Source organism: Pelmatolapia mariae, linkage group LG10_11 (genome assembly GCF_036321145.2).
Source record: "Pelmatolapia mariae isolate MD_Pm_ZW linkage group LG10_11, Pm_UMD_F_2, whole genome shotgun sequence".
In the NCBI taxonomy this organism is placed as follows: domain Eukaryota; kingdom Metazoa; phylum Chordata; class Actinopteri; order Cichliformes; family Cichlidae; genus Pelmatolapia; species Pelmatolapia mariae.
The window spans coordinates 63110417-63181021 of NC_086236.1; the positions used below are offsets into that span (position 1 = coordinate 63110417).

The following is a 70605-nucleotide window of genomic DNA, read 5'->3' on the forward strand; positions in this document are numbered from 1 at the left end:
TGCTTCCACCGCTCTCAGCTGCTTCATTGCCACCTCAGACACATCAAGCAGCGAATCCACCCTCTGCTCTTTCTTCTCTAAAATAAAACTGTTAATTGTGCTTATTTTAAAGCACCATTAATAGATTAAGAACTGTTACTGTTGTATGTAAACGTCTTTGTGCCGTAGATGTTTTCTGAACCTTTTAATGAACGAGGTCAAGTTTAATGAGATCATTCTTAATCAGTGGTGGTACAGTGATCTTGCAGACATTGTATATAATTATCATTCTTTTAGGTCCAGTGAATTAGAAGTTTTAATTAGCTACTGTTCAGATAATATTAAGTTCCGAGGTTATGCTATAATTAGCATACTGGGCTTGCAAAAACAGTCAAACTTACACAACAACAAATTTTATTCCAATCCAAACGTCTTCTGCTGTGTGTGTGAATAGAATTGTACCAAATTTTTAAAAGCTGTGGTGTCAGTTTGACCCACACTCCCTTTTTTAAATATGTGTTTCTCTTTCCTTAAATGTAAAAAAAATCCAAATGTCTTGTTTTGTAGAGTTCTGCTGCAAGCAAGCATTTTAACTAATTTTCTATAATGAAGCAATTTGCCAGTGGCTGACTAGATTCAGTGGCTGAGTTTTGGTCTCTATGACAACCAGCTGTCTGTAATTAGCAAATCAAGCCAGGGTGAGGCTTTAGGCAGTCCGAGTGGCTACAAAAGAAGTCAAGTGGTTGGAGTAATTGTGCTGTCATGAAGTTTATGCTGAAATAACTGCAGGAATGAGTGTTCTTCTCGTGGGTTTTCTCAGGTATTTAAAGCTTAAGGTTTTCTGTGGTTAAAAAACAATTATAGCTGCTCAGTGCTGTGCTATTTGGCTTACTGATTTTTTTTTTTGTGTGTGCGTGCGTGGTTTTTTTTTTTTTTTTTTTTTTCCTAGCACTGTTGTGCTCCACTCTGTGTCAGCTGGTGGTGCATATTGTGCTAAAACAGCAAGAGGTATGTAGTGCACTTCAATGGATGCTGCTACTTTAAAAAAATATATAATTACCAATTAGTGGGTATATTTGACATTTCACAACAATGAGCCGGCAAACAGGTTTGTTTTGTCTTTGTCTGTGCTGTAGCCCGTGCAGCTGCCTTGGGTTTGGATTATCCTGGAGTACATGGAGCCCCTGACCTTTCTGGACCAGCTCACCATGGAATCCCCCCTCACCCTTACGATCATGAATGGTTTGAGACTGTACCAAACATGGCCACCCCTCAACAAAATCGGCCAACTTTTCATAATGTAAGGCATAGACAAGCTAACCTAGGAACATCTGACGGATTTCTAATGACCCACGGCACTTACAGACCAGTTCAAAGTGAATACACAACCAAGCCAGTGCATGGCTTTCCCAGAAGACAATCGGTCAGTAACCGCGGTTCCAGTTTTAAAGGGGTCAAGCGTGTTGCCCTACCAACACGAGCTGATGCCCCTAGCCAGTTTGACCTTGTGAATAGGGATCCTCAAGGTCACTTGGTTGTCTATAGTGAACATGACCTTGTTGTTGATGAGTCCGTCCCAAATAGACGTGGCATTTTTCACCATGCACTCTCCCTGCCCCAAAGCTGGGGTCATGGTGCTTACCAGAGAGCTCTAACTGTACATGGCCTCGGAAGAAAAGGGCCTGTCCTTGGTTCAAATCACTTTCTTAACAACGTCCATGGAGCAGCAATGACTAGTTGGGGTCCTCCTATGTTTGGTAGTTGGAGATACAGATTTCCTGGCCTCAATGTCAAACAGTTTGTTCAAGGTACCCCAACCCCTTGGTGGTCTGAGAGACATGAAATCAGATCCCGTTAGACTTATTCAAACGAAAGGGTCTGACATTAAAGGCCCTGGCATATAGCTTTGCTGTCTTGTCAGATGGTGTTCCTGTGACAATTTTTTAAAGTTAACAGGCAGGCTTTTTGTGCAGGGTGGGGGTGAGAAGTGAGTCTACAATCTTAGTTTCACTGGAGACCAAGGGGAGGGATGTCCCTCCTACACTTATCTGTGTACAAGTGCCTATATTGTTTTTGTTTGTTTTTTCACGTGTAACTCCAAAATGAGTGATATTACACTCTCTCTACTGAATATAAAATTTGGAAATGGTTATGATTCTGCTTTTTTTTTTTTTTTTTTTTTTTTTTTTTTTTTATATATATCATTTTAAACACACTCCCAGCTCCTTATTATAAATGACTCACTGGGGCCTGGATGCTACCACAGTGCCATCTGTTGGTTCCAATGGGTAGAGAGCCTTTGGCTCACATTGTTATACACAGGTGCTGCCTAATAGAGGGTCAGCCTTTGACAAATCCCATAATCTGTTTACAATCTGTTGTTTGCAAGTACTAGTAGAGGCTATGCTAATTTTTTTCAAATAGCCTTGGCATTTCAGTGATGGCATGCCGCACTACTGGTCTGGAGTTTCCAATTAGATAATTTAGACCTTGCAAATTGGTATCACTCATTTAAAAAAAATAATAATAAATAAATCAAAAAAAAATCTTTAAAATTATTTTTTTTTCCCCCAATGCAGAGCATTATCAGGAATTGCAACTAAAGTGTCTACAGTTGTGTAATTGAGTAAAAGTGGCACATTACGGACTTTTGTCTTTCTTCGCTGAAAATTTGTGTGAAATGGTACACTGATCCATAAATCACTCAAAAGCCTAAGAGTGGCTTATGCGCACTAATCTTGAATGTGACGAGGGAAACTGATGACAGAACAAAAATAAACCAATCAGCTGTTTGTGATAAGCAGGAAGGAAATCAATCACGGGAGGGTGGAAAAAAGAGAATTCAGTAGCTGCAGTGAGTTTGAACCCCACCTGGCAACCTCACATGTGTTTATGTTGGGCTAAATTCAGCGAACAAGTGAAGACCCTTTCAAAATATACTTCGCAAGACAGGGAAAGGAAGGACAAACTTGTCTTTAGTCACTGATAGCTACATTAAAAGTGCCACAATATCCTGTGATCATTTGCCTTCTTAACCTTGATCAATGGCTTAATGACCCTTTTTACAGCTTTGAGGAGGGAAAGGAGGAGGCAGGGGGATTTACTGTGTTTAAGCATGTGGAGAGCAGTAAGGACCCATCACCAGCAGCTCACTGATGCGAACAAAGAAATCTACCTTTCCAAATCTTATGACATCAGAGCTTCTTTCATGCAACACAGTTTCACTTGACTTTTGTAACGATTAACACAAGCTCTTGTTTTAATTAAACATGCCAAATTAAGGCGCTTTTAGTTGTTTTAGTTGGTGACATTCTATTACTTTTCATTCTTAAATATTCCAGTAAATCACTGTCACAAATGTCAGTTGGTTTTGTTTTTGTTTTAAACTTAATTTTGCTGCTGTGTTGTGAAGAGTTGAGGCTTCAGGCAGACTTAAGTCAGCACCTCATTGATAGTCTCAAACGCAGCTAAATAGGCTCTTACTGCAGGGCCATTAAATCAAAATATATTTCACGCATTTTGTTTTGTATACACGGTGTAATTATTCGCACTATTAATTTCACACACTCGTACATTCCACTCCTTACTGACTTGACCACTATTGTGTACCAAGATTTGTCTGCGACCTAGGCTAGACCAGGCTTGCTGGGCTCCTTATCATGTCTGTTAGAGAAAGCATTTCTGCTTGCCTGAAAAATGTGTAAACACTGAGGCACTGCATTTTCCCTTAGCATCCTAAACAGTGCCTACAAAATGGAAATAAATAACTCAAGAACTTTTCAACAGGATACAGTGTATGAAATCACCTGTCTGTAATTCATAGCTCGTGCATAAATTGAGGATAATACTGCAACTTTGCAACACACCTTCACTATATAAACCAGGGGTGGGCAACTCTAAACCCCGAGTGCCGGTGTCCTGCAGGTTTTAGATGTGTCCTTGATCCAACACAGCTGATTCAAATGGCTAAATGACCTTCTCAACATGTCTTGAAGTTCTCCAGAGGCTTGGTAATGAACTAATCATTTGATTCAGGTGTGTTCACCCAGGCTGATATCTAAAATCTGCAGGACAGCAGCACTCGAGGCCTGGAGTTGCCCACCCCTGATATAAACCATCCCACAGCCACCAATCCACCAAATGCATTTTTTATTTTTTTAATAAACTAAATTATATCACTTTGTGGTATATTGTTTTAGAGTTAAATGTGCAGCACTTTATTGACACCTGGTCTTTATACTGTTTTATACTTCTATCAAGCAGTAAGATAAATATATATTTGATTTTTTTTTTATATACATTATTACTCAACATTTATTTAACCGATATTGTAACTGGTAGGTTTTAACAGTCCTTTTTTTTTTTTTTTTTTTTTTCATAATCACCTATTGAAGCCTCCAATTTATGCTCAGCCTGCAGTGAAAACTATGAGCTAAATGAACAATCTTTAAAGAAAGTAGTAAAAGCCAGCTGAGCCTAGGAAATTAATCTGAGGAATCACCAGACAACTAAAATAAATCTTTCTGTTACATTCAGTGTAGGTCAGTCCTTTTGAATTGGCTGTCTTTCAATTAAAAGAAAGAAAATTTCTTTTCTTTAGCCACTGAAAACTGTTCCACTGAAAAAGTCTATTTTATTTCAATTAATTTTTATTTATGCAGCACCATTTCACAACAGTCACCTCAAGGCGCTTTATAATGCATATAGAAAATCCCAACAATCCCCTAGGAGCAAGGACTTGTGACAGTGGAAATGGGAAAACTCCCCTTTAACAGCAAGAAACCTTAGGTAGAGCCAGGCTCAGGGAGGGAGGGCCATATGCTGTGACCAGTTGGGGGTGAGGGAAGGAGAAGAAAGCAAAGAAAGATGGGACAAGAGGCAGAGTTTAAAAATTACTAATGATATCATGCCATAGTGTATACTGGCCAGGGGGTTATACAAGAGAGCCTGATAGCTGAAGAGTCTGTCTCGCATTCTACTTTTAAAAACTCAAGGAACAAAAAGCAAGCCTGCAGTCTGAGAGCAAAGTCCTTTGTTGGGACAATATGGTGCTGTTTATGTTTTAAAAGATATGATGAGGCCTGACTATTCAAGACTTGTCATTGCAATTCTAGATTTAAAAGAGAGCCAATGAAGAAAAGTTAATATGGGTGTAATATGGTCTTTCTTTCTGGTCTGTGTCAGTAGAGTCAGTATTTGCTACAGTGTTTTGGATTAACAGAAGGCTTTTTAAAGAAATTTTTAGAGCAGCCTGATAATAACAAATCGCAGTAGAAAATGCATGAGCTAACTTTTCAGCATTACTCACTGACAGGATCTTTCTAATTTTAGTAATATAGCTCTGATGAACAAAATAGAAGTAGTCCTACATATTTGTTTAATGTGTGGGTTGGAAAAATGACTTCAAGATTCCTCACAGTGTTGCTTGAGGCTGAGATAATGCCATCCAGATTATCTAGTATCTGGTCAGACACCATTTACTAATAATTTTAGATTAGAGGAAAATAACTTTAGTTTTTGTCTACATTTAGAAATCGGAAGGGCATCCAGAACTTTATGTTTAAGCCCTGCTTGTCATTTCTTTGATTTGTGTCAAACGGCTTCATAGATAAATAAAGCTGGGTATCTTATTATAAAAATGAAAATGTATATAGTGTAGGAAAAAAATAATGGCGGAGAAAGGTGTTGGTCCCAGCACAGAAGCCTGTGGAACTCCTTAAATAACTTTTGAGTGGAAAAACCCTTGGCAGCTAATATTCTCCCACACATTCTTATTTCAAAGAACCAAAAAAGGGTGGCGGTCCAAAATGTGAGGAACCATATAATCTTAAAATATTTCAAATGTATTTTTTTACTACTTTATTCTGCCTTTTAAGTTCCATCGCAGGCTTATCGCAGTTTTCCAGGTTACCCAGTCCAGAGTGTGTTCCACTGCATGTTGTGACACACACCTCTTTTAAAGCAATGCTGACTGTCTTCCGTTATAAAGGCTCAGTTAATAAGAGCGTGTATGTGCTGTGTGTTTTGAAATGTGTGTATTTCCTTCTCGTGTTTCTTCCCCTCCTCTTGTTGTCCCACGCAAGGCTCTCACTGAGCTCACTATAGCCTGCCAGCACAACTGACCTGTGGTAAGGGGGAAATCAATAGTCAATTCCATTTTGCAGCCAGCGTGTGACAGGTACTAGATAGGAGTGGATTGGGTGCATGTAAGGAGCAGGAGCGAGAGTTGGAGCTTGTCTGACCCTCTCCTTTCTCTGTCTTTCTCTCCCTTTCCCTCTCTCACACACAGTGGCTCACAGGCTCACTCAACCAACCCGCAAGGTCGACACAGCAGTGTAGTGCCAGAGGCCACGCTCAATAGTGTAACACAACTCGGGGGTGTATACACACATTAAACAGTGTCAATGCTGAATGTGGTTGTGCTCATAAGTGAACTTGTATGACAAGCACCATGAATGTGCAGAGAACATAACTATGAATATGTGGAGACATATTATGAAAATTTAGTTACTGACAGTTTTTGTTTTTAATTGTTGTCACACATTTTGTGCAAGTAAAGCCGTTTACACAAATTGCATTAAACTAAGACAGTGATCACACTATTTGATCCCAAGCATGTTTAATCTCCAAAGTTCATTAGGTTCATTTGACTGGTGTGGTTGCTGTGTACTATTTCTGGTCAAGGTTTAGTGTTCTGCACCCTGGTGCACTTCACACTCGCAAAGTGTGTAGGAAGAACTGTGCTTCCTCAATGATGGTGCCCTTTGTAAAAACTGCTTTATTAAGTAATTTACACATCTATAAGGCATGTGATAGAGCAGTGTGTCACCGTTTCCAAAACTGCTCCGATTATACCACAAAGTGCAAAATCAGGAACCTGATTGTCCTCCACAATATCACGTTTCCAAAGCAAGTTAGAGAGCGTGAGAAAGTTAGTCTCAGGATTTTTCTAACTACTCTCTTTTGGCTATCAATGCCATCATTGTGTTTGATCCCCAAAGACCAGGGACAATGAAAGGCAGCTATTCCTAGTGTGAGTATGCCTAAAGAATATCTGGGGCCAGATAGCACAATGGGAATGCGGGTTTGCTGGGAAATAGTCGGTGGCAGTCTTGTTCAGGCATAGACCAAGGTGACAGATATAATCAAACTAACAGATTTACAGAGATTTAAATTAGGTATAGAATACACATCCACATAAATCCTACCTACCAAATCTGCTTTTAATTGTGTAGCAAAGCAAGCTGAACTCAAGCCATACTAGCAAAAAATAATTGATAGAACTGTAAATTGGACAGGGATAATGAACAATTTAGGAAGCATGTAGGATAAGGTCTTGTCAGGTCTGTCTTTGGTTTATTTAGTTCAACTTAATCCATCTATTTTCTTCTCATTTGAAATATAATTGTATTTTTGTGCTTATTCTAAAATATTGCAAATATGGTAAACATGCCTGCGTAATATTAGGATAGCACTGAAATATCAGGAAGCATTATCACTGTGAACATGCAAGTATACTGTCATTAGCATTTCACTTAAGTTGAGTCTCAGAGCAACAACATGGCTGTTATATTTTTTTAACACAAAGATATATTTTTTTGAATGCCCATCCTTTTATTATTTGCATTAGTTCTTTCCAGTTCCATTAGTTCTTTCAGCCTCTTCTTCAAAGAATGAAGTGTGTTCTGTTTTTCTGGAGGTTTATATTTTAATGATTTGAAACTCTGGTAGAATTATACAAATGGACTGGAGGTAGATCACTTTGAAATATAATTTATAATAGGCTCTTTAAATAAATAATTAAAAAGAACACATATTATGGACTTTTTATTCCCAGTGTTGTGATTCAGTTCAAAAGCATACAAAAATGTGGGACACAAAACAGGCAGGTGCAGGAGCAACCAAAATGAGCTTTAATAACAGAATCAGGTACAAAGAACACACACACGCATCTGTCTCTTTCTAGCTATATCTCTATATATTGAGAGGAAGAGATGGAAATCACAACACAAACCAATAAGCTAGGAAATAAAAAGCTATGGGGAAAGAAACAACAGCAGGACAAGACACAGACCTAAAAGAAGTGGTAAGTAGAAGTTAAGGTTGACTAATTAAACACATGTGAAACAAAAAGGGTAGGCTGAAAATCAAAAAGAAAGAAAAATTAAAAGTAGGAAGTAAAACCGAAAGCTACCAGACAAATAAATAACATAATGAAACAATAAACAGCCCCCCCACAGACTTCAAACCATCATGCAGACTTTTATTTAAAATCTACAAATACTAGTGGTATCATTGAAAATGAAAAAAATTCAGTTAAATATCCATCAAAAATATAAATAGATTTTTTCCTGTAGTATAGATATAGATAGATATAGAGATGTAGATATAGAGATATAGATATTTTTTGCTAGTCTCTTAACCATTTTTGAGCAGTCCTATGCAGTCTATAAAAAAAAAAAAAAATCAGTATATTGACAAATGCAAAGGTAAATGTAAAGACTGTTACCCAAATATTTCCTATTTTTACTTTTAACACATGAGGATATGTGTCATAGTGGAGCAGCAAATGATAAAATTGAAGAGGAACAAATCCAGTGAGTGGATGATGGCCATTCATTCCTAACAACAAAAACTGGCACCCGATTCTCATCTGTGAAGGGAATCGGGTGCCAGTAGTGGACTTGCCAGTTTTGGTGTGGATCTGCATCGTACTGGGCCGTGAGTAAAAGCTTAACTAAAGGATGTTGGACCCTGTTGGTCAGACATGTAAACATAGGTGATCCAGTGGAGATAATTTTGCAATGCCACTGTATGTCCTGTGTCGCACAAAGGAGCAGATGTTGTTCCTGGAGCTGGATTGATGGCCTTTTAAAGCTCTTTTCCACTTTCCTTTTGTAACTCCATGTGTCCTAGTACCTCAAATACACACTTAAGACTGCTCTGAGCTGTGTCAGCTCAGAGACACAGCAAACTTTATTCTAATGGCTTGTATTGATGTGGAGGAACTACCTGTGAAACCTAAATGGGCTGCAGGTACCAGATCATGCTACCAGTAGTGACAAGACACAACTGGTAATTGGGTAACAGGGCTTTTTTGGGCAAGACAACAGTCCAGCCGCTGTGAGGTACAGGCATAGGCAAAGCTGTGAAAGGAAGCTACTGGATGCGGAAAAATGATATCGACTGAGGGACAGCACACCAGCGAAGGCAGCTGCAGGCGGTGGCTGCAAGATGTCCCCAGTCTGCTACCAGACCCCCACTGGAAGATAAACTGGTTTAGTGGGCAAACATCTATGAACGGTGATACCAGCGGTGAAACCCTGCAGTTGACCTGATCGCCGGTGGAGATGCAACAGGCTAAAAAGCCAAAGCAGGAAACACCACCTCACCTGGACAATGAACTTATTTACATAGAACATCTGCAAAACTACACAAGCACACTTGTATGTTGAAGCTACAGAAGATTTTTTAAAAATCTAATAATTTTATAGTATTTTTCTAGAGTTCCAGCACAAGAATGACTGTTTTTTTAAAGTTTGTTGTTTCAATGTACAGTAAAAAAAATTCAATATTTGATTTTACTTTTATTTTTGTTTTCTTGCATGTACTTCTCATTTGAAATCCCCTTGCAACATTTTCTGGGGTTCCAGACCTGTGCTTAGACCAAGCCTTTCCAAAACCCTCAGTTTCTTCTTTCAGAGGTTCACTTCCCATTCAACTTTAATTTTGACCATATTGCCTCACTTTATTGTAAGTCAGTTATTGATCAAATGCAGAATTCATTATTGAGTACGTGAGCGTGAGCTTCCTCGTCTTTAAGTCAGCAAAGCAGTCCACCATGATGTTGTCTGTTTGTTCACTGGCAAATGGTAGTTTTGGTGTGCCATCAGTAAATAGGTTGTTAAGTTTAATGAAACAAAACTGTAATAATTTTGGCAACGAAAATCTTAATCAGTGCAATCAGTATTTTACATAACTGGTGGTAAAGAATGCTGAATTCGACTTATCAGGCTGAGTGCAGTAGTGGAATGTCACTCTTGTAACAGAGGGCAATATTCAGTATTTCAGTATACACGATTAGCACGATTAGTTGTGACTGCAGTTCACTATAGTATTTCACTGTATAGAAACAGACAGATATGAGATGATGTTTACAGCAGTGTCTAATTTGGGTTGGTCGAATTTTTAATGTGAATGAGAATCTAAGAAGGAGACGGCATTCTGTTAAGCATAGGACAAAAACCCTAATCAAACCTAGCAAAGCTTCATCAGTTCAACTTGGCTTCGGGGCCCTCAGCTAATTTTACCGCTCACTGAAACATAGCATGTAATACCCAGTGGATGGCAAACGCTTCGTTCATTATTGCTGATTAGGGGAAAAAAAAGATCAAGCAAAATATGTCAACTCATGATAACCAGTTAATGTGTTTTTAATTAATGCCTGCTTTTCTTTTCTCCAGGTTGATTCCTACCCTAAAACCTACCAGTGCGTGGATTTAATTCCTCCTCCAGCAGCTTCTTGATTAACAGTTAGCTTCCATTATGCTTTTGAGGGCACGAGAGTGACCGTGCAGGGATGCAGCTGTTAGATTAAAAGTGGAGTGGCTGAGCTTGCTGGGTCTCCTTGCATGCAGTGAAATGAGACCTAAGCCACAGATTCATTTTAGAATTTAATAAGCTAATAATCGTGATATGGCAACTAGTTTCAAGTGCCCTTGGGGGGGGTCAAGGCACAGTTTACAATCCCATTTAAGAGCTTGTTCTATTACCATGCTGACAAAGTCTTATACAGGCTCAGAGAGGGAGATGAGTGCATTTTGAAGCTACTTCAAAGGTCACACAAAACACAGAGGGGTCAGCCTGAACCAGAATGATCACATTCTTCTTGCGAGAAGACTCCCTGGAGTCCGACTGAAGGACATTTGACAGCTGCTGTATTAGCATCTTCTGGGAAAGTACTGAAATTCAATTCAGCTGACATTTAACAGCTATAAGTTGAGCTATAATGATTTTTCTACTTACTCCGTTAAGAAAAACAATGCATATTATTGTGACAAATTAAACAGTCAAAACCACCTGTAAAAAATTTTGCTGAGCTTTTAAAAACTTAAATTTGAGCAATGTGAACTCCCCATTCTTCCTTCCCATAACTGGGCCCCATCAGTCACATGTTTCTTCTTGGAAAATAGCAGTTTCACAAATGCAAAACAAGGATGTTGCTGCCTGTGCTGCTTCTTGGCACACACACACACACGTCCTCAAATCCGAGCTACTTTGAGCCACGCTGTTTCATCTGGTGCTATCAGGGCTGATAAGAGCCTCTTGTCTTTCTGGGTCTGCTGCAGCTGCTGTGTGGTGAGTGGCAAGCCTCTCTGATGGCTCTCCTTTATCTTCACATCAAGCAATTTGCTGCTTCTTTCATTTTGATACTTGTGCCAGATTGAAAAGGAAAACTTTGCTAAACTTGTTTCTGAATTAGGTTAAAGCTAGGTAGTTGCATCCTCATCTACATGTAAGTTATGGACCACTCAACTTATTTAAAAAAAATCATCTTTAATCCATGTTTAATCTGATTTTCTGGTCCCTCTGTATTGTAGATGTGACATTTATCATCCTTTGTAGTTTAGTACCTAATACACACACACTACACACTCTTAATACATTTAGGATTAAATAAGCAATACTAAGATAAGATGGTGCTTTATAGTACTTGAAGCGTATCGTTTGAAACATTTAAAATAAGTTGTTAGATCGTCGCACAAAGGTCTTTTTACCTAAACCTTTGTTAAATTTAGTACAATACAGCAATGCCGCCCAAGTCATCATTGTCTTAAGAGCTTGAAAAAGAAGGCGACTGGACTTCTTTATGTTTTTTGAAGTTGTTTCACCTCTCACAACTGAAGAAATGTCTTCGATTAAAGGTAAAATGTCTTTAAAAACCTTAAAGAAATCCAGCCGCCTTCTTTTTCAAGCTCTAAAGACTGCAGTATGGCAATGTTTTTAACGTGTTTTATGACTGCAGTTTTCTTCTAATCACGGGGGCAACAGTATTTTAGTGTATGGAAAACATGTTCTGACAATTAAAAAATCGGAAGTTAAAAAGATTGATTCAGTCGGTCTGGGATTTTAGATACTGCCCACATAAAAGGTCAGAATGTCTTAACTGCCATGATAGGAAAAAACGAATCAATTCTTTAACTCTTTTTAAATCTCTTTTCAAAACACACTGTATAGTGTGAGAAATAAAACCAAAAAGGGGAAATAGCGGTGAGTCTGTCATTACGCTTTGCAATGTGTGAGGGATATTGCCAAATCCTTAAAGTGGGCGTTCTGTAACCCTCAACAGCAACAGGAAAGGAAATCTACTGAAGTTGTAGAAAAATATTTCTTTTAACATGGAGACATGACTCACCGAGACACGAAAATAAATTCTACATAATGTATTCTCATCTATATGTTCTGAACATAATTGGCCAAAACACAAAGAATAGCCAGACTTCATTTATTCTGCCTTTATTTTAAGTATGTCATATTATGTTGTTGGCCAAATACACTCCAAGTCTAATACGCTTTTCTGCTCTCCACCTCGTCTCTCTCACTCACTCTCTCTGTCTTTCCTTCAATTGCCTTTTGTCAGAGCCACAGGCAATTACCTATTAGTAGTAAGCAGAAATTCTAAAAAGGAAAGCGGGGGGAAATGGGGGCCTTTTTGCACAGTGCTGATAAGAAAATTCCATTTCTCTCTCATTGCAAAACGCAGTCTTCACCAAATAGTTATTTTGGACTGAGGGCAGCGATCTAACAGTTTGAGTGATAGTTACAAATTATACAAATTTTTGGTTATATTTCCTCATCTTATGGAGGTGTTACAATGACATAACATTTCTGCTCAACGGTTGAATGTTATTCTACACCAGAAATGCTTTGGATAGTCAAAATCTAATACGTCATTTGTGTCTTTAGCCTACAGAACAAATTGAACAGGACTCTGAGCAGTCGCCTGATGTTGTGCGCATGCTACATGTTAACCTGAGGAACAGTGAGTTTCTCAGCTTATTCTCAGAAACAGGCAGGTTGAGTGTTACACGACCACAGGAAGTTTCTCAATGCTGCACCACTTACTGGTTCTGGGTAGATGTCTGTATGTTGGTGAGTCATGCACGCACACATATTCAGTACTGTGCAAATGTCTTATTTCTTTCCCCATCACATATTTCTTTTATATTTTTCTTGGAAAATGGCTGCAGTGATTTATCGAAACATGCATGTATAAATTGAAAAACAGTATACAGGGTAAAACCAGATCTAACAAGTGCAGTCAAAGGGCGCAACTCCCATGAAGGGCAAAGGCTATATGAAAACTTTTTATTACAAGATGCTAACGGCACCCTGTTTTCATATCAACACTCTGATGTTTGACTTTTGACCTTTGACCTTTTAGCATTACATACTAAAATGGTGTATTTTATTATCTTTACCTGTATGATCGGAGTAGAACTGGCTGAAATCTTTGGCTACTATAAACTGTAAAAACTTTAGATTTTAAGAGATATTCATCCATGTGTGATTTTTGCGAAACTACATGGCATCATTGTGATGCCGTAGGGTGTTGGATTAAAAAAATAAATAAGTAAAAAGACTATTGTGCAGCTCTCTCCGTGCTATGATGTGTTATACTCAATATAGTGTCTTGACATTTGTTTTCAAGGTCAGCTTTGACCTCAGGGGCTAACAGTAGAGGTCAAGGTCAAATGCTTAGCTAGTTACTCATGTCCCCCAAGGCCTAGTTTATTGTTGAAGTTTAAAGACAATCTGTAAAATATTGTGGGTAATTTAAAGTTTTTTTCTCATTTTTCATATTTGCTGTGACCTTTACCTTAACCTAACCCTAACCCAATTTTCACCAAAATTAAAGCTGGAACAGCTCATGGTGTTATTGATATCTACCATCACACAAAAAATGTAATATGATATCTTTCTGTTGTTAATTCAGTTTAGTTTGACTTAGTTATTTATTAGTTTCATTGTTGGTTTCTTTTTAATTGTTATTGTATGGAGGGGTGTTACAATCAAAGCTGTGTACGCAGTCTCAGTAAACACACCAATGAAAGCCTCAACAGGCAAGTTGTAATAACATTTTTACCAAAATAATGAATATTGCACAAATTATTTCCTCTGTATTTTTTGTTTATTAGTTTTCAAATTCACAAAATCATTTGAGTTATTTTCCTTTTTTTAAAGTCTACTTTTCATTTTTATTTCAGTTAACAACAATAAGCTTGATGACCATTTTTCTTCTTAAAAACAGCCTGAACTCATGTAGGCATGCTTTCTTGTAATTTAAGTAGTCTTCAGGAATAGGTCTCCAGGCATCTTGAGGAAAATGAAAAACTCTTCTTCAAATCTTGTCTGCCTGTTGTTTCATCCTCTGCAAGGATGATCCAACACTGCTTCAGTAATATTGAGGTTCAGGTTCTGGGGAGGTCAGTCCATGACTGATAGTATTCCCCTGTGTGTTTTTTCTATACAGGCGTGCTTTTACTGCATTGGCAGTGTGTCTGTCATCACTGTCATGCTAAAAAACGAAAACACTGCCACTCAGATGTTTTCCAGATGGTATTACATGGTGGAACAAACTTTGACAGTACTATTCTGTGTTCATAGTTCCATCAGTTTTGACAAGATTCACAACCTCTCTGGTGGAAAACAGCCCCAAACCGTGACAGAACCTCCAGTTTGTTTTACAGATGACTGTAGATGACTGCTGTACCTCTCTCCTGACCACCTCTGTACATACTGACAACAATTTGAACCAAAAATTTCACGTTTGAATCCCACACTATTTTCAGTCATTTTCAGTTTGTGTGTTATTTGGCACACCTCAGCTTTTTCTACACATCCCTTTCTTAAGAGTGGCTGTCAAGAAGCCATTCTTTGCTTTGAGACCAATTCTGATGTGGCTTAAACAACAGTAGATGAATCCACAGAACTTAAAATTGGTTAAAAAGCAACCAATGTCTAGAGAATAAACCGCAAAACTGCTGTTCTAGACCACTTTAAAAATTATAAGAAAGTATGGCTCCAGTGAAGCAAAACTAAAAGAAATGAGAGGTGATTCAAGGTTTTTGCACAGTACTGCACGTCAGTGTGAAATGTAGTTCTGATGAAGACATTAATAAGGGAATCAACAATAAATAATCTGGCATAATTTTAGATAATTCCCAAGATGTTTCCTTACTACTGAGTTGCTTGCAGTGTTTAATGAATTTAAAACTCTTCTCTCACATTTTTATGATTCTGCTCCCTCGTAATGCTGTTTATCAGTTGCAAACTTTCATTGCCGTCTGGTATTTTATAATATAAAGTGACACCTGTCCAAAATTGAAATGTCCAGAAATAAATATTTAAATTTTACTAAACAATACCATCATGCACTGAACACAATATTTTTGATCTTCTAGTAACAAAATCACTATTCTCATGTGAAATATTGTTTTTAATTGTTTTTATTGTACATACACTGGTTTTAATGCATTAAAATATGCAAAACACGTGATTGTGTGAATAATTTGCACAAATTTTAAAACTACGTGTCTTTATGTCGGTGTTCATTATACAATTAAATGTTCTTTTAATACCACTAAAAAACTCGATTCCATTGTTTTCTGTTACTTTAGTAATCAGTTAGTATTTGCTTTAGTACTCTAAACTATTTGTCTTTTCTTCCACACAGTACCTTACAGTTGCAGAGATACTGATATAGGCTGTGATGGCATGTCTGGGCGGTGCTTTGTAAACCAGAACAAAGATTTCTGTGAATTCTAAACTTCTGTGTAATGGTGAGTTCCCTAACTGATTCTCGAACTAAAGTGCAAGGTTGACTTTATACAAAAAGTGCAGTATGTTTGAGAAATGCTGCCAGAACTTTACCAACCAGTTTTCATTTTGCTGTAGTCACACTACGGACCGTGACATAGGAAAATTATTTATCTCGACAACTGCTTGCCATCAATCTCAGACAGAAAAAAAAGAATCAGTGTAATGGCTGGATAACAACTGATTTTTTTGTTTTCTTGGTCATAGGAGTGTTGCTGTCATACTTTGACTCTAGCCATTTTGTTTACGTCAGACCAGTCAGTAACCATCTAGCAAACACAAGTCGTGTGAGAAAAATATGACTGGTTTTGACTGGTGGTTGGAAGATGCTGCCAGTTCTTGTGAAACTGATTGCTAAAGCCTTACGAACGCAGGTCTAGCGATTGGTCAATGACTCCTCGGTAACCACCGGCCACTAAAAAACAAAGTGTCTTCGAGCTGCTGGAGTTTGTTGGGGTTTGCACCTGGTGACAGCCAGCAACTATTCACCAACTTGCTGGGGAATGCGTGTTTTTCCCTGGTGACCAGAGGTTGCCAGCAGGTTATCAACAGTCTCTAGGCCTATGTGACTGAGGTATTATTGTTATTATTGCAATCTCAATAAAGTCCAGTTACACTGTAACAGGTGATACATTTTAATATATTTTATATTATTGTTAAATATTTCCCTCAATATTTAGAAAGAGTTTCATCCCTTTTATTTAACAGTGTAAGAATGGAAACATGATAGAGACAACCACAGGTGCTATCTGTTTTGTTTTTCAGCAAGCAGAGCTTTAAATGTCACTTCCCCAGTGTAATGTTGCAGAAATGTGAACCCAAGATGCCACGAGTGTTGGCTTTTATTTATGTGCTTAAATTTTTATTTTATTTTTATTTATTTATTTGAGTTTGTCAAGTGTCAGTGCTCAGTTTTTTTCTGTGTTCCACAAACGCAGACAGCACAGCAAATTTTTTGTGTTTGTGTTTTGTTTTTTATTGCTGCTAGAGATCAGGGAGGCAGCAGATGCACAGTGTGTATACTGAAATATTATGCGTTATGGAGATCACTTCCAGACCCTTGAAACACCATGCTGATGATGTCTTTTAAAGCGACAAGCGTTATGACTGTCAATTCCTCCCTCACACAATGCACCTTGTCACTCGGAAAGCAATAGCAATTCAAATATTGTTTTGACAGAGCATGAAAGTTGGTAATTTACCAATAATGCATTTCATTTTGGCTGCCTAACAGGTTTTATCATCATGATATCCAAATGGATGTCAGTGATTGTCATGCTGGTGACATTTGTGAACGGAGCAAGAAATGGTGAGTGTAGGTGTCGGAGGAAAATGGAAATACCTAACCACCAGTTACAATGACAATTCTTACTATCATTTTGTGCCCTTTGCCTTGGAGATTTTACCTAGTAAAAGGCTAAACATTTAGAAAAAAACATCTTAACAATCTTCACATTACGCTTTTGTTTTTTTTGTTGTTGTAATTTTTAGAGGATGGCATACAGCCCTGTGCAAAGGTCCACACATCCAGCTCAGTGGTACCTTTGGGATCCCCTGTGACAGCTACTTGTGTCATCAGAGAGGACTGCCCTCTGGTCACTGGACAAGCTGTTCACATAGAGTGGCGCCTTGATGATAGGCTTATTCCCAGCAGTCCAGAAGCCAGTGAGAGCAGCAGGGTTTCCAGAGCTGTTATATCAAGCTTCAATCACACCCGAGCAATCCTCACCTGCTGTATCCAAGCCTCTCCTCCTCAAGTAGTCGCAGGCGTGGAGATCCGAGCTGGATGTGAGAAGCATTTGCGATTCTTTGTACACGGCTCAAATTAAATTCCATTTAAAATGACTTTGTTTTTCTTTTTACCTTTAGATCCACCAGAAGCACCACAAAACCTCACCTGTCAGACAAACCTCACCAACCCCAACACAATCACCTGTAGCTGGGACCCTGGGCAGAGGGAAACCCACCTGCCCACACAGTATTCCCTCCATACTGAAATATGGTAACAATATGTAAAAAATGGAATACAAAAGCAAATATACAAAATATGGATTCCAGTGAAAGACTGGTCAAGCAGTAAATATCATACTGGTATCAGATGTGTTTTCTAGGCTTTGTCTTCAAGGTTGAACGACTATATTTCTTAAAATGTAATTTCATCATTTCAGGGCTGAAAATGAAAACTATTCTTATGAACTGCCACAAGGAGTCCATCACTATACGATCCCTCGTTTTGAATTTGTGTTGTTTTATGACATGAAGATATATGTGAAAGCTGTGAATGAACTTGGAGAGGCAACCTCAGCACCACTTGTTTTAGAACCTGTTAGTTCGGGTAAGGAAAATATTTGGGGTTTTTCTTTTTTTAGCATTCTTCAAGCTCTGTTTGTATTATAAGTACTATTTTTCATAGACAATACTAAATTGTACTTAAAATCGGTGGAAAAAAATTATGCATGCTTTTATTTTTGTCACTATTTCAGCTAAGTTTGACCCACCCAGTATTCAAGTGATTTCTAAAAGGTATGGCTGCCTGAAGCTGAACTGGAATTTGTCCCCAGACCAGGCCTGGCTCCAGGCTTGCGGGTTATTAAACCTGGAATACCGATTTAAGTCTGTTGACAGCACACAGTGGAATGACCCAGTGAGTGCAAATCAACCCTTTGTTGATATCAACTGAAAATGTATCTTCCCAAACATTTGATCCAGTGGCTATAGACATCCAAATGCTGATATTCCTTCCCTGAAGTTCACATTGGATATGCAAGAACTTATGTGTGTACATTCTGTGTCCCTGAAAAATATGCCAGGTCTTGGTTCAAAATGCTAAAACACCTGTGGACATGTGTCACCTGCTGCATTGGACTCGGTATTTTACACAGATTAGAGTCAGATACCAGCAGAGCCCCTGGAGTGAATGGAGCAGCAGCCAGTCTGGTGTCACCTTGGAGAGTGGTAAGCCTGTGATCAATTCAGACTGACACCATCAGTCAGTCAACCATTTCCCAATCTATTGCCTTTTCTTCCATTTCCTGGTCTTTTCAATATATGCTAATGTCATCTTCTGCATCTGCCATTACTTTTTTCTATAGCGCAGGTTGTATTGAGCTTTGTTGCATTGAATCCATAAACCTGTCTTGGATGAAAAAGTTTTTATTTCCAAAGAGTAAAAGGAGAAGTGCAGGCTTTTGACATGCAACATGCTGACAGGTGACTCTTTCTTTTTAGCTCCCACTGGACGCCTAGATTCGTGGATGGAGATATCTGAGGATCCCCTGCTAAAAGAACTCAACATAAGCTTGTTTTGGAAGGTACACACATCACACACATTGCTTGACACCTGTCACAAATTGATGCATTTTGTCTTCTAGTTCTGGTGGAGCATGAGAGGTCGTCTTTTAAAATATCTCCTCACATTTTTTTCCTTCTGTTTCAGCCATCAAAAAGATTTCGTGCCAATGGCCAAAATGTGTCATATATCATCTTGGTGCAAAAGAGAGTGGTGTGCTCTACAAGGGAGAACTACTGTACTTTCAGTCTTTCTAGGAGCATTAAGAAAGTGTATCTAAAGGCTGTAAATGCAGCAGGGAAATCTTCTCCCACTGTAGTACAGATTTACAAACATAAAGGTAACTCACTCACGAAACAAATTAATGCATCATATCATATGACATGTAGAATATGATATGCATCTTTTTCTGTCTGTAGCTCATCCTGTAGTATTAGATGCCACAGCAGTCCCACATGCAAACAATTCATTTCTTGTTCAGTGGAGAAGCATGGATTCCTCAGGACTCAGCGATTATGTGGTGAAATGGAGACCTTTGTTAAAATCAGGCCTCTCCCACATCCAGTTTGACATTGCTGGCCAAAACCAGTCCAGCATTGTTATAACAGGTATGTTTTACAATATTTGTCTTCGGCCTTCCTAATCGGATGATTATCCTCTACAACAAGAATTCGAACAATCACTCTTGTGCAAGATCTTCCTTTTCCTGTGCTTAACCTGCCTCTACACACTGTTAGACTCCTGTGGGCAATGATCCACCCTAACCTCTTCTCACTCATCAACAGGCAGCTTTGAGCCCTACAAGCCCTACGGGATCTCTGTATATCCAAGGTTTACGGATGGGATAGGCCCTCCTAAGACATTTAATGCCTACTTGAGAGAAAAGGGTAAGTCACCCAAGACACAAAGAGTCTCACACAAGCCAGCAGAGGTGTGAGCCAGACTCCCTCAACTTTGAAGTAGTCAGAAGAGTGTTGACTTACAGAATATATATTTTGTAATCTTTCACAGAACAGCTGATACATGATGAAATAATGCCCTCTTGTGGAAAGAAATGAATAACCTATTGGAGTAAAGACCTGAGCTGTCTAATGGTTAAAAACTCTTTCTAGTTCTACTAATCACTTGTGATGTTGTTCTTTTTAAAGCCCCATCCATGGTTCCAAAATTACATATTCAAAAGACCTGGAATTCAGATATTAAGATTACCTGGGATGAAATACCATTAGACCAACGAAATGGAAAGATCCAAGACTACACAGTCTTCTACTGGAATCCGAAGGGACCCGTTAACGGTAGGTTAAATACCTTATCTCTGGTATGTTGTATAGGATATTTTAAGCACTTGATCCCCTCTAATTTTTAACTGTTCTTCAGTTGTGAACGTAGATACAGAAAAAAGAAGTGTGATCCTTAAAGACCCCAGTGTGCATGGAGCTGTCTTGATGGTTAGCACACTTGGTGGGAGCTTGAATGGGTCAGCAGTTCATTTTGAATTTCAGCCCTTTGGTTAGTACGATCATTTTTTCTTTGGAGAAAGTCAACACGGACAGAATATGATCAGACGTGACATTACGTGTTTTTTCTTTTCTCAGATGAAGTCGCTAGTGCGATGATTGTAATCGGATCAGTTTTTGGACTTTCATTGCTGATTATTTTCATAGTCCTGACTTGTTTCTCCAAACATGAGAGGTAAGCTCATGCTCATACTGTTTAAGCTGGTAAGCTGTAATGTTGTTTATTCTTAACACACTACACTAATGCTTTTTTTCTTTAACTTCAAGGTTTAAGGGGATTTTTTGGCCAGTTGTTCCAGACCCAGCTAACAGCTTTGTCCTAAGATTGACATCAGAATCAACACAGGTGTGAAAGCAGACATCCACTAGAGGAAAACAGAAATGTTTTTATACAGTTATACGTTCCTTATTACTAATGTTTTTGATTAAAGCTGCAAAAATCTGCAATATGTAGAATGAAGAGGTTGAACCCTACAGGGAATGACTGTGAAATTCTGCAGTAACAGTTTAGCTTCTTCCTTCTCATTATTTGGTTTAATGCCCCGTTAATTTGTTGTTTTAGCTTACAGTGCTTTTCAATGGAATTAAGACAAATTTAACAAATACCCGCTAAACACAGAGGTTCATTTAACAGAGAAAGAGGCTGTTAAAGGTCTTCATCAGGATCTGGTGAAAACTAACAGGAGACTTAATTTAAAGTATTCCAACTGATATTAATTTCTAATGTTGGATATTTAAAGCTTGTTTTGCTGCATGAGTGAAAAAAAGACATGACATGGTGTAAAGCCAAGAAATTGATACTATTGTTGTCTCACTTATTTTTCACTTGCAGTATACCCATCCTTCATGTGACAGCGAGGATCCGATATATTTGTCCCACCTCAGCTTTCCGGACATCCCCATGAAACTAAGCAAAGAGGAGGATGATCTTTGGATAAACAGTTCAGAAGAGACCAGTGACCTTGGAGAGTCTATTTGTGGTTCGCCGTTCACCACCGAATACTCTGGCTCAAACAGTGACTCTGTTCCTTATGCTACTGTGGTGTTCTCTGGTTTTTGTAACAGCCCACCGCCCAAAGAGCCTCATGTCTACCTGCGTTCTGAATCTACACAGCCCCTCTTAGAGGCAGAGGAACCTTTCACTCCGAAGTGTTACCAGAATCTAGCACTAGGTGGAATGACAGAGGAGCAGCATTTTTTTGGGCCAAGCCATGATTGTGTACCTGAAGAAGTGGCAGACCCAGAGAGTCTTTGGGATGACTTTCCTTTTCTACGAGCATTAGCCATGAATGATACTGAAAATGACTAAAGCGCCATTGGCAATTACAAGTAGAACTGCTTTGTTGGAGGCTTACATAGATCTAAGTATGAGCATGAATTTAATGTGGTAATGTACACAGCTGTAAATAACATGGCTACTAGCTAGATTTTTTTTAAGCTGATAGAAATCATGTTGATATTTACTGATTATCATTGCAAGGTTTTTGTATACTTTGTAAAACTTCTGCAGAAAATGAAGTTTCTTTTTGTTTTTTGTTTTTTACTTTAAACTATATTGTTGAGATTATATTTTTGTGGATTACATGTGAATTCTCTGATTAAATGTTTTACACCTTAAAAATGTTTTCAATAAAATTATAAGTACTGTTTAATATTTTAATGTTAAATATAGATACTATTTATAAACATTACACTAATCTGAGGTTAGCAGGACAAATTTGCTGGTTCACTTAAAACTCCTCAGAAATAACATAAACTGATTTATAGATCCATTTGTATAAAGGATAATTAGTAACAGTAATCATCTGTAACAGACAACTTAACAGAGAACCAATTTTAAACCGGTACGTTCTTTCTAGCAGTAATTTGTTGCAAAACATATAATTTGTTTGACTTTGTTTAGTTAAATATATGAAAATTGTCAAACAGAACAGTTTGGCAGGCATAAAATAATATTTTTGCACCAACATGATGATTCTCAAAGAATTACTGGATGAAAACTTGGCATATCAGTGTCACCTTTAAAAGAAATCAGAAGAAACTTGACTAGTGGAGGACAAAAAGAAGAAGGGTCAGGCCTAAAAACTATCTAAAGCAGACAACCAGCATCTGAAAGTCATGTTCTTAAGAAATAGGGGGGGAGTCACAAAGACTGGACATATTTCTCGAGTCTCTCTGGGATACAGGGAGAAAAAGGGAGAAAAGTTGAATTATACAAGAACTGGACTGAAAAATCGGTGGAAATTGATCTTGTAAAGTGGTGAATCCAAATGTAAAAATTTCAGGTTCAAATAATCTTTAATAGGAGGTCAGAATAGAGAAAATTGAAGCTGTGTCCAGGTTCGGAGCTGCATTTCTTGTACGAATTAGTGGCAGAAATGTACCATCAGATTTTGATCCACCGTACGATTCTGGAAAGTGTCTAATTAGCAAAGCTTTATTTTTCAGTATGACAGTGATCCCAAACACACTGGAAAATGCAGTAAAAAGCATACCTGCATAGAAATTAAACACAAAATGGATCAACATGCGTCCTGGATTGATCTCTCCAGAGTCCAAATCTCAACATTATTGAATCAGTGTGGGATCATCTTGACAGAGAATGAAAGAAAAGGCAGCCAACATCCAGAGAACATTTGAATGTCCTTCTGGAAGCCAGGAAAGTTATTCCTGAAGAATACTTCAAACTACAAGAAAGTTTGCCCAAGAGAGTCCTGGTTATGTTGAAGAATGTAGTCATACCAAATAATTTAGCATTGTACAAACTCTGTTTTTGCCTTATATATTGTATTTCCCCGTTTCAATACACCAATTTCCCCTTTCCCCAGCAAAGAAACGGGTAGTATTTTAGGAGGTTTGCACAGCATTGTATGTCAGCAGTTATAAATTGACAGTTTATTACCATCAGTGCTCTTTTTACTGCTTTTTATTTAAAAGTAACAGTAATAATTTTGGGAGGGGGGCACTTCTCATTAACTGTGACTGCTTCAATTATTAAACCAAACAACTGTCACTGAAAAAAATAATAATAATGAAATGTAACGATGAAAGATTCCAAAAGTCGTTTTACGATCGTTTTTATCGACGTGCTCTGGGATTGTTATTTTAGCCTAGTACAGCATCTCGCAATCGCTACTCGGCTAGTTTAGTCTAACCAAAATGGCGATCCTCATGTAGGGGTCGAGTGTGATTATTGGACGAATTTTTCAGCAGTTTTAGACAGTTTATTCTCCTTCCTTGTTATCTATACTGTGAGCCATGTTCACAAACATAGGCCTGAGGGCAGTCCTCAAGGTCCCAGCTAGTGTTTTGCGGGAAAGCTCGGCAGCTCTCTGTTGTGCTGCATCAGTCAAACCGTGGACGAACATGTCGAGTTTACTGTCAGGACCAAAAGTGAGAAGTGGTAAGTGTGAGGAAGACAAAACTTGCTTTGTAGGTAAATATCAGTCAAAACATGTGTTTCTATGAGCAGTTCGTAATTTCGTTAGGTCTTCTTCGGAAGTAATTAACACGAACGGCAGGCGGCACTGTTGGCGGAGCTACGTGTTACCCTGATAAGCGGAAAGACCGCATACTTGACGTCTGAAACGATTTTCATCATAATGTACTCCAAAGTGTAGTAATCGGCTTTGCACAGCCTCCCTACGCAATGCATTTTTCTACCACACAGTTCTCTCCACACCACCAAGACAGTGTGAAGTTACTGGCAGGTGTTTCGTCAGCTGCTCAGCTACTTGTCATTGAAAACAGTCTTTCACAAAAACCCATAATATCTTCATATTTCTTTTGTTGAGTCTATGAAAAATGCCAAGTGTGGGATTTCTCATAGATTCTTACAGATTTTTAGAGTTTCAAATGTGTACAACTATGTGTGGCTTATTTGTTTCTTTTTTCAGGTAGGCGATGATGCCACACGCAAAACCAAGCAGTGTAAACACAGGGCAGTTTCACACTCTGAATTGGCTGTTGTTTTAAGTCCTGCTTCCTTTGTTGCAGATTTGCTCATTTTGCCTTCCAAAAACTTTCTGTGCATAAGACAGTCTAAAAATATTAAAGTGCGCAAGGATCTCCTGGTGTGCACAAACGGGGTTACATCTTCATGTAGAGTCTGGATTCTCTTTTCATACTTTTCACACAGTCTCAGCTCCCACACAGATCAGTAAATGCATGCTGTGTGGAAAACTGGGACATCTGAATTTTGCTTTTTTGGGGGTTGATTTGTGTGTAATTTCTATGTAGACACGATAGCTTGTCAACTCTCAGATAGAGGGACTTTGAAGAGCGTCTCACGGCTCTTTTCACACACCTCCGTGTGCAAAACTGATGCCTGCTAATCAGATGGTTGTTGCACACACAGGGTGTGAAACAAACAAGAAGAATATCAGAAATATTTTTGACACGAATCCTCTAAAAGAGGACTAGGTAACAGTGTAGTGCTTTAGCTACTTGAAACTTTTCTCCCCTAAATGTTTTTGTGGTTGTCTCCCCTTCTGCACTTCTTTGCTGCTTAATTTGATGCAATATCTTGCTTTCTTATCATAATATCTGGAGCATCTACAGAAGCTTTGCTTTCATTTTCCCCCTCAAGTCTACTAGAATATGACAGCTTTTTTTCTTTCTTTTTTTTCTCACTGTTGCAACCTATGCACTGACAGTCACAGGTTTGCCAGCCCTTCAGTGACAGGCATGAATAAGAGCTGTTTGGCTTGCAGGCGCTTCTCTCCACAGTGCTATGACTAATACAGCAAAGAAATACTTTTTAACCCAAGGTTTGTACACTGTACACTGCAGTCTAACAGAATTGAAATCACCAGCAGTGTCTCAAGAAAAATATATGCTGCCTTGAAATTTTTTACTTTGGTTTCTGCTGTTGATAACTTTAAAATAAGGTACAGAAAATTTCTATTAAGCTATTCTCAACAGCAAAGATTACTGCCAGGTGAAAACTCGGTGCTCTTTCCTGATGAGTTTCCATCAGTTCATTGCAATATTAGTTGCACATGTTGGTGGATTTTTGAAGGAGGGCTGAACTGTCGCATAACATTAGAGAGGAAGTGACATCATTTGCTGTTTTGATATTGAAAACCACTGCTCTTATCACCATCTGATATGTACATAGTTGCGTTTTAGGGTGAGTGTTTGACAACCGTTTTAGAAAGATTATCTTAGTTTTACTCTACAAGTCACTCCATCAGTCACGCAAATTAAGCTTCATGAGTCGTTTCATCATCCTGTAGATTTTATTTATGTATTTTATTTTTTTTGTTACAATAAATGAATGATTTTCTGGCAACTCAGCTTGCAGCAGAAATGTTTTTATTATGTATTATCCCAGAGAGGTGTTTCTCTACAAATAGGATAGTAAAGTTATCCCAGAACTTAGGGGTCTGCTTATGCTACCTTATTACCTGCTGTGTTTTTGAATCATTTCCATTCATGCTTATAGGAAGGAAGATCTTGGAGTATTTCAGGATAATATTTAGAGGGACAATACCCCTCATAATTTAAAATAGCTTATTCACAAATAAATATTAGAGATCGTTGTTTTTCATACAGCTCTCTTACTCTCTTGCTGTGCTTTTGGGCTTATTTGTCATGCTCATATTTCAGATCATCAAACAAATTTGAGTATAAGATGATAAACATTTGCAATAAGTGGCAATGAGTCCTTCACATCATTGTGGAGGAATTTTTGGCTCACTCTTCTTTGTGGAATTCTTTTAGTCACAATGACATGAAAGGTCATGTCAAAGCATTTCTATCGGTTTTAAGTCTGGACTTTGAATAAAGTGCTCCAAAACTGTCATTGTATTTTTAATTTTCTGTTGTTTGCTTTGTTTTGGGGGGTTTTTTTGTTTGTTTTTTTGTCTTTTCTGTTGTTGTTTTAGAGCCATTCAGAGGACTTGCTGGCTTGTTTTTGATCATCGTCCTGTTGCATAAGCCAAGTGCGCTTGAGCTTCAGGGCACAAAACGATTGCTGGACATTCTCTTACGGGATTTTCTGGTAGAGAGCAGAATTCATAGTTCCGTCAATTACAGTAAATCATCCACCTCGAGAAGGAGCAACAGGAATCAAGCTTGACTGTTTTTTATGATGTGCTTATGATGCTGACCCCAAAGGTTTTTGAGAGATCAGGAAGATCAGCAGCAGTAGTTTCTGCCCCGGAACTTCCCCATAGATGCTATTATTTTGAGTGTCTTCCTTATTTTTGAATCATGAATACTGACCTCAGCTGAGGAAATTGAGGCCTGCATTTCTTTAGAGGTTTTGTTGGTTCATTTGTGACCTCCTGGATGCACTCTTTGTATGCCTCACAATCCTGAGAAGGCCTCCGTCATGATTAGCACTGTTCCGAGTGTTGCAAGTTTTCTCCATTTGTGAATAATGGCTCTCACCACAGGTTGTTGGAGAGCTTTAGAAATGGCTTTGTTAGTTGATAGTTGCTAATCTGTTCTGGAGTTTCTTTAGATCATGGCAACGTGTTGCTTCACTTCACTTTGTCAGACAGGTTTTACTTAAGGGGTTTCTTGATTCAACAGGTTGCTTTTTTCACACAGGGTCAGGTAGGTTTGAATAGGTGTTTTTTTTTTTTTTTTTTTGGTTTTTTTTGGTGTTGTTTTTTTAATAAAATAAATCATTAGCAAAGCAACGATTCCCTTGTTCCCTTCTACTTTCAAAATGAGTTTAATCTCCTAAGCAGTGGCTCTGTAGTGTAGTGTTTTACACATTTGCCAGACAAGTGAACTATCCCCAATTCGATCCCTTGAGGGAGAATTAGATCCCTGGAGGAGGCACAAATCCTTTCGGGGTTATATCATGAGAGAATCCGGCCAAACCAAACACGTGGAGCTACCTGCTGTGGTGATCTCTTGTGAATAACAACTGAAAGTAGCATTTTGAATCTACTAAACATGAATGTTTGCAGTGATGCATCTGATTTCTCAGTTGCAGGAAGCTTTGCTGTTCCACAGCCAGTGAGACACTATGCCCGGGCTGCAAAGAAGAAGAAGACAGGTATTTAAGAGGAACTATCATCATCATAGTATGCGCATGTGAGCATTTTTAAATGTGTACATAAGTTAAAGAAAGAAAAATCCAAAAAGTATTTGGTTTCCTCCAGGACCTGAGAGCCAACTCAGCGATCTTCCTCCAACAATGCTAAAGATGGATTATGCGGCTGTTCCCCTTGCTCAAACGTAAACATATACAAAATGATTAAAATTCAGACTTTCTATTAATTATTTTATAAAAGTGGACGCACATACTGATTGGTCTACTCTTCTAACACTATTGTATTTTCTGCTAACAGAACTGATGATCTTGTCAAAAGGCTTCTTTCACTGGAGTTGGCTAGTCATGTAAGTTTGTCTTTTTTGATGTACATTGTTTGGCCCTCTTGTGGGAAAGCAGAGGCATAAACAAGTAGTTCAGCGTTAATAACTAATAATAATAATCTCATCTTCAGAAGGAAAAGCTACAGCTAAAACAAGAACAGCTAATTGCAAAGGTCCAGAGAGATGAGAGTGACCGAAGCTCAGAGGAAGTACAAGGTGAGGTGCTATATTTTTCATTATGTTGCACATAGTTTGTTCACTGAAAAAAACATGGGATACAACTTTTATTTATTATGCGATGTTGAAATTCTCCTGTTCTTTCTCTTCTCAGTGGCTATATTGACTGCTAGAATCCGAAACTACCAGGAACATTTGCAAAAACATCATAAGGTGAGAATAAAATGCATTTAAATTAATCAGCAAATTTGTTAGGTTGACAGATTAAAATGACGTAACACATGTAGAGCACTTGACTCTCACCACTGGAAGTTTCATGTATGAATACGTCTCTCCACATTTCCTCTCTGCTTTTGTGAGGCCTGCATGTGCTACAGGATATCCTGTGTACTCCCCCACATTAAATAAAAAGATGCGTAGCATGGCCAAGGTCGGAAGTTTCCGTGTTACATCATAGCCTAAACATTTTTATTAAAATTAACAACTGTTTTTATGTGGCATGAGGAAGCAGCTGTTCCTCAGTAGGTGTCCTGATTTCTAGTGCATTTTGCTCTGTTTGTATTCACTTTCAATATTCTGTGTTGTTTGATGCTAGGATAAAGCAAACAAGAGGCGAATGCTTATGGCCATTGACCGAAGGAAAAAGATTTTGAAACACCTTCGGTTGATTCGCTACGATGCCTTTGAGAAAGTGTGTGAGCAGCTGGGCATCACATACACCTTCCCCCCAGAGTACTACAGACGGGCCACCCGTCGCTGGATGGCCAAGAAAGAATTCTGCATTAAGGTAGCAAATAAATGAAGCTGTTATTTATTAAGTCTACATCATCTCTGTACATTAATGTATACTCATATCTGTTGGGAAAAACTTAAAACTTTCCATTACACACAAGTGTAATGGAAGTGTAGCATATAGAGCATCTAAGGCATTACTCAAGCCTTCTGGAAACTCTTCTCTATACATTAAAGGTGTTATTTTTTGCCCCCCACTAACACTTGGTCATATGTGTTTGTGTGTCTGTGTGTGTCATCTCAGGTCTTCAAAGCAGTGCAAAAGCAAAAAGCAGAGCAGAGGCTGAAGATAAAGCAGAGTTCAGGCTCCACAGACACGGAGTCAGCAAAGACAAATGCAGCTGAGATCTAATGAGACAAAAGCCACAATCTGTAAACCTTCAGATGTAGTGATGTATCATGTAGATAAATAAATGTTTTTCCCATGCTGCCATCACACGATTTTACTTTCTATTGTTGTCATTCTGATACCAGAACTGTCTGGAGATGTCAAAGATTCATAAGAATAAAATATCTGAGAAAGCTGGGTTGGAATAATCCTCCAAAGTGTAATTGAACTAAAGCATGACTACTAGATGTATTAATTTAAGATCTCATTTTAGAAAACCAGGAAGCCAGAAACTCAAGTACAGGATTAATATGCTAATTAGAAATAAACCTACACTGCAAATTCTCCATTTTATCTGAGAGGATACTCTGTTAAACCACATGGCAGAAAACTAGCGCTAAAATGTTATCACTAGATCGACTCTGTCCGTTATTATGGCTTCATATCAGCACCGGTGTGTGTTTTGTTTTTGTTTTTATGTTTTGTTAATCAGCTGTCAGTGGCAGTTCACCTCATTTGTACCAAGTTGAGGCATATCAGATAAGGACTTCTTCCTGGAAGAGTACTGTTGAAGCAGTATTCAGGCTTTGTGGAAACATGAGATTGACTTAATCCAACTATGTTTAGGGTCATAAAATGCTTGTTGGTAGAATGCAGTATCATTTATCTTTTTGAGTGTTGTTTAAATGTGCAGTAAGTTAATTCAGGTTAGAGAGAAATTGTTAAAAAATCAAATTAAGAATTCCTGACATTCCTGGCATAGTGTTATATTGGTAAAAATTGGTGAGGTTGCTAAAGCATCTGATTTAAATGTACAACATCGCGAGGCAAGGTTAATTTAATTCTCATATAGGGTATAACAAGACCGGCATTTTTATTAAAAGCTATTTTTACATTATACATTAGTGTGAAAAGAAGGCTTTACAGTTTCGTATAGTTTTGTGCTTATTCAAATCCTGAGTAAATCCATCCCTTCTTTTGCATACTACACTAGTGATATAGTGTTCTAATAGATTAAAACCTCAAGACAAGAATGTGTTGCATTTGTGGGTGTCATATGAAAGTGTGGCCTTAACAATTCTAACTGCATGGCTTCCCTGAAGTCTACTGATCTGTCATGAGATCAGAAAAACTTTAAACTCCCAGTCACATACATGTGCTTGTGACCTTGTGATTTGAGGTTGTACCCTTTATCAGACTAAAAAAAAAAAAGCAGCAATTCCTGTTAATGGACTGATTTTTTTGCCAGTGAATCGCCACAGATCTTTGTCATCCCCAGAAAGTGCAGGCTGTTGCCAAACCAGCGTTTCACAGCTCAAGCTCGTCACAATTTCCTGTGTGGTGTGCAACTTGTCATTTTGAGCAGGTGGAGCTCATACTCTCACACTCTTCTGGTAAGTGACACCATTTTTTCCTTTCGCAGCAGATAAACTTAAAAGTTAAATATTCTTAAATTAAACATATAAACTATATTTGCAATTCGTGCACATGTTATAGTTAAAAGTTGGCCTTTCCGTTATGGCTGCCTTGATACAAGATAACATGGGCTTTCATTTGTTCTTTGGGTTAAAAACAAAGAGAAATTTTTTCTCAGTGTCACCACATACATGACTATCTTTCATACGATACTGTGAAAATGTCCATGTTACACTAACGTAATCCTGCAACAATTTTTTATTTAGAAATATATCTTTTACAGGGAAAGTCCAAAAAGTATTTTCTAAATCATAATTTGATTTACCTTAAATGACAGAGTAAACTGTTGCATGCTGTGTTGAGAAGGGCTTTCTGTAAATTAGTGTGCAAATATCTAATGCTCTCTAATATGTTTTTTGACTAGGTAGTTAAATCACAGAGCAAATAAACAGACCAAGTAATCCAAATGTCAAACCCAGTGGTCACCCATCAACCAGGTGCTGGCGGCTATGGGACTAATGTTCAAACAGGAGAGTGGAGCACAGGCTTGTGTGCCTGCTGCAGTGACTGTTTGGTCTGTAAGTACAAGGCACATCATTTGTGCATGCACACTTTGTTTTGTTTGTTTTAGACATTCACAAATGTACTCGTGTTGTTTAGGTGCCGTCGGTTGTTTCTGTCCACTGGCACTGAGCTGCTACACAGCAAATAAGTATGGTGAAAACTGCTGTTTGGGTTGCGTGCCTGGAGGCTTAACAGCCATGAGGACTCACATGAGATTAACTTATGGTATTCAGGTATGTTACCCATGCAACTCAATACAGTTATTATAAAATCCAAACTTCAGAATACCGTACCTTATGCAATTAGTCTTTAGGTTGCAAGTATTGCACGTATGATAGTCTGTTTCAGTCTTGCTTTTATGAAAGACACAGATTTTGCAAACATGGGAAATTTTGTGCGTTTCCCACAATTGAGAAATCTGCAACATTTCTGTAATTTCTGCAATCTTTTAACCACAGGGAACAATATGCAACGACGCCTTGATGACCTTCTTCTGTGGACATTGTGAAGTGTGCAGGATGGCAAGAGAAATCCGCATCAGGAATGGAGAGATTTCACAGTAACAAGAGTTTTTTATGATGCTCAGCTATTGTGGAAGTAACTTGTTTACCCATGGAGCTTTCATGTAAACAAAAAAAAGCATTTAATGAAGTATGCATTTTTGTGTGTATTAAATCTTTGGCCCTAACTTGCAAGAGCAATTGTGTATTATTGTAAATAAAGTGCATTTTCAACAGGCATCACATTTTTGAACAACTTTTTGAAATTTGATGGCTCGCCTTATATCATTTATTTCTCAACGTAAGAGTTATGCAACTAAAAACGTCCAAAAAAGCTTCTAGAAAAGATTGTTGGGTGTTATCGTAAATCAGTTGTGATCAGCTGAGTAAAGGGTTCATCTTCCTTATGAATTATAATATCGTTATAATTATCATATAAGTCGAATTGTACTGGTTAGAATGCTTAGACTTGCCATGAAACCACTGGTTTGCATTATATTATATATAATTATATAATATGTATGACTACATGGTGAAAAATGGTCCGTCTATCTCTAATCAGTGAGCTCCTAATTTACAACGCCGTTGTACCTCGTCTAATCCCGCCCCTTTCTTTTACGTATTTACTACATGGGGCTCTGATTGGCTATTTATTTCGTGGCCTGGCAACCAGAAGCGGCTTTACCAAACAGACAGACCCCCCCACCGGCTAAAACATTCGAGCTAGCTGTTTTGTCTGGAAAGATTCAGCTGTTCAAATTCCATCATGTCTTCAAGGACTCTGCCGCTGCTTTTTATTAATCTCGGCGGGGAAATGTTGTACATCCTAGACCAGCGTCTCCGAGCTCAGAATATACCTGCTGACAAAGCTAAGAAAGGTAGCTAGTTTAGCAGCTTTCCAGCTAGCAACACAATTGTTATCCTGTTCCAGGAAAAATATTAATGTTAGACCGCAGTAAGTGCACATGTATGTTGTTCGTTTACTTGTTTCTGTATTGATGATGTCGGTGTCTCTGTTGAATCACAAAGTCAAAATAAGACATGTCTTTTCGTAGGAGAGTGTGACTGGAAGCCCTGAGTAAATTTCAGTGTAATTCCAAGTGCTCCGTTGTGTATTGTTGCCGCTCTGTCAGTTTAAAAGATATCACTGGTTTGTTGTAAAATGATGTTAGATGATGTTAAGCATTAACCACCAGCACACGTGGCAGTCTTAAAATGAGCTGGGTTTTTTTTAAACATCCTTTACTTACGTACCATTTCCCTTTGGATTGATAAAGTTTCCACAATACCTGGCTGGATAGAGGCGGACAGAAAGAGAGGTATTATTACAAGATGCAATGAGGCGCTGATGCATTAGTAGCTCTTTTGCTCTGCTTTGGCTTAGCCTGAACCCATGCCATGCATAAATAATAGTAGCTGATGAATGAATAACAGATGAGCTGACAAACAATGTCCTGCTTCATTGGTTGTAACAACCTTTCTTATATGTGTGTCTGTATTCCAAAACTCCAGTTTTCAAGCTTCCAAGGTGGCGTTCGCATACATATGCTGGACAAATTACTTCACTTCATGAACCAAAGTGAATTAGTCATATACCTAGAACCCCCAGTAAGTTAGCCACAAAGTAATGTTGCTTTCTCAAACTTAAGTGATCTAAAATGTAAGCACTTTTTAACTAAACCCTAAAGGTTTAGTTAAGGTAAGTATTGCTGCTGCAATACTGGTAAAAAGGCAAAACCACCCTCCAAAAAAACATCTTTGGCTGTAGGATTTCTGATAAATAGGTCTGCTGCTTTGTTGGGGTCTTTGGGTTTCAGCTCTGGGTAAAATCGTTTTCAGCAATGTAGAGTGTAGAGCGCTCATCTGCCTGCTTCTGAGCCTATAGTATGGGACATGCATTTGTCTAACCTTAATTAACATTTTGTGCTTAATTGCTTGTCTGAATAGTTATGAATGACATCATCACCACCATGTTTAACAAAAAGTTCCTGGAGGAGCTTTTTAAGCCACAGGAGCTTTATTCCAAGAAGGCCCTACGGACTGTGTTTGACAGGTTGGCCCACGCATCCATAATGAGACTCAATCAAGCTAGTATGGACAAGGTAAGACATCATGTATTCATATACAGCCTGTGTGTTTTTAATTTACTCTTATGCTCCCAATATTTTGTTTGCATTTTTAATTACAAGCTTTGACTTTCTATCCATGCACCAGTTAGATTTCTTCAAAACCACACAGAGATGTTTTTATCACAGCCTTTTCATTATGCATATTGGATCTACATTAGATTTGCCGTCATGCCAATCAATATAAATCAAGTGTATAATGTAACATTTTTGTTGTGTTTAAGCATAAGGCACATTCATTTACATACTATGTCTCCCTCTACTGTTTATCACTCAACAACAGCATGCTTTTTATTTCTGAGACAGTATGTTGATGAATGTGTCCCTGTTCATAGCTCTATGACTTGATGACCATGGCTTTCAAGTATCAGGTGCTTCTCTGTCCACGACCAAAGGACATCCTCCTTGTGTCCTTCAACCACATGGATGCAATCAAAGACTTTGTGAAAGATACTCCCAGCATTCTCAGCCAGGTTGATGAGACTTACCGACAGCTGATAGAGGTACTACATGTGGGACTTTGCTGTCTTCACATTTGTTACAAGAAAATATAGTCAGAAATATTTTATATTGCTTGTGGGGATTTTTTTTTCCCTGCAGTTTGCAGCAAGATGTATATGGTTAAAAAAAAAAAAGTAGCATGCAAAGAAGCTCCCCAGCTTGGTTAACTACATAAAGATAAATGAAGAAGATAAGAAAAGCTCATGGGGGAAAGAAAATCAAGGACATTCTTAATAAGAGTGTAATCACGTGGCATATGAACTGGTTTAACACTCTTATACTGCAGCTGGTGATGTACTGAGAGTCACTACTTCTCCTCAGGCCTTCTCCTCCAAGACAAAACTCACCTCTTGTGTTAGAAATGACCAAGCAAGCTATGAAGGCCCACTTAAGACAAAGAAAGCCATCTAAGCTAGCGATTTCAATTCTGTGTTGCCAGTACTGCCAGCATAAATAAATGTTTTCACCAGTTTAGATTTTTTTTAATACCAATATGTATTTTTAGATGTATACGACTTTGTCCAGTGGTGAATTCCAGCTGATTAGACAGACTCTGCTTATCTTCTTTCAAGACATGCATATAAGGGTGAGTCATCATTTGTGACTTTTTATTATGAAGATAGTATAACTAATTTTTTCCTGCTTGTTCAGTTAATGTTTACTTTCTCTGTGTTTGTACCTTCTTCTATGGCAGGTATCTATTTTCCTCAAGGACAAAGTGCAGAATTCAAATGGACGCTTTGTTCTTCCCACCAGTGGTCCTGTGCCCCATGGCACACAAGTCCCTGGCTTGATAAGGTACCACAGTAAACGGCTCTTATCCCTCAGACCCAGGCACTCTGAAGTTTAAAGAATATTGTCAATAACTAAGACTAAATAAGTGGCTTTGATAATATACTCTTTCTCTTTTCATTGAACTTTAATGTCTGCCACTTTGTCTTGCATATTGTCTCTTTGCTATCTTACTTGGACACCGTAATCTGATTTTACGTAAGCTTATCTGTAGCTAATTGCATTACAGAGGTCTTGTTCAAGAAGTATTTGACTTCTAATTTTAGATACCGTGCATGTTTAGCTTGGATCAAAATTCTTAAGGATTTGCTGTGTGAAACATTTAAGCAGGAAATAAAGGCTCTTTATCATACTACGTACTAAATGCTTTCCTGTCTCTATTTCTCTCGTTTATATGTGTGTGTGTATATATAATTTTTTTTGTAGGATATTCAGCTGTACAGGTGAGGAGATCACCAGGCTGAAGTTCAATAATGGAGGGAACTATACCACTGCACTCCGTGAAGGATCTTTTGACATCTTTGGTGATAGAGTCACAAAACTGGGCACAAACATGTATGATGCTGGAATCTTCCCTTATATAAACATGCCTTGTTGTTTTTATGCAGTTTTCATGTTTTGTGATAGTAAGCCAGGACGAGAGGGATTTTAACCTCCTAAGACCCAAACTCTTCCACGGCATGCATTTTTAATTTCTCTTTGATATTTGGGCATATTGGGGCCCGATGAATGTAAAAACAAAGAATTACCAGATTTTTTTTTTTTCACCTTATTTTTGTTTTTAAGAAAAATAAGAGCCACATATGAGGATATTTGTTTAAAATTTTGATAGAACAGTAGCAGTATAATGTCCTCGTAAGTGGATATCAGGCCCATGTAGAGCAAAATTGAGTATTTTGGTCTAAATAACCCAAAATGTGATGTCCACATATGTGGACGCCAGGTCCTAGGAGGTTAAGCACAAAAAAGAGAAATTACCTGATTACCCTTTATAAAGGATAATGAAAGGAACTGCAAAAGGTAGTGTATTGTGTTAAGGATCATTATCTTGTTGTGGACAGCATCTTTTTTTTTTTAACCATCAACTTTTTTTCTTTCTTTTTTTAACTAATACTGTGCTTACAGTTTCCAGAATTTGCTTAAATTAATTAATTCTTCTTTGTACTAGTTGCACTGGCTACCACAAGAGCCTAAAACATATCAGATTCAACCTATCCTGCACAGCTGGAGAGGGGTGCATTTGATTAAACTCACCATCCTTTTATTCTACACATATTCCTTTGCCGAATGTAGCTCTAAAAATGTCAGTCTGTAGTACTTGTTTCCACAATGCACAAGGTTTGGTTTAGGTGTTGATTTGCAAACGTCTGATGCTTAGTTTTGTGGTAAGGATACAGGAAATGTTTTCTTCTGATGCTGGTCACGTTTGCACAGCTGTTGCAGCACAATAGAACAGTTCATCACCTCGTCAGCTTCGTGTTAAATCTTCCCAAAGGCCTTTTGCATTCAAACAACAGCTTTTTTAGTAATCCTACAATTTCTCTCTGAAAGTTCTCTTAGTTTTCCAAACCCCACCCTCCATTTTTGCTAATAATTGATGTTTTTCAGAATGATAGGCAGCTGCTTTCATTGCTTAAGCTGTGAATTGTTCATTAAAAGCTTAAGCAGTGAGTCACAGCTTTGAAAATTTCATCATCTGGCGTTTCCTTGTGAAGTATGTGCACAAAGCCCTAAAAACCAAATTTTGGTCTGACACTAGTTAAAACTTAACAGAGCACAGATGTCTTGGTGTGCATTGTTTCCTTTTTCACTTTAAAATTGTACAAACCATTCTTACAATGTTGAAAGAATGTTTCATCATCAGTGTTTGAACACCATTGTATGTTGACACGTTTTCTCCCTTTTTTAAAAAACAAAATGTAGGTACAGTGTAAGTCGCCCAGTGGAAACTCACATGTCTGGCACATCTAAAAATTCTGCTCAGCATACAAAGGTGAAAAGTGACAATTTCAATAACGCACAAAACAATTATAAATGTAAAGCGTACAACTTCACTTTTAAATTTAACACACCGTTGTGTGTCAACAGGTCAGCACTGCTCCAAACCCTCTGGCCAAAGAGGAACTGAACCTGCTGGCCAGGTTAATGGGAGGGCTAGAAGTTCAGAAACCAGGAAACACAGACACTGGCTTCCGAATTAACCTCTTTGCTACTGATGAAGAAGAAGAGTGAGTGTCCATATATATCAGATGTATCAGATGTAATCGATTTTTTTTTCATTACTATTCCAAATGTGAAAAATACTTTTTATTTTCTTTGAAACGATCAGAAGTAACACTGTGACTCTGTTACAGAGAGGCATTAATATCAAGACCCGATGAGCTTTCATATGGAGTCATAAACATCCAAGCAACCAAGGTAAATCTAAATGACCTTAAATCGCAGCCAGCTTGTGTAGGAAAGCTGCATATTCAGCATTTTTTGTAATTTATATATATATATATGTAATTGGCATATTTATTTACAGAAAAGCAATTTGTCATCAAAGGGCAAGGGTAGACTATAAAATTGAAAAAATCTCAGTATTGTTGTTCTTTTCAACACTATGAGAACTTTGTTGTTGTTGTCACTGCAGAAACTACACAACTGATTACAGACCAGGAAAACTGATTACAAAATTACACTGGTATTTGTTATGCTTTGGACAATCTGCTTCCCTTTCCCTTCTATCTCTGATGGGGTGCCGCTCTTCTCCCACTTTACCCTCATATATAAACATCTTGCTTTTCCAGTGAAATGAAACATATCTGAAAACAGACCTTAGTTCTGAAAAACCTCAATGCATGATCAGGACTCTTCATGGAATCATTTGAATTATAGGACTCATTGTAACAGCCATGAGCACAACTTTCATAGAGGTTCTAGACTGTTTATTAAAGTAGCATCCGTCATACAGCAGGTGAAAAAGGATACATTTCAGATCAGATCAAATGCCCTATTGCTTGCCCCTTTGAACCAAGAAGCAAGAGAGATAAACTTCAAAAAGACTGAATCAAGGCTTCTTATCTCAGACGGGGAAAAAAATCCACTCGAACCACTGATGGACTATTTGTTCCTGCCTCTGATAAAACCTTTATTGCACTGAGGGCTAAATGTTACTTATCTCAGTGTTGGGCTTAAGACTGTACAGTCATTGATTCAAGATGTGAAGCTTTGCCAGACCAACCAGATTTACCGTGATGAGGCTCAAATCCCTGTAATGGCCCATCCAACACTCTGATTGGTGCGCTTTATTGTCTTTCAGGACCAGCAAGCTAATGCAGAGTTGGCCAAGATCATGGGTGAATTTACAGAGTCAGGAGATCAGTCTCCCAGTGTCAGCAACAAAGGGGATGACCTTCTGGCCATGATGGACGGTTTGTGACATGGTCACAGTGACAGAAATGGCCAGGGATTGGGAACATTGCATTGTCAACAGTCAGCACTAGTAAAGACCAGTCTGCTTTCCGTACCTACAAATGCACTGCAGCAGAATCACATGCAGTCAGAAAAACTGCTTGCTCGAGTGCTTTTACAAAGCAGATGTGAGCAGTTTTGTTGTCAGACGATCAGTTGCATATTTGCATTCAAGAACAAAGAATGTGTGGTGAGGCAAGCATTAAGCTGTAATAGTATGTTTGCTGTAAATGCAAAGGTATTTTGGTTCAATGTACAGTTGGCTTACTGTATATTAGTTTATTGACCATGTGATAATAGCAAAACAAGTGTTTATACAGTGCAATACCTTGCAGTTTTTATTCTGTTCTATGTAATATTCTTTAAATTCATTTATTTTAACAGTTGCGATGACCGAACAGTTTGAGTCAATTTTCAGATTCAGTCCACAGTTTGGTGGTTCTTTATTTCTAATTATTCCCCTTTTGAATTGTATCTTAATTTACACCGTCCAGAGAAGAAGTTTATGAATTCTTCTGTTCTAATGAACAAGTGACTACGTGATGAGAGAACTGGAGGAAACCCAAGTGCTCTTTTTCAGTGTGACATGAATTCTTTAGTCTTTATTTTGGTAACAAATGTGTTTGTTATCATACTGTTCTACCTTAAAAGAGTCTGAGGAGCAACTTGTAAGACATATTCCATTATCCTGTGATGTGTATGTATGTAAAGTATAGAAATGTGCTTATAGAAATGAGTACATTGTTATAGTATAACATAGTGCAATATGACTGTGTAATATGTAAATCTGTTTACTGCATATACTTGATTTTCTATGTAGGTGAGTCCATATTGCTGCTTTTGTTGAATGTGCAGTGTAGTGTTTGGGGGTTTTGTTTTTTGGGTTGTTTTTGTTTGTTTGTTTGTTTGTTTGTTTTTTAAATAAAAAAAAAATCGAATCTCTTAAACAGATTATTGTATTAAATGCATCGCCAGTTTGGGTTCTGATGCAACAAAGTGTTAATACTGGCATGAACCTTGAAACAGCTTGTTGTAGTTAACAATTTCAAGCAGTAGGTGGCGCCATCTGACTTTGCTTAACAATACAAACTGTGTTGCAATGTATCACACGGGACTCTACTTAGTTAAAATCCTGCAAAAAAAAAAAAAAAAAAGATGTGATCACTGTGGAGGACTCAATGAAGTGTATTTTAAAAGTCAGAGCAATTAAAGCTTTGTATGCTTAAGCATTTACCAGCAAATTTGAAAACTACAATCACCATGCTTCAATATCACCACAAAACTTCTCTTCTGCAGTGCAGACACCTAATGAGAACTGCTACTGAAACAGTTGTCTCTTGTACATGTTATGTCTGCAGTCAGACTGTGATTGTCTCACACTCACGCACACACATCAAAATGGAGCATACCATGCAAGCAAAACATGCTGAGACACTTCTCCAAATTGATCTTGGGGAGGAGGATTCTGGTGAGGTCTTCCCAATAATCTTGGCAAAAGGGAGACAAGAAACACTGTATGCCCTAAGGATACAGCCTACTTCCAAAACAAACAGAAACTTAAGCTCATACCAGTCATCCTGCAAGACTCTTTATTGGAATCAGCTACCTGAATCAGCAGCACTTCAGAAGAAACAATGCTTCACCATAAAGCTTTGCAAACAAAAACTGCACTTCTTGTTCAATTGGTGCATGCATTAATATAAAAAGGAGGATGATTTTGAATTAATAATGTCCATGCAGCCTTGCCCTAAGCATGATAACAACAACCCTCTAACAGGTTTTTCCCATAGACCCCGTATTTGAGTTATGATTCAGTTTCCTCTTTAAAAACTGTGGGCAGGACACTGTAAAGCCACAGGCTGACATGCGTTTCATGTGGCTGGGGGTATATGCTCCGCTGAGTCAAGGCAGGAAGACTAGTGCAACTCAAATAAGGATCTGATATTTAGGTTGCCCTCTCTGTGTCTGTCACATCTTCCCACTGGTTTGAAACTGGTACATGTGGGTGGAATTTAAGGTTAAGGTAAGTCTAAATTGGGATAGGTGGGCTCTCCTAAATGCCACTGTCATTCAAGACTGTTTTTACTGAGTAAATGACTAAGACTTTTACTTTTGAGTGGGGTCTACTGGTTGGCTGTTGCTGAATAACATACAGAGAGCCCTTGTCAAGAAGACATTTCTCCAAATTGATCTGGAGGAGAAGGACCAGATATCGTAAATATTTTATGTATTTATCAGATGAAGATCTGAATGAATTCAGTGATACACAGTTTCACTGAGTCATATGGTTGACCTGAATTAAGTGTACTATGTAGGTCATTAAAGAGAATCTGCAAGGTAAAGCCTTATGAAGCAACAATTCAGAGATCTCATTACGTAATTGTGCACGAAACAGTTAAACGAAAAGTAAAGTCAGTGAGTAAAGTTAAAGACTGCTGTGTTTAATATAATATTATAAATTATACGGAATTCCCTTTAATGTTAGATTTAACAAATGCAAGTTGTTTAATGTAAAAGTTTCACCCCTCTTCATTGTGAGTACAATCTTGCTCAAATAAACAAAGAAAAAACCCATGATTTATCATATTTATCTGTAATTAAGTTGCCAGCAAAACATGACATTGCAAACAACATCCTTCAGTATGATTTACAATAAGCCTCTTCAACTCTTATGTAATCATTTTCACTTTGCAACTTTTATCATGCAAAGATAATATTTTTTAAAATGCGAGAAAGAACGCTAATTAAATCTTAGATTGTCTGGCAGACAGTCTTGTAGCTAAACTTCTATTTGCATAGAATTTCATCATCACTCTGAAACGGCTATGAAAAAACTGTCTGCATTGGTTGAGCGCGGCTGTCAATCAAATAAATTGTGTGCGTCATTTCCGTTGTCAGGTGGCGCTGTCGCTGTGGAAAGATGCGATCAGCGAAGAGCGGAGGCTTTTCCTTAATTGCTCATTTCGGTAATAGAGGCTAAATAAGCCGAAAGAAAACCTCTGTGGTGTCTGCTGTTTAAAGCGAGAAGCGCCTCACATCTACCACAGCGTTCACCGAAGAAATGTCCATGTTTTAAGGAGGCGACGCAGATTTAACCCGGCGGTTTAGGCTCGAGGTAAGTGAGATGGTGACTACGTTGCTATCTAGCTTTCTGGCACGGCTAGCCAGCTGTAATGTTACCTACTTTGTTTAAATGGCCTCCCGGCTGCTCTGTAGCCTCGAGCTTGGCGTTAGCTCACATCGCTCGCCAGGAGCAACCATATTTAAACCTCTTGGGTACGCGAGAAGACACGCAAAGCAGCCGTATTTCAGCTAACAACCGCTCAGTGTAGTTGTCACCGAAAGACTAACTCCTTGTTGTGCTGTGTGCCCCCTTTGTGTGGCCGGTAGATCCGTATTTAGCCGAGTAAATCGATCATATTCGCTGCCGTACTAAGTTTGTATGCGTGCCTAACATTGGTTTTATGTCGCTGTCGGTAAGTGTACAATGTAAAAATAACTTGCCTTGTGGTGTTTAAGCAATTGCCACAATCAAGCATTCATTTATTCGCGCTTTGCAGTCTGGTTTAGATGCGTGTACCTAAACGTTTGAAATCGTTCAGGTAGTTTTTGTTCAGAGAGATCTATAGAAGAGCCAGACATCAGCGTCTGGCTGCTGGAGTACTGAGCTGCCTGTAGAGTGAATTTGTCCAAGTTGCAAAGCATAACGTCAGCGCTTTACTCTACGACCCGTCTCGTTTACAGTGCTTGCTGCCAGGACTGAACGGTGTCCAGTCCAGACCTTGTGGTTGCAAAATGGCACCAAACGACGTGTGGCAGTCTGCGTGTGTGTGTGCGTTTGTAGTTATTTTTGTCAGGTGATTTGCAATGTGACCTTGTGTCCACGACGTTGGTGTATGGTCAAGGGCGTTGTTTTTGCCAGAATCTAGTCGGCTGCAGCTAGGAGCAGGGGCAGCGTGTGAACGGATATCAGTAGCATTGCATTTAAGCATAAGGACTGGAGATCTGACCTTGGAGTTACTTTGTCTGTAACTGGCTTTGCATCTGTGCATGTGTTGACTTATAGCATACGTTTCTGCACGGTTTTACTTTGTAATGTTTACTACCGAAGTGCCATTTTGCTTTTTCTCCATCTCTGTACTACCTTGCTATCGCAGTTCAGCTTTTCTTGCAGGCCAGACGAGTGGCTTGGAGTCTGGGTGGGTGGATCTTGAGACACCTACGTGGTTGTTTTGTTCTGATACTATTTAAGGAGCCCACATTTCTCGTGGGCACTGGCAGCGTGTCTCTCCTCCTTTTGTGTGATATGATTCAGAGGCTTTATCTGTTCTTGTCCTCCATCTGATACAGGCAGAGGCAGCCTTGCTTACTTGATCATAGGCTGTGCAGAGAGGCACAGCAGTGTCAGAAAAGGAACCGTGTGTTGTCATCACGCTGAAGTAATTTAGGTCAGTGTGGATAAGTTGGTTAAATTGACCTTTGCTTTCTTTGATGTCTCTCAGGTTGGCTCCACAGTACTGCAGCTAGTTTTTAGTAAGTACACGAATAGCTTTGGGTTCATTTGTGTGTGGTGTGTGGTATCTGCCTATGAGTCATTTTAGTGTTGTAGTTCAAGGTGCATAAGCATTTCGGCTTATTCGGTTGGAAGAGAGAGTTGCTCCATGTACTTATTTAACTCTAGCACCCATCCACAATTTAGTTTATTTTCTGGAAACACTGGAACCCCCTTGTACACGGTTCGTTCTGTCAGCTTCTTTGGTGGCTGCCTGAAAAATTAATTTCCTGCCCACAAGTCTCATAAATTGTAATGCCTAATTATCTGTTGCTTTGTGTCCTCTAGTGTAAGATGCTTTCTTACTACTGGCAGCATGACTTGGTGTCACTCTGGCTTGTGCCATAAATGCAGTCAGAAAACCTCAGCTCATCAGACTCAGTGGGTGATGACTAGTGGAGATGGAGACAGATGGGCGAGAGACATGATGATGACACTGTCTGCTGTCTGGGATCACAAAAAGCCTCATGGAAGTGAGAATTCATACCAGCTCTACTGACTGCCAACTGTCCTGCCTCCTCTCTGCCCAAAAAAATCACCAACTGGCAGTGGTGCACGATTAGTTTTGAAACAGGAAGATGGGCAGATTCATTAAAGAGAATTTTCTGGAGTTTGTCGGATGCAAGATTGAGATATTCTAAAGCTTTTTGGGTCTCCATCAAACTCTAAAAGATGTTGTATAATATAAGGTTTTTGTGTGTGGGGAATGTCTGCTGTGGCTCAAATATGCATACTACTTATCAGTGACATTTAACGTAGAGATGCGACACTCAGATATATCACTTGTATGTGGACATTTTGTGTGAGCTTTTCTATCTCTAAGCTGCACCTGCCAGAGGCTTGTGCAGACTCTTATCGGTGTCATCGCCTAGACTTTTAAGGCTCTCTGGACGACAGCTGGGTGAATCATTCCTCTCGGTTCAGGGCACTACTTCCCTGTTATGGGAAACGGATGGGGTTTCATTACATAGGAACTCAGTATCAGTAAACAAAACATGCTGCATACCTCTTGCTCTCTGAATTCTGGGAGGCAGATCAGATCTGCTGTGTCAGTTAATGTAGTTTGTGCAATGATGTGTCACACTGTCTCTGGTTTTTCTGGCATGTGAATAAAGTTCCTATCAGGACACTTTTTTTTTTTTTCTTTTTTTTTTCTCTGTAGTTCTAATATATCCGTTCAGATAGTCCTGGCTGTACAACAGATTTAGAGCTGAAGGATTTTCTGAATCAAGTCCACTGCAGCAGGAAAAGCTAAAGATTAAAGTATTAATCAGAAAAGCTTCAGTTTTAAACAGTCTTGTGCAAGTGGCTCTAATTTATGTGAAAGTGCTAGCTGTTTAAATTGCAGATTTTGGCACATTAACATAGGCTGTTGGAGATTGAATCTGAGGTGTTACCCTTGCCACGAGCAGCTATTAGTCGGAATGGTGCTGTAATGGCCTCGCATTGACACTGAGGTGTCGGTAACTGTGTGTGGAATATTTAAAGGTGGAGGTGCTACAAAGCCTTCCCCATTGTTCTTTCTACCACAGTCTGCAGTACTATTGCTAAGTCTATAGTAGATACATGTACATGTATCACTAGTTTTAAAAATACAGACTTGTTTATAGATGAGTAGTACATGACATCTGTTCAATTTGCTTTGTTTTTTTTGTTTTTTTTCCAGTCAGATGCATGCACTTTCCCTTTAACTTGACTGTCTTTATCTCATGTACTAATCAGATTTATTCCCCTGTAGCGCTCCAGTATGTCTAAGCGGCGCTCGTCGGAGAGGGGGGCTGGTGAGACATCAGGCAGAGCCAGCAAGCTGCAGAGTCCCGGGATATCCGGTAGTAATGCCAAGAGAGCTGGGCCCTTCATTCTTGGTAAGGATACTACTAGTGTTTGCTCAGTTCTGAAAAAGGTTGAAATGTTTGGCTGGATGAAATTTCACCTAGTGTGCATTGTAAATATGCTTCACAAGAATACAGGAAATAGGGGGGGAGGTGTCTGTCTGTGTATGAAGGGCCTAAGACAAGAATTTGAAGAATTTTTGCGGCTCGTCATGACATTGACTAGAAAGGTCTTAGTCTGTTTGAGCGACTTTATTTCCTCCCATTGGAAAATTCATTTCTTACCTATACTATAAAATGTACATTCGACACAACTCCTCCACTCTTTGCAATACAGACTTCCAAAGAAAACATTACACTTGAGGTGTTAATGGGTAAATGCAGCCTTTAATGAGTGGCAGTGAGAGCACACACACTCCAGCATGTAGCCTTTTGGTCATGCAGCTGTTCCCTTTCGTGTTCTTGCAGGGCCTCGCCTGGGCAACTCACCAGTGCCGAGCATAGTGCAGTGTCTGGCCAGAAAAGACGGCACCGATGACTTCTATCAACTCAAAGTAAGTCTGTCTGGGTAGAAATGTTTGTTGTTTTGTGGTGTTTTGAGTTTCTTTCTTATAAACATATGGCTCAATTAAGATTGGGCATCTTGTTCAAAACAAAGCTACGTCACCTGCAGACACCTGAACTTTTGACCTTCCTTTTGTTGTTGTTCATTTTATTCCCCTGTTTAAGTCTAGCAGTCAGTTTACTTAGGACTGTTCGATGTTTGTTAAACAAGTGGGGAGCTTTACAGTTGAGGGGAATGAGGGTTTGCGCCACCTGTAATGTCAACTTTTAAACCTCACAACCCTCCGTCATACGTATGACACACAGAGCTTGTTTACTTCATTGACCTGAGTCCAGCTCGACCCTGTTTACTCCAGAACTTGGTGACTTAAGTCGTTAAATGTTTTGTTTTAGGACTGAAGAGTAAGCGATTAAAGTGCGCCTTTTTTTTGAGGGGGGGGGAGCGCTATCTGTGCCTTTAGCCCTTTTCCATTAGTACCTACTCAGATGACTCGCAGTGGTTTTCAGGGTTTTCCATTAGGCCATAGTACCTCGTACCAGGTACTACCTGCTCAGCCAGGGTGCCAAAGTGATCAGAGGAGGTGAAAAAAATGTGATGCCGTCACCGATTGGCTGATCAGTGGTGTCACTCGATGAGCCATGAAAGGATCTCGTTCACAAAAATCAAAACCACATTTTTAAACCTGGAAATCAGGGAAAAGTTTACAAAAAACATTGCCATGATCCCAGAGTCTGACGAGAAGCCACAGCCCAAGCAGCAGATATATCGTTGCTTCGACGTCCATCTTTCTTGTAATGTTGGTACCGCATAGCGTCACGGGACACTTGGCTGTGTTGCTATAATGACGACCACACACATTAGGTGCTACTCGAAAGGAATGGGGAAAAACCTGTCGGGTTGATCCGAGTAAATGCTAATGGAAAAGGGGCTTTTATAAAGTCTTGTCTTGGGGCCTAATGTCTGCTCTGTGTGTGGTTACTGCAGATTTTGACGCTGGAGGAACGAGTAGACTCTGCCAAGGAGACACAAGAGGAGAGGCAGGGGAAGATGCTGCTTCACACAGAATACTCACTTCTTTCCCTGCTGCACAACCAAGATGGTGTGGTCCACCACCATGGCCTCTTTCAGGTAGGCTGAGACTTGAGTTGAGTTGCTTTTTACTTTTGCTTTTGTCAGTGTGGAGGGATAAAATGTTTCTTAGTTAATGTTAGGAATATAAAGTTTTTTTGTTGTCTTTTTGTTTGTTTGTTTGTTTTTCAGTCAATATTTGCTTTAACTGCTCTGTGCAAATAAGATGATATGCTAATGGCATCAACCTGTGTCATCTATTTTGAACCACTTATTGATTGGTCCTTATTTGGCATCTAGTTATGGCTGAATTTGTCCTCATTGTAAAGAGGTCTAAGAATTTAAAACGCTTTATTGATTTATCTACAGTGAAGTTTGTTTGGCTGGCAAAGAAGTGTCTAATATCCAAAACTATGAAAACTTCTGCCAAAATGTTATTTTAAACATTGCACTGGCCTAGAACCTCACAAGCTGTGCATTACTCAGCACTCGGTCGGCAGGCATTCTATATGTGGAGAGGTTTCTATCACTTTCTATTCATTTTAGAATATGGTTTCATTATGCAAGTACAAGTAACGGCATGCACTTATCAGCTCAGTGGCAGCAGTAAGCTTGTCAGCCAGCTGCTGTTATTCTCTTATCCAAGTGGTTTCAAAAGAGAAGTGGGAGTGCCATTAAAACTATATTTATCTGCAGTCCTCTTCTGTTTACAGTCACATTTATTTATAATGACCCCCACCGCCCACCTACCTTTTCACCTGTCTTCCCGTCGGCGTCCTCTTAACGTTGTTATTGTTAAATCTCTGTCTCCGTTTCCTCTTGTATCTCTTTCACATCCTGTCTCTTTCATTCTGCCTGTGTTCTCAGAATAGCTGCATTGAGCCATGCACTCTGATTCATTTAGGCTTGTGATATTGATTGGATTATTATAGTGCATCTGTGCTGTGAGAAGCTGGGTTTAATGTACTGTTTAAGAGGTGCTGACTGAATCTAAAAAAACAAAAAAAGACAATCTGATACAAAAATCAATAAAGTGGTGTCTCTGCTAGGTGGTACTGGAAGACGGGAATCGCCTATGCTGGTCTATAGCACCCAGTGTTTCAGGGTAGATGTTGTCTTTATCTTGGGTACAGGCAGGCTGTTAATGGCTCCTGCCCTGCAATCTTGATTTCCAATCAATCTGTTAAATCTATTTGATCAGCTGATAGCAGAAAAGCAGAAAGCCCTTTTGTTTGCATGTGGTTTTGTCACCCCTTTTTGACTGGATATGCTGCATATAAAACGCATTACCCTTTTATTCTCCAGGATCGAGCCTATGAGATTGTGGAGGACACAGATGCTAACAAAATGCGCAAGATGAAAAAGCGGCTCTGCCTCGTGCTGGACTGCTTGTGTGCACATGACTTTAGTGACAAGACGGCAGATCTAATAAATCTCCAGCATTACGTCATAAAGGAGAAGCGCTTGAGTGAGCGGGAAGCCATTGTCATCTTCTATGATGTGGTGCGTGTGGTGGAGGCTCTTCACAAGGTAAATCTAAATGGATTGTGCTCGACTCGTCGAAGAAAAGCTAGCATTCTAAAGAATATTTCCCGTTGCACCACTCCAGTGTGTCTAAATGAAACTATGATTGTGCAATTTTCTGAGCAAACAGTTTGGATACTGCAATGTTTTGTCAACTGTTTAGAAATTGCTTTTTTCCCCTTCTATCATCATTTCTGATTACTCATTTCCCATGCTCCTGTGCCACTCCTAGAACAGATTGTTGTGATACCAATGATTCACAAAGCACAACATAACCTTTTTTTTTTTTCCCCACTACTTTTTCCTGCTTGCAGAAAAACATTGTTCACAGAGACCTCAAGCTGGGAAATATGGTGCTGAACAAGCGGTAAGATGTGCAGCTTTTATTTCAGCACAGTATGTTAGTTGGCCAGTAATTCCTCCCATTATAGTGGGTGAGTTACTTTAGTGTGCCAGGCTTCATTCTCTCAGCTCACATGTTCATTAGGTCTAAACTGGCTCCAGCAGCCTGCTTCCAGTGTATATTTGAACATCAGTGCAACCAGAGGTTGTGTTCTTAGATTAAGGGCGACATCAGTATCAGGAAACGAAAGCCTCACTCTTTTGTGCTTAACACTTCACCCGTGTGTGACTTCCTATTGCTGGATTTCTATTTCTATTTTTTTTCCTTTCTTAAAAATGAGAGGCAAACTGGGCACTGGTAGGATATGGGGCATTGTTATGTAGTATGCAGGACCTTAGGTGCACCTCAGGTCAGATTTGCCATGCAGAATGCAAAACGACTCATCTGTAAACCATTCAACTGTGTTTAGAATGCGTATTGAGGGGTAAAACTGCCCCCCCCCCCCCCCCCCAACGTTTAGAGAATTGCAAAATGTTAAAGATGCATAAAGTTGTCTCAGAAAAAAAGTTAAACATTAAGAGGACACAAAACCTCTTTAATTAAGGACTGAATGACTAAAGCTGACACCCGTATTGTTCGGCCATGATCTGCAACTACTTGTATTGAGATGTCATGTACTTGGTTTATCTGCTTTATTGCACACTTTCTCATCTACTGCATCAGCACCCATAACAACCTGCAGTAGTAGTGATGAAACAATGTTTAGACCAGGGGAGGAGGGTGGTGGGGAGAGGAACAGACGAGTGGAACACTCCGTCCCAGCTGGAGACAAAGGAGAGGCCTGCCAAAGGCCCATAGCTCAGAGCTGACTCACATCAGCGTGTACTGCACACACAGTCATCATTTATATCATTATTTACACTACAATCCCTTTTCTGCATCTATTGTCTGATCTATGCCCTTTTGTTATATCGTTGTTTTTTTTGTTTTTGTTTTGTTTTTTGTTTTCATCCCATCATTTTGTTCCCCCTATTTTAGGTTAATTTTTTTATTTACGTGTAGGCTGTCTTTTTTTTTTTTTTTTTTTTTCTCTCTCTCTCTTTGCAGTAGAGTCACCACTCGTATTTACAAACAATAGACTTCATAGCATACAAGTGCATCATACTTGTTGGTTGGCATGTTTCCTCGTGACCCCACCCTGAATACTTGTGACTGTAATGTCAGTGTGCAATTTCAGTGCCAGCTGTTAACAGTATACTGTGAATCTGTATTCAGGGTCACTATATTTAGAACTATAGGAATTCCTAATTTTAGATTCCATAGGCGAATGTGGATATGAACTACATAAATGTGTCTTTTTAAATTCCGTAAAAGCTGACAAACTCTTACTATAATCGATATAATAAAATGAAAATTGAGTTGTATTAGACATGTAGTGGCTTTTGCATTGAAAACATTTGTTACACAAAAACCTGGAACTTGGTAAGACCATTCAAATCAGTGGTTCCCATAATTTGAGAAACGAAAGTCTCTGAACAAGTTGCCCAGCGTTTAACCTCTCTTCTCGTCAGCTGGTGTATTATGATCAGAACATTGTGAGGAAGGAGAAGTCATGGGAGTTATTTAGGTTTCTGGTTTCCTGACTTGCCCTGGGTCACATGACCAGGAAGCAGAGATGATGTGGTCTCTCTTGCATCCTCAGGGACCCTTGCCTCACGAAGCAAACATGCAATTTCATTTACCCAATCTCCGGTGCAAGAATAGAAGCTTGTGTCGTGATGCACACAGACAAAAGGACAGATCTCTCCATGAAGGAAGCTTTTATGTTGAGGGTCCTTGAAGCATTGCCCTCTATTCCTTTGGCCTATCCTTGTGCAGATCACAAGGCTGCTGTGTGGTTACAGTGGCTTGAATTACAAAAGCTGTTAAAGGGTATTGATAACATAAAATTCTGAAAATCAAATTGCGACTGTTTCATGGGAAGATTAAGATTGGAAGATTTTAGTCAGAGCGTTTAGCCAGAATTGTCTCCAGATGCTGTAATGGGAATAGTGAATGAAAAATGAGGCAGGGTGTGAAAGTGAGAGAGAATAGGGGAAGCTGTTGACCTTAGGCTTTTTAGAAAGCGGATGTGGGTGAAGAGCATGATCCAAAGCTAGTGCACGATGGCTGCTTTTGTGTGAGAGTGCCCCCCCCCTTAGCGTGTTAGCCCTGGGAGTGATCGTGTGGGTTTGAAGTTGTTTGTGTACATATTTTAAACTTGAGCTTTATATATTCATTTAACAGCCCATCACCATGCAGGCTTAGTCATCGAAACAATTATTCTAAACCACAGGTTGACTCATGTTTGTCAAAGTGCAGCTTTGCTTTTTTTCTTTCTTTCTTTTTTTTTTTTTTTTCCCCCCTTCCCTCTCTGCTAAAGGAACATGGTGCACAGTCCCTCAGTTTGCTCATGACAAACTTAACTGCACTGAATTCAAGTCTCATTGGAGAAATCCTAGTACTACCAGGGAAGCAAAGTTAATCAAACCTGTAAAAAGAGAAAAAGAGTGAGTCTTTGAAGCACCACTGCATTTGGACTGATGTTGTTCTCATAAAGGCTGTAGGCCAATAATAGCTAACACCATACCATCGGTGCTTATTTGTATTAAGTATATTAGCTTTATGCATGTTTCAAAAGATTTGGCTACAGTTTGTCTTTGATGGAAAGTGTTCTGCAGTTGATAAGCCCTGTTGCTCTGAGCATAAAGTTGTGGGTTGTTTTTTTTTTTTTTTTTTTTTTTTTTTTTTTTTTTTTTTTGTTAAGATGTCAATACTGCATGTAAAAGCTTTCAACAACTTTTTCAGAGCTTGAAGCCAACTTTATCATTTGTTTTTATTTTTTTAAATCAAGCCTTAGGGTCAAGACAAGTCTTTATTCCGTCAACTGAATGTGTTGTGTTAAGTATGAACTGTGTTTTGAGCAAGATTGTTGAGAACATAAAAGGAACCCTATCAATGGGAATATTGTGTTCACCGTTTGACTGAAAGCATTAACAAGTTTGTTTTGCATGTCCTCACAGGACTCATCGAATCACCATCACAAACTTCTGCCTGGGAAAGCACCTGGTGAGTGAGGATGACCTTCTGAAAGACCAGAGAGGAAGTCCAGCTTACATCAGTCCTGATGTACTAAGTGGTGAGTGAGGGTTTCAGGCATTTTTTGTTTTTTGTTCTTTGACCAATTGTACAAACTATTAGAAGTGAAATGGGTTTGCTTAGTGCAGGTGAAACAAGTGTGTAGGGTTTTTTTGGTTTGTTTTTGTTTGTTTGTTTTCCTTTTTTCCCTCCAAATGCAGACTAGAAATGTCTGGGTAAAATTATGGAATCGTGATTCCTTCTCTGAAGCCAGATAGGAACTTTGTTTTTGTGGTGTTGGTTGTTTTTGGTTTCATAATGCTTAGCAGTCAGGTCTTGTGTTGGATTTTCCGGTTATTAAGCAACCCGGAGGTATGTTGCAATCCCGGACTGGCAAAAGCAAGAAATGGCCTTTTTTTTGCTTTTATTTGAGTAATCGCAGTGATGTTGCATCCTACTGCTGTATGGTATGCATCTGCAAGGGGAAGCTACTGCTTTACTCTTGTTGCCCTGCTTTTTTTCGTTTTCCTTTTTTTTTTTTTTTTTTTTTTTTTTGCTTTTTCCTTTTTCCCCAGCTTGATGGTGCTTCTGTTAAAATTGCACACCCAAGTGCCACTATTAACGCCAATTCCCTGAGCACTGTCTTCAAAAAGAACTTTGCACTGGAAATCAGTAATTAAACTCTAAGACAGAAAACAGGAGAAGTATAATTTCAAGCGCAGTTCTTTCATGTCCAACCAGTCAAACTGTAGATAAAAACCCCAGCGTGTATATCAGCATAACGTGACAGGCACACAATTAAACAGAGCTTCAGTGACTCATACAGTGATGACTCACTAGAGGGAAACTACTCCCATCTACCCTTTCCCCTCCCATCCCCTGCCTGTGTGTCACAAGCTTTAACATAATTGCCTGCTGCTGTTGCTGCCGACTCCCTGGCTCTAACAACAACACTGCCTATGGTCATGCACAGCCATGACACTCCACCCTCGCCAGCATCAGCTTCTCATTGTTGTTCTTCTGATTTAATGTCTCGTCTGGCTTTCAAAACATTTTTTTAAGGCGCTTCTATTGGAAGTTTCTTTGAAGTATAACAGATGTGAAGTGTTTGCTTATATTGTTAATCATTAAACCTCGTGATTTGATGGGAATTTAACTTGCTGAAGGGTTGGTTCCTCCTCACAGGGCGAAAACTGACATTGCACCAAATGTCAACCTGTTTTCTGTTTGTCATGCATGCTAAATAGACCCTTATCCCCTCCTTCCTGCTTCCAGGTCGACCATATCGTGGAAAACCTAGTGACATGTGGGCGCTTGGTGTTGTTTTATTCACAATGCTGTATGGCCAGTTCCCCTTTTATGACAGCATGCCTCAAGAACTCTTCCGCAAGATCAAGGCTGCCGAGTACTCCATCCCAGAGTGAGCATTTATCTTTGTGGAGATTTAATTAAAGTGATCACATTAATAATAGAGAGCAAAATGTCATATTATTCTTTCATTCAGATTTGTTCTGAGATACAATCTTGCATTATCTTTTGTTGTACTGCAGTAAAATCATGAATTTAAATGCATTTGCTCTCGACTGCATTTTGATATTTATTTCAAATCTGACCTTGTAGATGTTTTGTTTTTTGCTTTAAAGAAAAATCTTGTCCTTTTCCCTTACGCCACCATTTATAGGGACGGCCGTGTGTCAGAGAACACGGTGTGCCTGATCCGAAAGCTACTGGTGCTGGACCCTCAGGAAAGGCTGACTGCAGGAGAGGTGCTGGAGTCCCTCAGTGCCATCATTGCCTCATGGTAATTGCACCACCTGCTGGATGTTTGAGTGAATCAGATGTTTTGCATTTTGTTTGCAGAGAAATGAAAAAAAAATTGAATTGCACTGCTTTATTTGCACATTTCCTGGTATTGGCTATAAACCATTTGCAGACAGACAGTTCCTAACTATTAATGTGTTATGTTTAATCACAGGCAGTCAGTTTCAGCAATGAGTGGCCCTTTGCAGGTGGTTCCAGATATTGATGATCAGGTCAATCACCCGGAACAAGAGGTAAGATCTTGGAGGAAAATTACATTCAAACTTAAAGGATACATATGCAGCAAGAGCTACATACTGAAAGTGGGTCGTAACAACATTGCAGCCACAGACCATAGGGAATTTGGGTGACCCAAAAGTGACGAATCACTTCCAGTTTGGACACAGCCAAACTGTGAGCGTCCTTGATGCAACTATCAAAACGAGTTGAATATTAAATTTTAGTTACAAAAAAGATCTTTACACAATGTTGACTTTTTGCTACCACACTAACTGCAGCATATTGAACTGGATGCTTTCTTTCCTCAGGCCAAGGTGATAGAAGAGTCTTCGCAGTACGAGTTTGAGAACTACATGCGGCAGCAGCTGCTGCTAGCTGAAGAGAAGAACACTATCCATGAAGCCAAGAGCTTTCTCACAAACCGTCAGTTTGGCAGCATCCCACCTGTAAGGCGTCTTGGACACGATGCTCAGCCTGTCAGCCCACTAGATGCTGCCATCTTGGCACAACGTTTTCTGCGGAAGTAATCCCTCAATGACCAATTCCGGACTCTGGCTTCCCAGGAAGTAAAGAAACCTGCAGAGTCCAGAGAGGACTGGCGTAAACCCATTCCCCTCACCCACAAAACTGAACTTGCATACAGGAGGCCTGAGCTGATGTACAGACGGCCTTGTATGTAGGTGGGGTTTTGGCAGTCTAGGTGGAACAGATAGAAAGTGGGTACCAGAACAAACTGCCAACCCAGAACTTCACTCCCCCTGTCTGAATCCTGTGAAACATGGCAAGGCCTGCAGGAAGATCTGAACCAAAGGTTCCTGTCTTCAAGTCGCCCACAGTCAGATCTCACTGTCCAGCAGACGTGATTGCATAGTCTCACACGGCCCCAACACAAGGCTCTGCCTGGAGTGTTGAAGAAACTATCAACCAACCCTGTGTTCCTCCTCTGTCGAGGATGCCCTACTGTAACACTTCCCCTCCCAACCAATTCTGGATCCCCTGAGCAATACAGGACCAGAATCATGTAGCAACCCCCTTTCTTCCTAGTGGTAATGGTATTGCCTCAAGTCGGATCACTTGATCACAGATGTCACTTCTGTATACCTCCATTCCAACCTCCTCCCCTCACTCCTTCCTCTCCGTCTGTTTTCCTGTAATGTTCCTGTCTGTAACTCTGACTTCAAATCAATCTACCTCTCTGTCTCTCTTCTGTTGGTAAACCATGCTCACTGTTCTGAGACAAGGGATTGTAACAATTGAATCTTGATGCCACCAGTGACATAGCATTAATGTTTTCTGTCAGTGATAATGCTTTGAAACCTTGTCAGTGGTTTCAAAAAATTCAAATAAGCTTTTTTTAAATCATAATTAAGTAGCATTTATCCCTATATTTGCATTGAAGAAAGAACTGAAGATCAAAGTATGTACAAGCATCCTTTGGTATTTGCAGAATGCATTGTCTCCCGCTTTTGCTCATCCCTGTGGAAATCTATTTTTAGCATCTAGGCAGCTAGTGTGAGGTACCTGGAAGTTACAATGCCAAGAACTGAATGGGGGAAAAACTGTTGGCTCCTCCCTGCCAAGGCATATTGATAACGCTTCCACAGTGCCAGTATAGTGACGATCGGGCACTGTCTTGTTTCTATTGCCAAAAATCTTGCCTTAAAGTGCCCCTATTATCCTTTGTAGGTTTCCCTGTCCTTTTAGTCTTGCATGACTATTTCCATACATGTGAAATGTCTGAAAAGTTGGAGCCAAGTGCAGTTCAAGTGGAATTATTCTCAACTGTGGAAAATGGTGCTGATGAAATGCCTGAAACTCCTTGCTTTCCCCCCTCATCTGCATTACTATGTAACACACTGGCATTGTGGCAAAGGTTTGGCATGACCTCAAAGGTCGAGCGGCTGTCTCAGCTACATGCAGACGCAGCCAGCTGCCTCAGTCATTACTTCCTTGCCAGAGTCACTCCTGCTAACTAAAATGTCACAGCTATAAGCAAAGCACAACAAAAGTTCAGTTGTTCGCTGCAAGCGTGAAAACCGCTTTCTTTGTGTACTCCCAGCATCTGAAGAAATTTGAACTTTTCTTTTTAATATTCACGCACCCATAACGGTTAGGAAGTCGTTTATGCGTTTGGTGTTGGGATGGTGCCCAGCTAACTGTACTTTCCATTTTCTTCTCTTAGACTCTGGTCATACTAAACTGTATTTTAATGCAGCTGATTTCCCACTAAACATGTTGTCATGTGAACATGTTTCTGTTGCCACAAAATGGACTGAGTATAAATGGTGGCACAAACACAACCCCTGTGTGCAAATGAGCTGTCACTTTAAAGCCATTTTCTGACCCCTGCTGCTCTGTACTACAGTTTCTATAAGCGCAATGTCATCTGACCAAAATCCCCTTTACCCAAGTTAGGCATGCATGTGATGGTTGCATATACTTTTTCCAAGCTTTCACGGAAAAGAAGCAAAAATGTGGCTAAAGCTTTGTTACCACTCAGAACGGGCATTTGTCAAGCCAACTGACCAATGAGCAGGCTTAAGGAAAGGGGGTAAAAAAGGGGTTTCAGTGCAAGTAATGTACAGTGTGAGATTTACCACCCCCACACTCGTGTGCGTGTGTGGACCATGTAAACCTGTTCTGTAGGCACTTCCTCTTTAAGGCCTGTAAATAAGTCTAATAGGGGCACTTTAAATTTACTTTTAGCCAAGGAAACCGGTACCCACAGGCTCATTCAGAATCAAATGGCTTCCAGGTATTTAACTTCCCTGTTTCTCTTTATAAAGACGGATTTGGGATAAGTGTTTCAGTATGAATGTGAATGTTTGACGTGTCTGCAGTGTCCATGAGTGTATGTTGTCTTTCAGGCCAGGCGAAATGATGGTCTGAGGCTGTTAACAGTCTCAGACCCTTTAAGCTATCCTCCAATCATTGTGTTCTGTTATCTGGCCTGCCTCAGTGGCAGACACTGTGAAAACTAGTGCAGGCTTTGCTAAAACCGGGCTTGACTGAATGTTTTAGGGGATGACATTAATGCTTTAAGATTGGAAATGATCACATATCTGTTGCCATTCTCAGGCCTCTCTCTTGTACATGCTTGTATTATCTTATGCCGTAGGCTCCTGGCTGGTAATGAATACTATAAGTCATAGAAAAATTCAAATACAGACTCAGATTTTAAGTTTAGTTGCTGGGTTTTCTTGGCATTCTTAAGTGTTTCTTCAAACCATGGCAAAGCTACTAACCAGTGACTGTTAGGCATTTGTGCACTGCAACTTGCCTTTGCATATTGGTACCTGCTTTCTAGGCTTATTTATATTCAAACTGATTGCATGAACTTAGGCTCTTGAATACTTTCAAATCTTTACTACTTCCCCTTGTAATTTCATACTTTTATTCACTTGTGTAGACTTTCTCCCAAATGCCTCCACTGGAGCTTGCATCACAGACGTTGATTATAGATGGTCCCAAAAAAATTAAGTGACGTTTCAGACAGTGTCACTTAACTTGGGGTCCGTTTCATTGATTTTTAGACCAGTGAAGCAGACCCCACATCTTTGCTTTAAGCGTCAGCTCCAACAGTGGTTCTACTTTAGCCCTGTTATTTTGATCCTTTTCTGCCCGTTCATGAAATGGTAGCATTTCTATTTTGTTTCCATTCTTTGTATTACTAAGTCTTTCTTTCCATTTTGCCATAATGTCTGTGATCACCTTAAGCTACACTAATGAGACTGACTTTTGCATAGTTCTATTTTTTAAAGAAAACAAAATGATACTTGCATGTTTTTCTTATTTTATAGGAGGGGTTGTTTTGTAGTGGGTTTTTTTTTTTTTTTGTTTTGTTTTGTTTTTTTCCCTTTTCTTGTATTTACCCCCCCAAAAAACTCCCTACACTTGCTGGTCAGTATGTAAATAATGCACCATCATGACTGCCCCAGTCATTGTATCTATTCCACCCCAGTGAGATACCAGCTCTGCTTCAACACATGGGATTGATGTGTGCTTTAGCTCACGTTGGCCTTCAAGTACCACATCTGGAGGCTGAAATATGTAAAGACAGCTGTTGGCTTTCTCCCACCTCAATGTGAATTCCATGGGTTATACAGCAGTATTGTAGTAGTAGCATAGGTTCAGTAGTGGCTGTGGGGGTTTTCTTAGCACCATAACTACTACTGGATTTTTACATTGATACTGTGGAAAGTGTCTTAACACCATCTCCAGTGACACGTCTACAGCTTAGTAACTCAAGAGTTGATATGTCCCCTGAATCAGTGTTTCACTTTCTAGCTAGTGGTTTTTAACACATTCAATGTGTTTTACAGAGTTGTATTGGTAGATTGCATTGTGGACTGAAAGCATGGAAATTGTGAGATAACTCTGTGTAAAAACACGTGATTATTGCATGATATTTGGATTTGCCAGTAAAACAAGTTGTAGATAATTGGGTTCCAAAAAATGTCAATCTAAATTGAAAATCAACCTCCCCAACTGAAAGTAAAAATTTTATACATTTTTTTTTTTTTTTTTTTTTTTTTCCCCCTCAAATTTAATTTTACCCTAGTTTTAAAGTTGTCAGTATATAACTGATGTATAGCTGACTGTTTCAACTGGAAACTTGGTGTAGGATGTGTGGCGTAGTTTAAACCCAATGGGAAAATGTGTTGTAAGCTGCTTGGTTGGACATGGGCATCTAAATACAGAAAACTGCGTAATTGTACAGATGAAAACGCGTTTGTATAAAAACATATTTTTCTACTTCATCAGATCTCTACATGCATGTCAGCAATAAACTTTGATATGGAAACATCAAGCTGTCTCATTCTTTCCCACTAGGTGGAGCAGTTAAAACAAAAACAAGACTGCAGTAGGGGGATTGTATTCTAGGTAGACCCATAAAAAGACTACCTCTCCTATATATTCTACCAGATTTGGACAAAAGAAATATACAGAAAACTTGTACAACTGTGTTAGATGTCCCTAGATGTGCGTTTTCAGTGCGCCACCAGTGTTATAAATGACTCCCTTTGTACTGTCTCACTCTTGCAGTGACTGTGGTTTTGGACCACACTGAGGTAGACTTTCTCAGAAAGGAAGCCTCCTGCTGACTCTGACAGCATTACAGTACCCTGTGGGGCTGCTCGGCTGGTCTTCCACCTCACCTCAGGTTTTTGAACTGGAGGCACACCCTCATGTCACTCAGACCAAAAATGCTACACATGGAAAGCCTATTTGAAGCAGACCATAGACGCATTAAATGTGATACTAACAAAAGTTGCATATCATTTTTTTTGTTATTATTAAATGTATACTTATAACCTACATTTTACAGGAATGACTTTTACAGCAGGCCGTTTGTTGTGGAGTTTACATGCGTTCTCTGGATACTCTGGCTTCCTCCCACAGTCCAAAGACATGTACAGGACTAAGTTAATTGGCAATTATAAATTAACCACAGGTGTGAGTGAGAGTGGTTGTCTAAATATTAGTCTGCTGACAGGTTGGCAAGCTGTTAAAGGTGTATCTCACCCTGTGATTGCTGGGATTGTCTTCAGCAGCCAAAACCCAGAACTTGATAATGGTTTGGAATTTGTTTTATTCTAATGGTCTAAAAACTCAACAAGTAGTTGCTGACTCACTGACAAGAATGCCTAAGCTTTAACCTTTCCAATATTTGTTGTCTTTTGGTACATTCACAGAAGGTCAAGCTGGATGGGAAAGTCCAGAACTTTTAAGGGACTAAGCTCCACTGATGATTTTTATTCCCTGTAAACTACAAGCAGCTGGCCTTGAGGACGGCCCATAGATTCATGTGTCACAAACAAGTGTGCGTTAAAGACAACATCAGACATCTGCAATGTTCTTGCGTAATTACCTTGGAGAGCATTATGTATCTGATTCCTCTAGAAAAGTGCAAGAGTGGGGTTATGCAGCTGGATGTGGATAGCAAAGGGTAAGCGAGTATCCACATTTCCAGATGTGTGGATGTTGCAGTGTTGTCATAACTTTGTATCCGTTTTAGTGGTAGCAGTGAATTTATTTAAGTGTTTTTGGAAATAACTGATTTAAGTCCCCAGCTGCATCAGCATTGTAGTCATTACTGTTTATGTCTTGTGGGGACTGCGAATGTGTCTCTATCAAGCATGGAGGCTTTATGGCTTCTCCTGGCAAGACACTTAAGAAAAACACACTAAAGAAAAATGTAGCATTGGAATTAAAACAAAACATGATTTTAAACCATAAATGTATCCAAGCTCATGGAACGCTGAATTCATGGCCCAGTCCATATCTGCTATTGTTGCAAAGGCAAAATGATCTCTGATTCGCTCTCCTAGGAACTGAACAAGTAAGGTGAATATGTATAAGATACAGTGTACGAACAAGATGCAAATGAGTAGCAGCAACTAAAAACATATGTCAATTAAAAAGGTGATGAGTAAGATAGACTCTATAACACAGTTTAACATGGCTAACAGCTGCTGGTAAGAGTGACCTGCGGTAGCGCTCCTTCCTACACTGTGGGTGTAAAAGTCTACTGCTGAATGAGCTGCTCAGTGCTCGTACAGTCTCATGCAGGGGGTGGGAGGTGTTGTCCATGATGGCTGTTAGCTTAGACAACATCCTCTCCTCCCCAAACTGCTCGATGGACTTCAGCAGATAGTCCAGGACAGAGCTGGCCCTCTTGACCAGTTTGTTGGTTTGGCTTGTATGTGGGGTGGGATATATTAGGGAGCAAGTAAATATTTTGTCCTTAAAGCTTATATATTAGAAGCAGGAAAAATGGGCAAGTGTAAGAATTTGAGCAAGTCTGAGCAGCTAAATTGTGATGAGTAGACAACTGGGTCGGAGCATCATCAGAAATGCAGCTCTTTGCCCTCAGTGGTCAGTAACTATCTGAAAGCTTAGAAAGGAACAGTGGTGAACTAGCAACGGGGTCATGGGAAGTCACTGATGCACTTGGGGAGCAATAGACAAGCTACTGTAGCTCAGATTCCTGAAAAATGTAATGCTGTTTCTAATAGAAAGGTGTCAGAATGCACAGTGCATCACAGTTTGTTGCGTACAGGGCTACAAAGCTCCAGACCAGTCGGGGTGTTTGTGCTGACCCCTGTCTGCTGTCAAAAGCAGCAACAATGAGCATGCAAGCATGGAGCAATGGAAGAACATGGCCTGCTCTTATGAATCATGTTTTCTTTTACATCACGTGGATGGCCGGGTGCCTTGCTTACCTGGAGAATACCTGGTACCAGGATTCGCTATGTGTAGAAGGCAGTATGATGCTTTAGGCAATGTTATGCTTAAAAACCTTGGGGCCTGCCATCAATATGGATGTTACTTTGACATGTACCACCTACTTAAGCAACATTGGAGATCATGTACACCCTTTCATGGAAATGGTATTCATTGATAGCTGTGGCCTCTTTCAAGAGGACAATGTGTCCTGCCACATTGTGGCAATTTGTTGACTTGGCCACCATATTCCCAAGATCATAATCCATTTGGGATGTGCTGTACAAATAAGTTCAATCCATGGAGGCTTCACCTTGTAACTAACAGGACTTAAAGGATCTTTTGCTAACATCTTGGCGCCGGATACCACAGCACACCTTCAGGGGTCTAGTGGAGTGCATGCCTCAGTGGGTCAGGACTGTTTTGGCAGCAAAAGGGGGGGCCAGCACAATTTTAGGCAGGTAGTAATGTTATGCCTGATTGGTGTATCTGTGCTTTAGATTTGTTTTAAATATGAATACAAGTTCATTTTTGACTAAACAGCAACCCAGTATTGATCCCTAGCTCCTAATACTGTAAAAGTAAAATCCAGGATCTGAAGAGACCAGTATTGTTAACAAAGTTCATTTTAGGGGAGAAAAGCAAAAAACTGGCCTCAAAACAAAATATGCACATGGTACCCATATGAGGAGCAAGGAGTGAAAACAGCTGGAATAGGTTTTACTTTAATTGTTTTAAGTTTGTCTTCAGTCTTGTTCGTTCTTAAAATGCATGATAAGCAAAACTTCTGACATAATCATAGTACTAATAGCCACTGTAGCAACAAAAGCAAATACCTTCTTTTTTAAATATCTAAATTTCTTTGGGTATTTTTTTCTTGTCTTCATTTATTTTGGACATATGTTGTACTACTGTAAGCTACACTGTTTAAAACAAGTTCCCATGTTTGCTGAACCTAGAAAGCACTGTTAATGTTCCACTCTCATATGACAATAAAACAAACGAGGTAACAAAACCACTTGTACTCATATTCGTCCCACATTAAAGAATCAACTTAATTCAGTCACAGACAGGCTTAGACGATGCTATAAAACTGGTGCCAGCAGGAAAAGACTTTGTTGTGGTGCCGTACACATGGTACAGTACTGCCAACAGAGAACAGAACAGACCAAATCTAATAATGCTAACAAATAAAATAGTTTTCCGGTAATAAACCACCCTTTTTTTTTTTTTTTTTTTTTTTTGTCCCGTGACACATCTACAAAACTACAAAAATGATTCCCATACAGACTTAAGTACAGTTAGAGCTGAGACCAGACCTTGATTTCATTTGACTGCTTTTGAGTACTCACAAAGCAATACATTTTTGGGAAAAAGACTTAGACCAGGGGATTCACTGCTATCATTTTTATACCTGTGTTAAGTGTTGGAGCTGGACACTGTGCACACTTGCTAACACCACCTAAATTTAAAATTCATTTGCAAGTATGCAAACGTCTGCTTTAGGTTCTAAAACAACAAGCGCCTTGGGTTTTTCTTTTGAGCGGTTGAGATGTGTTGTGTTTCGGAGCTTTGGGAGGGTTGACGGTAACTCGCTGCTGTTCCTGCACCTAATCATGCTTCAGCTTTCTAGAGGGCACATTCTCCTAAATGTATTGTTTTTTGATCACTATTGTTACTTTTTTTCATGGGCTCTCATCAGTCTGGTATGTAATGTGGGTATGAATCGTACCACAAGGTATTTCTAAAGCTTCACACACACCCGGGGCATAACCCCTCTTACTCACAATCATCTGAAACCTATCAGTGTGCATGTGGTCAGAAGGTTGTTTACAGCCTCTCTGTTTCTCTCCATGACCTTGTCCAGTTCTCTGAGAGAAACACCTCTGCTTCTCATCTCTTTCAGGACGGCATCTTGAGACATTCTTTAAATTACTCTTTTGAGTGCATGTGTTTGACGTTCCTCGCACATTTAGCCTACACATGGGTTTATTCAGAGTTGAGAATGCTTGACATAAAAACTCAAGAGAAGAGCCGGGCCAGCTGTAGGTGGAGACGCTCTTGATCATTTTTTGTTCACTCCGTTATTTCAGATAACATTTATATATTTTCTAAGAAAAACCTTTACTACTAAGGTAGCACATTCACATTTCACTGAATTACTTTTGCCTGTCTTCACCTCCTGAACCCGTCCATCAGCAGATGAATGGGAAATCCAACGTGGCTCAAGAATGAGTGTCATTTTCAAACTGCCCGCTAACTCTGAACATCTGGTCCGGGGAGGTGAGGAGGGCAGCTCTGTCAAAGGGAGCCCTTGTGTCCCCTGTCAACACCATGAGAACAGCACACCGCGAGGCGAACAAGGAGGCGTGTGTGCACTGTTCATACTGTAATGATCTTTAACAGGCACCAGTTAGACTCATGAATACTGTGTATTTTTGGAAAGAGCTACAGTAATATGAATGGATGTTCTTTTCTTCAATTTGCCTTGAAATAAATTAAATAGACTAAATAAAAATTACCATGTGTTGCTTTGGATTAGTAGTCTACAACTTTTTTTTTCTTTTTTTTTAAAGCAAAATGCGTTGGTGGCTTTAGAAGGATTTTTTTCCTTTTTAGGTGTAGTGCAGAAAGGTTTGCAAAATAATATGGAAACATCATATGTTTTGTTTTGTTTTTTTATCACTGGAGCCTTTCTTTAGGCCACACACAGATGGCGTCAATAAAACGTAGTCTCAGTCAAGAAAAACCATCTGATGCTACAACCAAAAGCAAAATCAGGAAATTGGAGAAAGATTTTAGGACTGAGTTTCAAGAAAACAATACTTAATGTGTTTAAGATATCCTAAAATTACCACTGAAAAGATTTATGGAAAGCTGGAAACACATAAAAGTGTGCTATTTTGGAAAACACCATTTGAAATGAAATAAATCCCATTAATTAAAATTCCCCGGAGCTGGAAAATTTATACCCTTAGTACAAAGTCCTGTTTTAATTTCAGCGACTGCCTTTTGTTTTTATTCAAATTGGCAAGATTATACGACCACTTCAGTACTTTAGAGTAAACTACGAAAAAAAGGACACGCTAAAGTTTCTCTAAGCAGACGTGCTCTTTTTTTTTATTTTCTCCTGATCTTGTGGTTGTTTATGCCACCAGATGGATCTTTTTTAGTTAATTAATTCAGCGTCTTATTGCTGCCACCTGTTTGTGAAGTTGTGTCTGACATTAATCAAGCTCAAGGGAAATGTTTCCCAAAAGATCTGTTTACTTAATGTGTTTTTCATACAAGTTTTAGTTGCCAAAAGCCAAACTTTCATACAATCACATTTTTCTTTACCGCTATTCTATTTCATTTTCAATACTTACAGCAGCAGTTACAAATTATAGTTGAAAATGTGAAATGATGTGCATAATATTATGAAATATAAACTTTGTACCTCATATTGAAATGCCTTCCTCTTTGTGTCTTACTAGGTGGCTATAAAAATATTTTATTAAGCAGTTCATAAGTTCATAATGTTGTCATGATTGAAAAATTTTCATGTGTTACTCCCTGTACAGCATGATTTCATGCCAGAGAGCAACATTTGATCATGTAATTTGATAAATGTACTATAAAGTGCAATGGGATTCTTCTCTGTGTGATGAAGCCTCTTGAGATAAGGTATTTTTCTTTGATTAAATAAACAAGACTCAATCAAATGAGATTAACAGTCGGCTTGAGATGAACCCAGCAAAGATGTTGCTTTGTTTGATGTAAAAGCCACATGTTGTATGTATGGCAGAACTGGGTCCTGGCCTCTGGGATCATTTTTGCAAGGGAAAACTGTACCTGCTGTCCAAAACCAGAGCCAAAAAACAGACTCAACAAAATGTGAATGAGCGCAATCCTCAAAACGATAATCGGTGGTGAGCAGAGGTGGTATTAGCTTGGGAAACGGTTGATGGTGATTATGACTCCTGCAGCTGTCTTCACTCAGCGCAGCCAGAACTCCAGGAGCTCTGCTAATGTTAAATGAACAGCTCAGAGAACTCAGCTGTCTGTCTGCACCTCTCCTTCTCTAATGACGTTTGGCCTCATACCACAGACTCCCTCAGATCCAGAGATGTAAACAGTAGAGACACATCGTTAAATCTCATACTGGATTTTTCTGCATATGCTCAAGAGTTCAGGGTGATGTTTCAGTTTTAACAGACATAAAGACCATATTAGGAAAATGAAGGTTACCTGTATAGTGTGCTCTGGGATACTCAAAACTTGGCATTTGTTTTATATTTAAAGTGTTCTTACTTATATGTACTATTCACCATCATAATGATCATAGCTTTTTGTGTGTAGGTTTTTTTTATTTTATCTTTTTAAGGTTTTATTTATTTCTGTAAGTATATTCTGTGCTGACTGAACTTAAGGTTTCTTAACATTTGTGGCTCATGAATAACTGGATAGCTGTTAACCAGAGCACAGAGGAGCTGAAGTCTTTAAGAAATGTCAGTTTCTGCCTTGTCCGCTTCTTTCAGCACCTAAACGTACAACACGTCTTTTCAACTAAACATCACTATAGAAGGCCACTGAGCGTATTCAGTATAGTAAAACCAGACAACTACATCTGATATTAGGTTTTGGCATCAGGGATTTTTCTTGACATACGACAATGCTGTGGAAAGTAAAGCCCATCAGCAGTATGTTCAGAAACCAGAAGGTTTCATGTTCAACATTATTCCAGTAAAGAAACCAGATTCATCAAAATGCTGAATAAACTCTGACTCTCACATCCTCCTCTTCTTCCTCTCAAGTGCATCCCACTCCTTCATCCTGTATCTGATGATGGCAAACAGTACCCTGTATTTCCTCTCACTGCCCCTTCAGTAGTGAACTCTAGTGTGGGCGGTCGATGCTCGTCTCCGTCTCTTTGTGTGTGCTGTAAATATTTTCTCCAATCAAAGAGTCAAACTTCAGAGCTCGGTGTAATCTCTGGAAGTCCATCAGCAGGACTGACATCAAAGCACAGGATGAAGCACTCTCTTAGTCAAGAGTGCACGCCACTTCTACTCAGCTAAGTGTTTGTTCCTGAAGAAGGATTTCATTTTTAGTTTAAATTATCACACGTTGGAGAGAAACACAGAGTATATTTCTTCTCTCACCCCAACTGGTCGTGGCAGATGGCCGCCCCCTCCCTGAGCCTGGTTCTGCCAGAGGTTTCTTCCTGTTAAAAAGGAGTTTTTCCTTCCCACCGTTGCCAAAGATACTATTTTGGAAAAACATAAAATAATACTATCCTTTTCCATCCCTACCCAGATGTTCTAGGTATGAGCCTAAATTTCCCACACAGTATAAGATCTGGTCAGAAGGGCAGACCTTTGAAAATGAGTCTATATGCAGCTACATTGCTACTTAATAATAAAAGGTGTTAATTAGAAGAAAAAACAATAAATTCTTGACTGATTATCCAGAAAAACTGCAAGAATTTTAAACAACTGGCAATAACTGAGTATGCATAAAAAGATGCATGTGTCAATACTTTGATTCATTGTAAAGCTTTTATTTTAAACATGCCTACTGTTATCTAAAAATACCCACTATGTTGATTAAGAAAAAGAAAACAGGAAGACAAGCAACCCACACAGATCATATTTTTTTAACTGACTCTTTGTCTCCAAGCCATCCCACAGAAAGCCAAATAGAGTCAGCGGTGGTCATTACTGGTGGCTTCCCAGGGCGATGCTTCACCGAGTACCCTGGTCTATTCTCGGTCGGTTAGGGTAAAGTTGGTGCACAGCGGTTCTTATAGTGGAAACAGGGTGATAGACATTCATATAGGGTGTAATTCTTGCGGTTGTGTCTTCAGCCCCAATGAGGCATGGGTGGAGTACCACTTACTAAAACCAAACCAAGATTTCCCAAGTGGTGCCAGGCACCCATAGAGAGGAAACATGTCTGGACCAGTCTGTGGCTACATCCCAGTCCACATGGGAAATTTTTGGCTGCTGTTTTGCTTTCCAGCTACATATTTTTGTGTGAAACTGTAATAGAAGCAGCACATAAGAACTGGGGCTTAAGTCTAAAGAGGTCTGTCATCTGCACACACTATATCCATGTTTGGAGCTGCTGCTTCTTGCTCTGTTTTATTGTATATCAGAAAGTTTGCAATGTGTTTAATTTATTTATCTTTCATAGAAAAAAAAGGAATACACTGTTTCTAAAATTAAGAAATTAATAATTTAACAGAATAGATTTCATTTATGCAGACACAGGGTGTACAATTAAAAAACTGTTTTGACTGAGAACATTAAGGCCCATTTTTTCAGGCCCGGGCTTCCTTTTGCACATTGTTTTTAAAGGCAGCAGGCAGCTCGAGGTCCTGACAGGCTATCATTTCCCCTGAGAAAATGAATGTATTTTAAAAATATGGCAGCGAGCCCCTATAATTTTTTTTTTCTCAAAGTGACGCAGAGTGCTCTGTGTGAAGTACACTGAAATAACACGGATAAAGAAAAGTTTCAGAGGCCTGAATATTACACTGATAACATCTCTTCCTGTGTTACTTAATTTAAGATACCAAAGTAGTCATTACAGCGCTGGGAACACTTTAACCTTGTGCCCTTTCTTATGCTTGATATGGATGCAATCAGTTTTATATTATAATCATCAATTTGAGATCACTAAGTGGCTATTCTTCCATCCAGTTAGTGAGCACGAGTAAGCCCACTGAAATTTCCTTTACAGAGCAGAAGCTATTGCTGTGTAACTTTCAAAAAGTCAGTGCTCCACCTTCAAATACAGTTAGTAATGTTTAAGATCACAACCCAAGAAAAAAATCTTATGCTTTGGCATTCATCAATTGCAATAACAGTCAGCTGCAAAATAAAACACAGTTTCCAAAGAAGTTTGGATGCTCAAAGCAAAGAATGAATCCAATGACTCATGACTCACTGAAGTCCTGCATTTAAATAAAAACTGCTGAAAGAGATGCTGGATGTGGTTTAGGCAATATGTTTTAGAAATAGGCGCAGCCCCTTCTAAAGACAAATATCTGTTACTCAGGAGGAACCTGCATATATTGTTTATCATTAATCATGATTTCACAGAAGGAAGGAAGTTTCTCATGCCACTAGCGGTTATGCACCCCTATACTACTGTGGATGCCAGCATTGAACTGTGTGCTGATGACTGGATAGACACAGCACCCGTGGTTTTCCAAAAACTGTAGAGACTCTAGAACAAATGATCATACTTCATCTGGTCATGGCCAGAAACATCTTCTGCTGTGTCCCAGTTGCCCTGCAGTGCACAGGCGTTAACAGCTGGTGATGCAAACAGAAAGTGCTCTGTAATCTAGGCAATTGCATTTAACAACTTAGTTGTACAAAGGCTTGGTGGATCACACCTTCAAAGGATCTCCTGAATTGGGATAAAGTTAATGATTCCTTCGTATATTAGAAAGATGTTTTAAATTAAAATCAAATTAACTTTTTATTGCTGCTTTGAGCTTCTATTACTGTTTATCTTGACTGTATATCTCTATAGGTTTCATGCTTTTTTATCACTACAAATTAACTCTTTGTTGACAGGCAGCCTGTGCTGTGGAGCCTGTGCCTCCATCCCATCCAAATGAAACTTTGACTCCCAATTTTACAGGGGCTTCCTGTTGTGAGCTATCCCATTTACTTTAAATGGGTTTTAAATGGGCTTGGCTGTTATTTATTAAGCTCTTACCAATCTCAATCCTCCATCTCTGAGCTGCAGGTTAAGAGAGTTTTATTTCAAACACCTGGTTCATCAGAAGCAGCAGCAGAGATCCAGACAGCAGATGGAAAAAGCCAGAATGTCCTGGGAAAGTAAAGGTTCATTTACAGAGAAAATGTGTAAGGTACGATCATTTAGATTGGTTTTTGATGTACACATTTAGCTGATTTTATATGAGAACAAAAAGTGCTAAACTGCTTCCTTTCACAGACATGTTTCTATCCACAAAGTGTGTGATGTGCTGGCAAATAAGTCAATTTTTCTGTTCTATTTTGATTAAACTTTTGCTGTTATAAAAACCCAAACTGAAACAGGGCTTCAAGCTGTGTTTATTGCTCCCGGTAGACACTTGCATGCATCATTTCTCTCTCTCTCTCTGTTAAATGCACACACACACACACACACACACACACACACACACACACACACACACACACACACACACACACACAGAGAGAGAGAGAGAGAGAGCAAGAGACAGAGTCGTGTTTTCATGTCTTTGTGGGGACCCTAACAAAAAACCCTAATTGACAAAATGCTTTCCCAGCTGCTTACCCTAGCCGTAAAAAATTAATGCCTAACCCAACCAACTGTAACCCTGACACTTAAACCATACTTTGAATCTCAAAAATGCCTTCAAACTCGTGGAGACGGGGATTTTGTCCCCATAAGGGCTATTGGTCCCCACAAGTAAAGTAAACTTCCAATTTTTGGTCCCCACAAAGACATGCAAACATGGTATACACACACACGCACAATACTTTTTGAGGCTGCAATAGTTTATTTTCTTCTCTCAGTATGTCCCAGGGTGAACTCAGCAGTCAAGCTCCTCAGAATTCTTGTCTGGTCTCCCAGAGCCTCCAGGCTGAACATTACACTCTGTGCTATACTGTCCAGCCAAACTTAGCTGTTGATACTATTTCTGGACACTGAATATGACACGATAGTGAGTCAACCTCAGCTAAAAATGCTGAAAACATAAAGTGATGCTGACAAAGAACACAACTTTAATTTTAAGCTTGTGTTTTGAATCCATCAGGTTAACGTTTGGAACAGAAACAGGTGAGTGAAATGGGAGAAATTCTACAAATACTACATTAAATGACAGATCTTTATATTTAATTTATGCTCCATGTAATTAGAGAGAACTGTTTGGTTTGGAATCCATGCAGAGGAATGAGGAACATTATTCTTGGACTTTTTACTCCATCTATTTAATTTCCCGTGAATTCATTGACGATATCCTCATGTTGCAGCTAATGCTGCAGCTCTTCAGATTAGATCCAGAAGAGATCTGGTCAAAAAGAAATGGTAGGAGACTGCATACTGTGTGAGAGGTGAACTAGGGGGCCAGGCAGTCTTGATCTGCTTGCTTTGTAGTCAAATGCCACAGCTGCAGCCCTGGAATTTCATTCTCTCCGAGGAGATGTTTATTACATTTCACCCAGTGGAGTAAAAAAAAAAAAAGAAGATATTCTTGGAGTGTGTCTTGATGGTGTCAGGTTCAGCGTAAAAAGATGAAAAACAATCATTTTTCACCATTTTTTTTCTTTTTGCATGTCAATCAAGATTAGAAGCTCAATTAAATAAACATTCTAACATTTCAAGTTTACTCAGCAAAGAAGAACTAGTAAGTTGTGCAGCATTTGCATGCAAGCAAAGCAGTTTGGTAGTTTCCAGATTGCAGGTCAATCATTTCATCAGAGATAAGCGTCACACTACCCTGAGACCATGTAAACTCTCGGGGACTGAACAGAAAACTGATTTATGAAGTCTTGCCCACCTCTTTTTTTTCTTCTTTGTGGCATGCAGCTTTAATGTAAACACCCTGACACTGCACAAACTGATTACAAGTGAGGCAGATGGTTTCCACTCCAAGGGAGTCATGTTTTTGCATACCCCTGTCAAGAGAGAGTTGAAGAATGCATGTAGCACACAGG

The 70605-nt window shown here is 39.2% G+C and overlaps 4 protein-coding genes across 6 annotated transcripts; all 4 read left to right on the forward strand.

The window, feature by feature from the left end:
- The first annotated feature begins 11254 nt into the window (after positions 1–11254).
- Positions 11255–22242, forward strand: csf3r (colony stimulating factor 3 receptor). Its single transcript, XM_063486847.1, has 18 exons — positions 11255–11337; positions 12946–13131; positions 15716–15821; positions 17093–17167; positions 17350–17646; positions 17728–17860; positions 18027–18193; positions 18342–18502; positions 18669–18813; positions 19087–19169; positions 19295–19487; positions 19567–19755; positions 19933–20034; positions 20296–20442; positions 20525–20656; positions 20743–20839; positions 20932–21010; positions 21497–22242. The coding sequence occupies exons 4-18, from the start codon at positions 17104–17106 to the stop codon at positions 21971–21973; spliced, it is 2466 nt and encodes an 821-aa protein (XP_063342917.1). The 5' UTR covers positions 11255–11337; positions 12946–13131; positions 15716–15821; positions 17093–17103; the 3' UTR covers positions 21974–22242.
- A 1584-nt stretch (positions 22243–23826) lies between these two features.
- On the forward strand, positions 23827–30690 carry mrps15 (mitochondrial ribosomal protein S15). The gene is made up of 8 exons (XM_063488240.1): positions 23827–24067; positions 27611–27679; positions 27786–27861; positions 27975–28023; positions 28131–28215; positions 28331–28389; positions 28772–28963; positions 29213–30690. The coding sequence occupies exons 1-8, from the start codon at positions 23923–23925 to the stop codon at positions 29318–29320; spliced, it is 783 nt and encodes a 260-aa protein (XP_063344310.1). The 5' UTR covers positions 23827–23922; the 3' UTR covers positions 29321–30690.
- A 1713-nt stretch (positions 30691–32403) lies between these two features.
- On the forward strand, positions 32404–39598 carry oscp1b (organic solute carrier partner 1b). Of its 3 annotated transcripts, XM_063487799.1 has the most exons (11): positions 32404–32654; positions 33054–33095; positions 33724–33878; positions 34238–34405; positions 34909–34989; positions 35098–35201; positions 35622–35750; positions 37119–37188; positions 37284–37423; positions 37550–37613; positions 38500–39598. In XM_063487799.1, exons 1-11 carry the CDS (start codon positions 32543–32545, stop codon positions 38617–38619), a joined length of 1185 nt encoding a protein of 394 aa, XP_063343869.1. In that variant the 5' UTR covers positions 32404–32542; the 3' UTR covers positions 38620–39598. The 3 variants fall into 3 exon arrangements, with proteins under 3 accessions (XP_063343869.1, XP_063343870.1, XP_063343871.1); XM_063487800.1 differs by lacking the exon at positions 33054–33095 and having other exon boundaries at positions 32407–32654; XM_063487801.1 differs by lacking the exons at positions 32404–32654; positions 33054–33095 and adding an exon at positions 33122–33384.
- Positions 39599–41556: 1958 nt separating this feature from the next.
- Positions 41557–58490, forward strand: stk40 (serine/threonine kinase 40). The gene is made up of 11 exons (XM_063486497.1): positions 41557–41766; positions 44942–45068; positions 45504–45589; positions 46585–46728; positions 47974–48198; positions 48507–48559; positions 51598–51713; positions 52928–53072; positions 53334–53453; positions 53628–53706; positions 54001–58490. The coding sequence occupies exons 2-11, from the start codon at positions 44951–44953 to the stop codon at positions 54217–54219; spliced, it is 1305 nt and encodes a 434-aa protein (XP_063342567.1). The 5' UTR covers positions 41557–41766; positions 44942–44950; the 3' UTR covers positions 54220–58490.
- The last annotated feature ends 12115 nt before the right edge of the window (positions 58491–70605 follow it).

Coding starts and splice junctions, on each gene's coding strand:
- csf3r (XM_063486847.1), top strand. CDS start 17,104: ATGATATCCAAATGGATGTCAGTGATTGTCATGCTGGTGACATTTGTG. Junction 18,814..19,086: donor TGGTGTCACCTTGGAGAGTG/GTAAGCCTGTGA, acceptor CTTTCTTTTTAG/CTCCCACTGGACGCCTAGAT. Junction 20,840..20,931: donor TGTTTCTCCAAACATGAGAG/GTAAGCTCATGC, acceptor TTTAACTTCAAG/GTTTAAGGGGATTTTTTGGC.
- mrps15 (XM_063488240.1), top strand. CDS start 23,923: ATGTTCACAAACATAGGCCTGAGGGCAGTCCTCAAGGTCCCAGCTAGT. Junction 24,068..27,610: donor AGGACCAAAAGTGAGAAGTG/GTAAGTGTGAGG, acceptor CTGATTTCTCAG/TTGCAGGAAGCTTTGCTGTT. Junction 27,680..27,785: donor TGCAAAGAAGAAGAAGACAG/GTATTTAAGAGG, acceptor GGTTTCCTCCAG/GACCTGAGAGCCAACTCAGC.
- oscp1b (XM_063487799.1), top strand. CDS start 32,543: ATGTCTTCAAGGACTCTGCCGCTGCTTTTTATTAATCTCGGCGGGGAA. Junction 34,406..34,908: donor CTTACCGACAGCTGATAGAG/GTACTACATGTG, acceptor ATGTATTTTTAG/ATGTATACGACTTTGTCCAG. Junction 35,751..37,118: donor ACAAAACTGGGCACAAACAT/GTATGATGCTGG, acceptor AACAAAATGTAG/GTACAGTGTAAGTCGCCCAG.
- stk40 (XM_063486497.1), top strand. CDS start 44,951: ATGTCTAAGCGGCGCTCGTCGGAGAGGGGGGCTGGTGAGACATCAGGC. Junction 45,069..45,503: donor AGCTGGGCCCTTCATTCTTG/GTAAGGATACTA, acceptor GTGTTCTTGCAG/GGCCTCGCCTGGGCAACTCA. Junction 53,454..53,627: donor AGTGCCATCATTGCCTCATG/GTAATTGCACCA, acceptor GTTTAATCACAG/GCAGTCAGTTTCAGCAATGA.